Source organism: Molossus molossus, unplaced genomic scaffold, assembly GCF_014108415.1.
Source record: "Molossus molossus isolate mMolMol1 unplaced genomic scaffold, mMolMol1.p scaffold_m16_p_7, whole genome shotgun sequence".
Taxonomy (NCBI): domain Eukaryota; kingdom Metazoa; phylum Chordata; class Mammalia; order Chiroptera; family Molossidae; genus Molossus; species Molossus molossus.
Genome location: NW_023425401.1, coordinates 47679697 through 47751785, shown reverse-complemented (window position 1 = coordinate 47751785; position 72089 = coordinate 47679697).

Sequence of the window (72089 nt, the reverse complement as noted above, 5' to 3'; positions counted from 1 at the left end):
CAGCATGATGATTACATAGATGTTTACATATATAAAAATTCAACAAACTATGTGTTTAAGAAATATACACATTATTGTATGTTCATTATGCCTCAATAGAAACATTTTACAGAAAAGACTTTCCATGTGAAGTACATGATAACCTTCCACTGTTATTAACAGCCTTTTCAAAGGAACATCCATTTTTTTTTTTTTGCAACAAAAATTTACTACCTTATTATGAGATTCTTAGATTATACACTTAAACACAAAATTTAAGAAAAAATGTTACCCTAATTAAATATTTAATTAAAAAGAAAAATTAAAGTGTAAAAGTAAAGTAACATTCAAAATATTAGTGTTTGTGGATGATTAACCAGAAGACATGTTGAAGCAGTCACATGCTTGAACTCTTAGATTTAAAATGCAAATACTATCAATGTCAATGATTTAGCTGTGTAGACAGGCCAATACTAAGCATTGATTTGTCTTTTTAATAATATGATTTGTGAAATGGTAAACCCAGGTCAAGTTCCAAAAAGGAAAATCTTTCTTTTATTATACATGACACTTAACATTTCTAGAAATTTTAGTGTACATAAAAACTTCTCAAAATTTATTTTGTATTAATGGAAAACAAAATTTAAAAAAAGGGTCCAGGCTCATATAATTATAAATAAATTATTTATCTATGTAATTATTACAACAGCAAATTGAAAGTAATGAGAGACTCAGAGACGAAAAATGGCGGCGGAGTGAACGGAGCTACACAGACCGTCTCCCAGAACCAAACTGGAATTACAACTATAATACAGACAAATCGACGTGAGAAAGCAACAGAAAAGCAGCTTGGAGGACCATACAACGAGGGACACTGACTCCATCCCGGTAGGCTTGCGAAAGCGCGAGACGGGGGCTGGGAGCCCACAGTCGGCAACTCGGCAGCGGCCTCAGCTGGGAGCAGCGCCCTCGGGTTACACTCCTAGGCGGCTCCACAGCGCAGCCGGGACAGAGGCTGAAACAGCCACAGCCACTCACCTTGGGCTCCGGCAGAAGGAGGGGAGACTGGACTGGAGCTGTGTCGGGACACTCAGGATCTAGAGGGCGCTCAGAGCTTTGGCTGAGTGCAGCCACTCAGGACGGTGGCTACATTGCTCCTTCCCAGGGCTCTGAGAGAGGCAGCAGCCCCTCCCTCAGAGATCCAACCCCACCCTGTGGGCCATTGAAGTGCTAATTGAGGCTCACTAACAACCAGCATCTGCCCCACCCTCAGGAAATCCCCTTGTGCTGAGCACCTGAGGGAGCATTTCAATCAACTGACAACCTAAAACTCATCAAGTAACCTAGACTGCTAGCCTCCAGGCGAAAAGCTAGAGGATAACAGTACCTTTCCTGGGCTGGCAACTTTAACCAGGAAAGTAAGACTTGACAGTGGTGTTCAACGTGGGTCCTCCCTCGCTCATCTAAACACAGGAGAGGTAGCCACAAACAGCAGAACACCAACACCCACAGGGAAAACTTGACAGGCTTCAAAGCCCACAGTGACAGCCAAAATGGTGAAACACAGAAACAGAAGCCAAATGAAAGAGCAAGAGACCTCCACCGAAGATGAGATCAATGTGGAGCAATTATGGATGTTAACAGAGCTAGAATTCAGAGCCATGATCTTGAGGAAGCTGAACAGCATGAGTAAGGACATAGAGACAATGAAAATAAGCCAATTGGAAATTGAAAACCAACAAGAAGAGATAAAAAATGACATATCAGAAATGAAAAACACATGGGAAGGTTTAAAAAGCAGAGTAGAGAAAGCTGAGGACCGGATCAGTGAATTAGAAGACAGGGTAGAAAAAATCAACCAATCAGAAAAACAAAAGGAAAAAACTATTAAAAAACAGGAAGACAGCTTAAGAGAACTATGGGACAACTGGAAATGTAATAATATTCGCATCATAGGAGTCCCTGAAGAAGAAGAAAATGAGCAAGGGATAGAGAATATATTCAAAAAAATAGTGAGAGAAAACTTCCCTAATTTGGTGAAGGAAGAAGGCATTCAAGTTCAAGAAGCACAGAGAGTCCCAAGTAAGAAGAACCCAAACAGGTCCACACCAAGACACATAGTAATTAAAATGCCACAAATTAAAGACAAAGAGAGAATCCTAAAAGCAACAAGAGATAAGCAACAGGTTACCTACAAAGGGAACCCCATAAGGCTCTCAGCTGACTTCTCACAAGAAACACTACAGGCCAGAAGAGAATGGCATGAAGTAATCAAGGTCATGAAAAACCAGGATCTGAATCCAAGACTACTCTACCCAGCAAGGCTATCATTCAAAATAGAAGATCAAATAAAGAGCTTCCCAGACAAAAAAAGGCTAAGGGAATACATTAACACCAAACCAGCACTGCAGGAAATGTTAAAAGGACTGCTGTAATTAGCAGTAGAAATGGGAAGAAAAATAGAACCACACTAAACAAAAATGGCAATAAATAAGTACATATCAATAATCACCTTAAATGTAAATGGATTGAATGCTCCATAAAAGACACAGAGTAGCTGATTGGATAAGAAAGCATGACTCATCTATATGTTGTTTACAAGAGACCCACCTCTCAACAAAAGACTCACATAGGTTGAAAGTGAAGGGATGGAAAAAAATTTTCCAAGCAAATGGAAAGCAAAAAAAAGCTGGGGTAGCAATTCTCATATCTGATAAAATCGATTTCAAAATGAAGACCATAACTAGAGACAAAGACGGCCACTACATAATATTGAAAGGATCTATCCAACAGGAAGATATAACCTTGATAAACATATATGCACCCAATATAGGAGCACCAAAATATATTAAAAATCTTCTGGAGGACTTCCAAGGAGAAATCAACAACAATACAATCATAGCAGGGGACTTCAACACCCTGTTGACAGCACTGGATAGATCCTCTAGGCAAAAAATTAGCAAGGAAACAGAGACTCTAAATGAAGCGCTAGACCAAATGGATTTAATAGATATCTACAGAGAATTACACCCCAAAACTACAGAATACACATTCTTCTCAAGTGCACATGGGACATTCTCAAAGATAGACCACATGATAGGACACAAACTAAATCTCTACAAGTTCAAGAAGATTGAAATCATATCAAGCATCTTCTCAGATCACAATGGCATGAAACTGGAATTCAATTGCAACAAGAACATGCAAAGACATTTCAACACATGGAGGCTAAATAGCATGTTATTAAACAATGAATGGGTCACTGAGGAGATCAAGGAAGAAATTAAAAACTTCCCGGAAACCAATGAAAATGAACACACAACAACACAAAATCTATGGGATGCAGCGAAAGTAGTTCTGAGAGGGAAGTTCATAGCACTACAGGCCTACCTCAAAAAACCAGAAAAATTTCTAATTGACTGTCTAACCTCACAACTTAAAGAATTAGAAAGCAAACAAAAAGAAAACCCCAGAGCAAGTAGAAGGAAGGAAATAGTAAAGATCAGAGCAGAAATAAGTGACATAGAGACCAAAAAAACAATTCAAAGGATCAATGAAACAAAGAGCTGGTTTTTCGAAAAGATAAACAAGATTGATGGACCCTTAGCTAGACTCACCAAGAAACAAACAGAGAGAACCCAAATACACAAAATCAGAAATGAAAGAGGAGAAGTAACAACCAACACCACGGAAATACAAAAGATCGTTAACAACTACTATGAACAACTATATGACAACAAATTCGACAATCTAAGCGAAATGAACAAATTTCTAGAAACACAGTCTCCCAAAACTATTCCCGGAAGAGAGAGAAAACTTGAACAGACCAATAATAACTAAGGAAATTGAAGAGGTAATCAAGACTCTCCGACCAAACAAAAGCCCAGGCCCAGATGGCTTCACGGGGGAGTTTTACCGAACATTCAAAAAAGAACTAACACCCATTCTCCTCAAACTATTTCAAAAAATTCAAGAAGAAGGAAGACTTCCAAACATGTTCTATGAGGATAGCATAATTCTAATTCCAAAACCAGAAAAAGACATTACGAAAAAAGAAAACTACAGGCCAATATCCCTGATGAACATAGACGCCAAAATCCTGAACAAAATATTAGCAAATCGGATCCAGAAATACATCAAAAAAATTATTCACCATGACCAAGTGGGATTCATTCCAGGGATGCAAGGCTGGTACAATATTCGCAAATCAATAAACGTGATGCACCACATAAACAAAATGAAGAATAAAAACCACATGATCATATCAATAGATGCTGAAAAAGCATTTGACAAAATCCAGCATCCATTTCTGAAAAAACGCTCAGCAATGTAGGAATAGAGGGATCATATCTTGACATAATAAAGGCCATATATGAAAGACCTACAGCCAACATCATACTCAATGGACAGAAACTAAAAACATTTCCATTAAGAACAGGAACAAGACAGGGATGTCCACTTTAACCACTCCTATTTAACATTGTACTGGAAGTCTTAGCCACAGCAATCAGACATGAAGAAAAAATAAAAAGGATCCAAATTGGAAAGGAGGAAGTGAAACTGTCATTATTTGCAGATGACATGATATTATACATAGAAAACCCTAAAGACTCCATCAAAAATCTACTAGACTTAATAAATGAATTTGGCAAAGTAGCAGGATACAAAATTAACGTCAAGAAATCGACGGCATTCTTGTACACCAATGATGAACTCACAGAAAGAGAAACTGATAAAACAATCCCATTTACCATCGCGCCAAAAAAATTACGATACCTAGGAATAAACTTAACCAAAGAAGTAAAGGACCTATTTGCAGAAAACTACAGGTCATTTTAAAAAGAAATAGAGGAAGATATAAAAAAGTGGAAGCACATACCCTGTTCATGGATTGGAAGAATTAACATCATTAAAATGTCCATACTACCCAAAGCAATCTATAGATTCAATGCAATCCCCATCAAAATCCCAACGACATATTTCATAGAACTAGAACAAATACTTCAAAAGTTCATATGGAACCGAAAAAGACCCTGAATAGCCACAGCAATCTTGAAAAAAAAGAACAAAGTAGGTGGGATCACAATACCAGATATCAGGTTATACTACAAAGCGACTGTAACCAAAACACAAGAACAGGCATCTAGACCAGTGGAACAGAATGAAAACCCAGAAATGGACCCAAGGCAATACACTCAATTAATATTTGACAAAGGTGGCAAGAGCATACAGTGGAGTAAAGACAGCCTCTTTAATAAATGGTGTTGGGAAAATTGGACAGCTACATGCAAAAAAATGAAACTAGACCATCAACTTACACCATACACAAAAATAAACTCAAAGTGGATAAAAGACTTAAATGTGACCCGTGAATCCATAAAAATTCTAGAAGAAAATGTAGGCAACAAAATTTCGGACATCATACGGAGCAGAATTTTCACTGATACATCACCTAAGGCAACAGAAATAAAGGAGAAAATGAACACATGGGAATACATCAAACTCAAAAGCTTCTGCACAGCAAAAGAAACAATCATCAAAATGGAAAGGCAACCCACTGTATGGGAGAACATCATTGCCAATGATGTATCAGATAAGGGGTTAATTTCCAATATATATAGAGTGCTCCTACAACTCAACAAAAGGAAGACAAAGAACCCAATTAAAAATGGGCAGAGGAGCTGAATAGACACCTCTCCAAACAGGACATACAAATGGCCAAAAGACATATGAAGAAATGCTCAACATCACTAATCATCAGAGAGATGCAAATTAAAACAACAATGAGGTATCACCTCACACCTGTCAGAATGGCTGCCATCAACAAATCATCAAACAACAAGTGTTGGCGAGGGTGTGGAGAAAAGGGGGCTCTAATACACTGCTGGTGGGAATGCAGACTGGTGCAGCCGCTATGGAAAACAATATGGTGCTACCTCAAAAAATTAAAAATTGAACTTCCATTTGACCCAGTGATCCCACTGCTGGGAATATACCCTAAGAAGCCTGAAACACCAATCAGGAAGAATATATGTACCCCCATGTTCATAGCAGCACTATTTACAATAGCTAAGATCTGGAAACAGCCTAAGTGTCCACCAGTAGACAAATGGATAAAAAGCTGTGGTACATATGCACAATGGAGTACTATGCAGCGGTAAGAAAGAAAGATCTCTTATCCTTTGAGACGACATGGAGGGACCTGGAAAGTATTATCCTAAGTGAAAGAAGCCAAGCAGAAAAAGACAAATACCACATGATCTCACTTATATACGAAATATAATGAACATAACAGTCTGAGGAATACAGTAGACCCAGACACATGGAGGTAGGGCACAGACTGACATCCCTCAGAAGAGGGGGTGGGGTGGGGGGGGTGGGAAGAGATAAACCACAGAACTTATATACATGTATGCATGACCAATGGACATGGACAACTAAACCGGGGACGGGGCGGAGGTGGGGTGGGGTGGGGTGGGGGGTGCCAATGGGGTAAAAAGGTAAAATATCTATAACAAATAAATAAATAAAAAATTCATAAAAAAAAAAAAAAAAGAAAAGAAAGTAATGAGAGACTGTGCCAATCATTTTGGGAAGATTAACAAATCTAGTTCATTCTTTAAATGCCACAATGAGCCTGTTTATTGTAACCACCCAACTCTCCCTGTGTATTAAAAAGCCTTCTTAGAGGGTGATGCACCCTACTGAGAATGACTGCTTTATGAAGTATCACACAATAGACTTACTGTCATAATATCCTTAATAAAAATTAAAATATCTCTTATACTTATTCTTCCAAGGGAGAATTCACTAGTAAAATATATGACATGCAAGAAAGAAATGACTTGAGAATAGAATAACTTTCTACATCTTAAAATTTACAGTTTTAAGTAACCTGTAGGCTTATGATAAGTAAATAAAAAATAAAAATACACATTGGGAAGAAAAAAGTTAAAGTGTTGTAATAAGTGCCCTGGCCGGTTTGGCTCAGCGGTTGGAGCGTTGGCCTGCGGTACAGAGAGACCCGGGTTTGGTTCCCGCTAAGGGCACGTACCTTGGTTGCAGTTTGTCCCCGGCCCTGGTTGGTCGTGTGGGTGGCGGCCACTCGGTGTGTCCCTTCACATCGATGTTTCTCTCTCTCTGTTCCTCTCTCTCCCTCCCACTCTATCTGAACAAAAAATGGAAAAATGTCCTCGGGTGAGGATAAAAAAAAAAAAAAAGGTGTTGTAATAAGTGAAAATATATTTCAAGTTTTCTTCCTTGAAATTAATAAGTCTGTTTAGTTAAAAATTTTATCAGTAAGGACAATGTAATTAGATGATGCTGTTCTTTACATTTTATAATTAAATTTATAGTTTATGTTGTTGATATATTTGAATGCTTAACAATATTCTACATAGCTTTTATTTATATTTTCTGATAAAGATTTTGACACTTTTAAGACAATTTAACTCAGCAATAAATTATTCAAATTCACTTAGATACTTTTATATGTAGCTATATATTACAGTAAATATAACTGCAAAAGACTTGTGAAAGGCAATGAAAGAGTTACTGAATGTCAAACTATTGCATTATAAAGAAGAAATCAGTTGCATAGAATATTTGATATTGATTCAGACACAGGTATATTTTTGAATAGGATCTAAAGTACAACTTTTCACTTCACATGTGCACGCCACATGAGCAGGTGCATGAGTGAATGGGAAAGTGTGATGCCAGTTCTACGCCCCAAATCGAATCACTCTAACATATATTTCTGCAACTGTTATAAATCTAACATTTTCTTTTAACTAGGGAAAGAGAGAGAGAGAGAGAAAGAGAGAGAAACATCGATGTGAGAGAGACACATTAATTGGTTGCTTCCCACATGCGCCCTGACTGGGCTGGGGGTCTAACCAGCAACCCAGATAGAACCTGCAGCCCAGGTATGTGCCCTTGGTCAGGAATTGAACCTGTGACCCTTCAGTGTGCAGGCCTACACTCTAACCAATAAGCCACACCAGCCAGGGCTCTCCATATCTTTTGGATATAGCATACAAAGCTGCATGGACATACAGTTTTGTGTAATATTTCATCTATGAAGCCCTAATAATTTGCTTAATAATATATAAATCAAGACCATAATGGTATGAATAGTAAAAGCAATATATATAGAGCACTCAATTCTATATCACTGTTCCTAAAACTGTAACTATCTTTATTTGCAGGAACGCCATAACATTAACCATGTAGTACTTATATTTTCACACAATCTGACTCAAGCCATTCAGGTAATTAATTAAATAACTCAATTACATAGTTTGAATATTGATACTGATTAGGTTTATTTCTGCTTTACTGTCTGTTGGTGAAGAATTGTTTAGTTTACATAGTCAAACTAACCACATAAAAAGATGCCCTGGTTTTTCTGTAATAGGCAGTAATAAGCACTGCTCATTTCTATTTTCTTGAATGAAAATGCTTTAATTCTTTAGTAGATCTTTTAAAACATCTCTAGTTGTTATGAACTCAGATTATGGAACTATCAATGTTTTAACAATGTAAATTACCTTGAGTTTTATAAATTCTATTAGAAGTTAACTGTGATATAGAACATGCAAAGACTTTTAACTTTTTTTGAAGTTATTAAATTAGGGGTATCTCTCATTTGTTTTTTTAAGTAAGATGTGGAATAGGTCAGCTGTTTTCTGTATACTAATTTGAGATAATATAATGGAAACATACTTGATTATATCTATAAAATATTTCAATATTTTTTTCACATTTTTAAAAAATTACCTACTTCTTATAGATGACATTTGATATAACCCCATAAAAATGTTTTCTGTAGTATTGTCCACTTGAATAAGGCTATGTACGAGGCTTGGATTATATTAACTGATTTGTGAATTTATATAAAATCACTCACCATGTAATCCAACGTAAAATTGAATGAAATATAAATTTCACTGGCTCCTTAAACTTATTGATAATGCTAGGATAAAAAAACTATTATCAATGATAAGCTCTGTAAAAGTTGGACTTTAAAACTAAAATAAAACACATGTATAATATTCTCTATATGTTAGGCATAAAAAAATACTTTGGACAATATACAATCAATCAATATAATTATTTACTTTGAATTTATAGCTGTGATATCTGATAAGATATGGCTAATAGGAAAATCTTTAGAATAGTTAAATAAATCTCTCTCTCTCTCTCTCTCTCTCTCTCTTTCTCTCTTTCTCTCTCTCTCTCTCTCTCTCTGACATGCATACACCAACACACATATGCTCTAGTGTATATATTGATATAAGCATATATATTGATATAAAATATACAACTGAAAAATATGTGTATTTTACATCTTCTTGAATACAATAAATATAGCTCTTTTAGTTTGATCAAGCTATTTCCCTTATGATAGTAATAACTACTTATAATACTATTATTAAAGACTACAATAAATAATTTTCAATGCTATGACTGGGAACAAACCAATACCAAATTTATAGTATACAGGTGTTGAAAGAGGAGTTCTTTTGAGGATATGAATATTTTAAAAGGAAGTAACCAAAGTGACACTAAAATTAAAATCAAAATTAAAAAATTTCAAATAAACTATATATCTATCATCAATTTAACCTGAATTTGTCACCTAAAATGCTTTAATGTTTTTGTTAAAGTTTTAAAAATTACCCCATAGCTTTAAAGTGGCAGCTATATATTCTAAAAAATGTATGTGAATAGATCAGTCTGAATGGAAGGATCTTCTATTCTGACACCACATTTATCATATCTGGTGAGAGCTACAAAAGAACTGACTATAAATTAAATATAAATATATATATATATATATAGCCAATAAATTAGATGTATTGCTAATGAATTGAATAAAGAAATTTAAATTTGTACTTATCAAGCTCAATCACTATATATAATATACTAACACATTTGCTTTAATGAGTTACTTTACAAAAGAAAATCAGGAGGGAGCCAGAATTAACTAGTTTCTACTACTTTGTTGTGTCTCTTAGCTAACTCAAAAAAGAGTAATGACTTACTTTAAAGTGTTTATACCTGGAAAATACGGACTGGAAAATGAATTAGGCCAGCAAAGTATACTAATTTCTGCCCTTGCAAACAAATGAAATTCAAGCCAACATGGAGCCAGCAATACTTTTCTTTCAGAACCTATAGAAAATCAAAGGCAGAGCTCTGGTCCCTCTTGAGTAGGAAATAGATTTCACAAGGGACTGGTGAAAAAATCAGGACAATCTGATTTAATGACAGCATTTATGTACTATGTACTTGTTTTAAAATTTAAAACTGCATTAAAGAAGAAACTAGGCTATTTTCATGACCTCCTTTCCCATGAGAATATAGCCTAGTAAATATTTGTTGAATGAATGAATAAATAATACAGGAACAAAGGAGCCAAGGAAAACCACTTCTCTCTCATTGACCCTTTATTCCTTCAGTCTCTCCTGCAAGTGTCTCCAGATTTCTATCATCAGATCTTTTTTCTCTTCCAGCTTTCTCCATGAGACTTAATTTATTTCCATTACTTCAACTCCCTCTTAGATGAATATTTCTCTTAAATTTATGTATCAATCTTGACATTTCTCTTATGTATCAAAGTCATTCGAATGGTTTTGCTATAACACAACGTATGTGTGACTGGACACACTTCATATTCTGCAAAACCATGCACTAAAATGACAGCACTTAAGGGAAAACTATGGTTGGAGTGTCCAACTGAAAAACTGTGTTACTTAGCACCAGAGTACTAAGAAAACAATAATAATTCCAATAAAAATAGCTAGCAGTTTAAAAGAAATGTAAAATTCCCAGTAAATTGAGAAATATCCAGATAATGTAAGATGTAGCCTTTAAACACGGCAAAGGTAATTTTATCGTGGTTAAAGAAGGGTTGAGTCTGCTGAATTTTGGAGACTTGTCAAAATGAAAGGAGGAGAGAAACACTTTTAAGGAAGAGCATGTGGCCCAAAATCACAGAGTGAATGAACATCATGTACAGTAATGCATTTAGCTGCGTTAATGTGCAGTGTATTCAGGTGCATTTTCTTTTAATGTGTTGGAAAAATTTGCTTATAAACCAAAGCAAATTCTGCATTATAATCAAATACATCCTACTTAAGCAATAGAGTGAAAGCTAACTTGCATTACAGAAACAGTAACTGAAACAGAACACATAGGATTTCTGTTTATGAAAAAAGTATCCATCTAGATATTTTATAGGCTCCTCAAACTCAAATGAGCCCAGGGTGAAAGTTATCTCCTATAGACATATTATTCATCACTTACCACCTGCCTGGAATAATGGTGAGGAGATAGAGGCAGGTTGGTCAGTGAGGGTTGGGACCATGGGAAGGGAAAGCCGACACATGTAGGGAGGTTTGTGAGGACTTGGAGCTCAGCACACAGGCAGGCAACCCAATACACAGGATATCTGAGGGTTTATTCGCATTCCACGGATCTCAAAATAAAACTAAAATCAATATGGGAATTGTACCTCAAGGCCAGAAACTCCCAGCCCCCATTTATAGACATGCAAATTAGAAGCTCCTGGAAGGAACTCAGGTAAATTACCTAACTAAAAACCTGGAAAGGCTGGTTTCAGGCAAGGTGACAGGACTGCTGATGAGTTCTGCTGTGAAACTATACAGTGTGTGTCTATTGCAGAAAGCCAGGTTGCCTGGATTATAGGGAACCAAGGTTGGATTTGGAGGAGAAACCAAAAGCAAGCATAGGGTTGCTCCAAGGGCATTTCACCTCATCCTCACAAATAGTCTGGGAGAAGTTTAAATGATCAAAACAGGAGAACCACTAAAGCCTCTATAGATGATCTAGGGCTGAACCCAGGCAGGCAGGAAACGCTTTTAAATGTATGGATGTTGCTAAAGCAGAATTCCTTGAAAGGACCAATCAGAGGCTAGCAAAGTACACATCTACCCCTAAACAATGGAGCCTCACCCACAACCCACTTGGGTCCCCTACCCACTATGGGGAATCTATCTTTCTTTCTTTCTTTTTTTTTTTTTTATCCTCACCTGAAGAGATTGTTGCATTTATCTTCAGTTAGAGTGGGAAGGAAAGAGGGAGGAAGAGAGAGAGAGATAAACACGGATGTGAGAGAGACACATCAAGCGGTTGCCACCCACATGATTCCAACCAGGGCTGTGGACAAACTGCAACTGAGGTACGTGCTTTTAGTGGGAAGTGAACTCAGGACTCTCCGGCCTGCGGGCTGATGCTCTATCCACTGACCCAAACCAGCCAGGGCTCTCTATCTTTCAAAGAAACTTTCCTTTCGCTTATCCATTGGTGATTTTTCGAGACAAGGAACACGGACACAAACACCACCCTTGGTTTCAGTGGCTTGAAATAGAGCAGCAGCAAGAGTGGCGACCACTATTTGAGAACTGTTGGAGTTAGACCAGGTTGATTCACAACAATGTTACGGAAAAGGCTCAGACAGAACACTGGAGAGGAAGCGAAGAGGTTCCTTTATTCACACACGCAGACCCAGAGGAGGCAGTCTCCAAATTCTGGGTCCGGAGCTGCAGGGCGTGCCTAGCTTTATAGTGGCTGGGCGGGGCGTTCTTTCTGCAGAAATCGGTGGGCAGGGTGTTCTTTCTGCAGAAATCGGTGGGCAGGGCGTTCTTGGGCACCAAAGCTGTAAGCAACGTACAAAAGCAGGAAGAAAGGGGTCATGTCATTTCTAAGATGGGGCTCAATTAAAATGGTGGTTTACTTCCTTTATCAACAATACTGCTATTCAATTATGAGAAAATTATACAATGTTCATAATCAATATCCACATCTAAAATTAAATAAGTTTTATATAATTTTTATTGTTAGCATTAAGTAAAATGATGTTTGAAAGTATTTTGACACAATGCCTAACATTTAAATGTCAATAAAGAGTAACACTTAAGATTATCTTCAATTTCACTTTATTATTTATGTGACAAAGTACAATTTCTTTCACCCTACTTCCATATCACAGCTATAATATGATTCTCAATATCTATCTCCTAAACAATTATTAAAACAGATATCTAAATTATCTTGCCTTAATGATTTCTACCCTTTCAATACATAGTTTCAATATTTTTACGTTATCCTTTTTGTAAAAAAAAAAAAAATCTAATCATGACATTCCCTTGCTTACGTTATTTTACACAATAGTAATATCATATTGTTGACACCCAAAACTGAACTGAATTGCAAATAGTCTATCTATAATATGGTATTTATGTGCAACATTTTTTTATTTTATTTATTTATTTTAATATATTTTTATTGTTTTGTTTTTTTTTTTTAGAGAGAAAGGAAGAGAGAAATAGAAACATCAATGTGTGAAAGATACATTGATTGGTTGCCTGCCGCACACCCCCTACCAGGATTGAGCCTGCAACCCAGGCATGTGCCCTGACCGGAAATTGAACCAGGACCTCTCAGTCCACAAGACAATGCTCAGTCCACTGAGCCACACTGGCTAGGCATACATGTGTCATTTTTAAAAATGTATAAGCCATTGAAATTAAAAACAATTGGGGTTTTAAAAATATTCTTTCATGTTTTAAAATCAGAGCAAAACAATTTTTTTCTGAGAATAACTTATTAAAACAAAATTAAGATTTTCAGAAGTCTACCGAGGTTTAAAACAGATGGTTTTTAAATATGTACAACTATTCTTAGTTACAAGTTTCTCTTATGTGGTTTCATGAGTAGTATCAATTCAAGACCCAATGTTTGAAAACAAAGAATCAACAAAGTATTGAAAGTAACTCAGGGAAAAGTCTTCCACTTTCTCTTCTTCATCTTCCAATTTTGATTCCTTCCAACATATTCATATGGAAGCTTATATCCACACATTAGTTATACACACATTGTTTCCATCTGGAGAAAGAAAAAAACAACAACAACAAAAACTCAGATTACAAGACCCAGTAGTATTGGCTCTTCTAGCATTAGAATTAACCAGGTAAAATCTAATAAATTATGATGTGGAATATCATCCATGAACATAATTAAATACATATGTCTACCTTCTATTTATCCCCTAAGAGCCAACATGACTTTCAGAAATAATGTTAACATATGCTCACTAAGGTTATGTTTTAGTAAACATTTAAGTAAAATTGGAAAGAACCAAGTGAAAAGAATCATTTTTCAAGTTGAAAAATATATGAGTGAACTTTCATAATAAGATACATGGACAATATGTTTTAAGTTACATTTAGGTATATATTAACGCTATTTCTCACTTGTGATTCTTGCAAATGTTTGCTATGTTGGTAGGCAGATCTAATAGAATTTACCATTATGTGTTATATTAATTAGATAGTATGTACACTTCCATTAATAGAATTTGATTTTTTCAAGACTGATAAATATGTTCTAATTATTGTTATGACTGAAATGGAACCAGAAGAACTGCTATTCAGAACCGTTTGCTGAATAAAGGAGTAAATGATCTGATGGAAATACAAAATTATTTGCTATCCTAAATAATTGGTGTCAAAACATTTCAGTATATATTAAACTTTGGCTGAGTTTTTATTTCTAATCTCTGAATATAATTCATTTTCTAATGCAAGTGGGTCTATCCCTCCTTTTTGAATGACTCATAGCTAAAAGTAGAATAGAATGTGAAAAGGGAATAAGCAGTGTGCTAACCAAAGAAAGTGTGGGCTTAAAATTCAAATAGTTCTGGTACAAAATAAAGACACTCCACAGTCTCTCCATTATGTCTTGCCTCCAACTCTAAGGAGGTTATGTTAAAAACAGATACTAAATTATGTGTAACCAAGGGTGTCTGCTGTTATAATATTTTTTACACTCCTGTCAGGCAAACAGAACCAAAGAGGAAAATTTATAAGGAGCAGTACCTGATTTTAGTACAATTTTGTTAAAGACTGCACCACCAACACCTAGAATATTATCTGGCATATAGTATACACTTAATAAATGTTTTGAAAAAAACAAAACCAATAAAGTCGAAGACTTTTCTTGGAACTATCAGAAAATTGAGTTTAAAGGGCAAACCTACACCCTATAATCTGTACAGATAGGCAAATCCACATATTCACAGTGAAGATCAACTTATCTGAGGCAGAAGGTACTGGAGCTATACAGTGGGAGGAAGACTTACTGGTAATTTTCATGGGCTGCTACAGGCTGATTCTGGACTACCATTTGAATGAGAAACTCCTTGCGAACATGGTTGTAAGAGTGTTCCCACACAGTCATAAGTTTTTCCTTCAGGAACATGACTAGGGTCTCACAATGAATACCTTAAAAAGATCCCCTCGTAGGTTCAGCAGGTGAGAGGAGAAAAATAATCATTGCAATTATATCAGAGCATTATTCTCTCCAGGTGAAAATAACTTCCAGATTTTTATTCTTCCAGGGGAATGGCATGTCTCCCACTTCAGTCCCCCTTCTAGCCTTCCTGCTTCAACTTAGATGGAAAATACTTGGAAACATTAGTAAATATCATGACTCAAAGGCACATGTCCACTAGAACACTGAAATTTAATTATAATCATACTACACTTCTCTTCCTACACCTTACCACCACACCCAGAGAGGTACAGTACAATAACATATACTATTATTACAGAAAATAGATAACCAACACCAAATTTTCTTTTAGTAGGAGTATCTTTAGAAGCCCAAATCACCAAGGGAGACAAAAACAAGAAAACTGAAACATGTAGTTACAGCAAACATGAAACACAGCACAACTGCTAGCATGATTAAGATAAAAGCTCACACTAAGACCTGTTTTCCTCGGTTACTGTTACTAAATACAACATGTCCAACTTTGAACAAAATATTATAAGGCTGCTAAAAGACAAGAAAAAATCACGGTCTCAAGAAACAAAGCAAATATATGAACCAGATTTAGATATCATATCAAACATGTTTTGGAATAATCTGACAGAAAAATTTAAATAACCATAATGACACAAATTATTAATGTTAGAAATGAAACAGGGGAATATTAAGAAGATAATATAAAAATATTATCAATAACTATATATCCCCAAAGTTGATAACCAGTTTAAGATGGACCAATCACTTGAAAGATATGATCTGCCAAAACTCAAACAAGAAAAGATAGCCGTCTGAGTAGGCTTATATTTATTAGGGAAATTGAATTAATAATTAAAAATCTTTTAAAACAAAGAGCTACAGGCTCAGATGCTTTCACTGATGAATTCTACTAAACATTTAAGAAAGAATTTATGCCAATTCACTATAATATCTTCCAGAAGATAGAGAGAAACAGAGGGGATACTTTCTAGCTCACTCAATGAGATCAGCATTACTTTAAAAACCAAACTAGACAAAGACATTACAGAAAATATAAAATAAAAACTATAGATCATCATGAACATAGATGCAAAATTCCTCAATAAAATATTAGCATACTGAATCTAACCATGTATAAAAATAATTGTACACCATGACTCGGGTATGCAACGTTGGTTCCACAATAAAAAGCAATTAATGTAATACATCACATTAACAGGCCAAAAAAGAAAACTCACATGATCATATCAATAAATGCAGAAAAGCAACTAACATAATACCCAATACCTATTTGTGATAAAAACTCTCAGTAAACTTGAAATACATAACTTTCTTAACTTGTTAAAGAACATGCACAAAAACGTAGAATTAACATCATACTGAATGTTGAGAAACTAGTTTTCATGCTAAGATCAGAAACAAGATGATGTCCTCTCATACTACTCCTTTTCAACATTGTACTAAAATTTCTAGCTAGTAGAATAGGTTAACATATTGGGAAGAAATAAAAATGTCTTTGTTCATAGATGACACATTCACCAATGTAAGAGTCTAAAATAATTAACAACAACAACAACAACAACAAAAACCCTCATAAAACAAATAAGTAACCATAGCAGTTTGAAGGACTCTAGGCAAATATAAAAGGTAAATCCTTTTCTATGTACCAGCAATAAAAAATAAAATTTGAAAATTAAAAAAAAAGGGTGTGTGTGTGTGTGTGTATTACATTAGCATCCCACAAAATAAAATAATTAAATACCAATCTTACAAAATATATAGAAGATCTATATGAGGAAAACTAAAAAATCTCTGATGGACAAAATACAAATAATAACTAAATAAATGGAGAAATAACTCATGTTCATGGATAAGAAGACTCAAGATTGCCAAGATATCAGTTCTTCCCAACTTAATCTATAGATCCAACACAATCACAAGTGAATTCACAGCAAGGTATTTTTTAAATATCAATAAACTGATTCTAAAGTTTATATAGAGAGGTAAAAAATAAAACAAAACAAAACCAAAAAACAGAATGGTCAATACAATATCAAAGAAGGACAAAATTTGATCTCTGACACTACCAACTTTAAGACTTACTATAAAGCTACAGTAATCAAGTTAGTGTGGTATTAGCAAAAGAACAGAAATAGATCAATGAAAAAGAAGAGAGCAGAAAAATAAACCCACAAAATTATAGTTAACCGATCTTTGATGAAAGAGTAAAGGCAATGCAATGAAGCAAAGAGATAGTCTTTTCAACAAATGGTGCTAGTACAACTGGACATCCACAAGCAAAAAAATGAATTTATATAAAGACTTTACACTCTTCCCAAAAGTTAACTATAATGGATTATAAACCTAAATATAAAATGCAAAACTAGAAAACAGTTAGAAAATAACATAAGGAAAAAACCTTGAGGACCTCAAGTATGGTGATGACTTTTAAAATATAATACCAAAGGTATGACTCATGAAAAAAAGAATTTTAGGCTAAATTTTATTAAAATTAAAAACTTCTGCTGTGGAAATAAGCTGTCAAGCAAATAAGAGGATAAATCAGAGACTGGGAGAATATATTTGCAAAACACACATCAAATGAAGAATTGTTATCCAAAATATGCAAAGAATTATTAAAATGCAACACTATGGAAACAAACAAACCAACTAGAAAAGATGGAAAAAATACTTGAACAGAAAAAGATCAAAGAAGAGACAAAAATGCATATGTCAATCATCACATTGTGTACTTTAAATCCTGTCTGTTTGAGGTGCTATAACAAAATATCACAAAATAGGTAGTTTATAAATAGCGGAAATGTATTGCTTATAGTTTTGGAGGCTAGAAGTCCAAGATCATGTCACTGGCATTGTTGGGTGAGGACCCTCTCCTGAGTCTCAGATTTCTCATTGTATCCTCACAGGGCAAAAAGGGCTATGAAGCTCTCTGGACTCACTTTTTTTTTTTTTTTTTTTATCCTCACCCGAGGACACCTTTTCATTTTTTGTTCAGGTAGAGTGGGAGGGAGAGAGAGGAACAGAGAGAGAGAGAAACATCGATGTGAAAGGAACACATCGAGTGGCCGCCACCCGCACGACCCACCAGGGCCGGGGACAAACTGCAACCGAGGTACGCGCCCTTAGCGGGAACTGAACCCGGGTCTCTCTGGACCGCAGGCCGACGCTCTAACCGCTGAGCCAAACCGGCCAGGGCTGGACTCACTTTTATAAGGCACTATTCCTATGCATGAGCATGCCACCCCTATTGCTTAAGCCCTTACTAAAGGTCCCACCTCCCAATACAATTATATCAGGCATTAAGATTTCAACATATGAATTTTGGTGAAATACAAATATTCAGATCATAACAGATACATACATTTTTATTTTTTAATTATATCTCAATATCCTCAGGTGAGGATTAGAAAAACAACAACAATAACAAAATGATAGCACTACATACCTAGTAGAATGGCCACAGTGCAAAATACTAATGTCTCGTAATGCTGGCCAGAATGCTGAACAGCAAGAACTGTCATTCCTCACTGGTTGGAATGCAAAATGCTACAGCCATTTGGAGGACATTAACCCCTTTTTCTACAAAAAAACAGCACCCGAATGTTTATAGCAGCTTTGCTCATAATAGCTAAAATTGCTAAAACTTGGAAGAACCCAAGATGTCCATCAATAGATGAATTGAAAGATAAGCTGTGGCACATCATACAGTAGAATATTATTCAGCACTAAAAATAAATGAGTTATCAAGGCATAAAAAGATGTAGAAGAAATTTAAATACATATTACTGAGTGGACAAATCTAATCTAAGAAGGCTACAAACTGTATGATTTCAACTATATGATATTCTGTGAAAGATAAAACTATGGAGACAGTAAAAAGATCAATGGTTATCAGTGGTTAGGGGAATGGAGTTATAAATAATCAGAGGACAGATCATTTTTAAGGCAGTGAAACTACTCTGTAGGATAATATAATCATATACACACATCAGTATACATTTGTCCAAACCAACAGAATGTACAACACCAAGAGTAAACTGTAATGGAAACTATGATCTTTGAGTAATAATAATATATCAATGTTGTCCATCAATTATAATAAATATATTACTCTGATGTGGGATTTTGATAATGGGAGATGTTGTGCATATATGAGGGCAGAAAATTTATGGAAAATTTCAGGACTCTCCTCTCAGTTTCGATGTGAACTTAAAGCCACTCTAAAAAATGAAACTTTTTTTTGTTTTGTTTTGTTTTTTGAAAGCTAAAGAAAAGTTTATTTGAAAAATAGACAGACTCCCCAAAGCAGGGAGGGGACTCAAGCGGGTTGCCCTAAAAAATGAAGTTTTTAAAAACAACTAACTATGACTAATACATTAAGGGGTACAATGAAAAAAAGTAAACACTATCAAGTGTAGATGGGTAATGTCAGAAGAGAGATAGAGACTTTAAGAAATTATAAGAGGAAACAACAGAAACAAAAACATTGTAACAGAAATTTAAAAATGCCTTTGATATGTAATAATAATAAAAAAATAAAACTGGAAGTGCAGAAAGAGAAACAAATTAAGAAAAATAAAACTAAACGCAATAACTAAAAACAGTAAGAAATATGGTTGATGTTAATCTACAGTAACAATAATCACTTAAAATGTGAATGGCATATATCTAGCAATTAAAAGACAGAGGAGATACCAACAAGATCCAGTTATATGTTGTTTAAGGGAAACTCACATTAAACATAAAGATTCTGATATATTAATAATAAATGAATGAAGAAACATATACCATGTTAACATTAATCTAAAGAATCATGAGTCACATATTTCAGAACAAGGAAAACTATCAGGCTTATAGAAAGACATTACATAATGATAAAGGAGACAATTTTCTAAGAAACAACAGTATTTAACATGTATAAAGCTAACGACATATTTTGAGTGTCAACATACGTGAGATAAATCTCAGAACTAAAGGGGATAAAAGCAAGTTCACTATTACAGATGAAGTATTCAACAGTCTCAGTAACTGATAGATCAATCAGTAAGAACATCAACAAGGATGTAGTTAACCTGATCAGCACTACAATTGGATCTACCTGAAATTTAAACCTCCTTTGTAAATATAAAAAACTGATCGAAAGTTTACATGGAAAGACAAATGACCCAGCATAGCCAACACAATACTGAAGAAAAACAACATAATTGAAGGACTCACACCATACAGCTTCAAGACTCTAAAAGCTATTTTAGTCAAGACAGCATGGTATGAATGATGAAAGAATCAACAACACATAGATCAATGAAACAGAAGAAAGAGACTCACATAAATATAGCCAACTCATTGTTGACGGAGTAGCAAAGATAATCCTGTAAAAAATAATATTTTTCAACAAATAGCACAGGAATAATTGGGCATCCACATACTTAAAAAGAAGGAGGAGAGAAGTGGGGAGGAGAAAAAGAAAGAAAACAAGAAAAGAAAATAATTATAAAGAATCTAGATATACATTTTAAACATCTCACAAAATGATTAACTCAAATTTAATTATGTACCTAATTGTAAAATTCAAAGCTATAATATTCTAGAAGAAAACCAAGATGACCTCTAATTTGTAGATGTCTGATAAAGTACCATGTCCAAAATATATAAATAACTCTTCAAACTCAAAAATAAGGAAACATACAACCAATTTAAAAAATGGGCAAAAGAGTTAGCAAACAGGACAACAAAAAAGATACAAAGATAAACACAATGAAAAGCAGCTCAAAATAATTTTTCTATAGGAATTTAATAATTACAAATTAAAATAATAAGGAGATCCACTGTATACCTACTAAAATTAATAAAATGCAAAAAAAAAAAAAAAAATTCTAACAATTCCAGTTGCTGGCAAGGATGTAGGACAACAGGAACTCTGATTCACTGCTGATAGGAATGCAAAATGATTCAGCCACTCTGAAAGACTTATAAGCTTCGGGTCCAGATGGAGGCTAAGCAAATGCTATACTTATATCTTCCCACAACCACATCAAAATTCCAAATAACCAGAGAACAACTATCATTGAGAACCACCTGAAATCTAGGTGAACCATAGTCCTATAACTAAGGATGAATATATATATGTTTTTTTAAAGCCATATCCAGACTGGGAAGGGGCAGAGAAGCAGAATGGGGTGGTCCCACACCCATGTATGTTGGTTAAAAATTGGGAGGGAAATCTCAGCTGTGAAGAACCCACTGAGGAGCAAAAGATCCCAGCCCAACATGAAGCCACCTAGCCCAGGATTCTAGTGCAAGGAAGAGAAGTTCCCACAACTTTTGGCTGTGAAAATCAGCAGATTGTGGCTGGGTGAGACCAAGGGTTCTAGAGTCCCAGGTATCCCTATTACAGGGCCCATGCACAACTAACTCAGGCTTACTTCTTCTGAACTCTAGCACTGTGTCAGCAGCTCAAAATAGGGGAGAAAGAATTGTCTGGCATCAGGGTGAGGGCTAGAGGGGCAGCTTTCTCCCAGACAGAATTGCTGGCAGAGGCCATTGTTCTTTTGCTGACCTCTCCTCTCAGAAAGCCAGCAGATGGGTGCCATATCTGAGTCTTCATAACCTGGCTAATGCTGTTAGCCCAGCCCTGTTGATTCCCTGTGATTCTACTCCACCCAACTTGTGGGCATACACAAGCCATTGGTGGTTGCAGCCAATCTTTGCAGCCCACTGGCCTGGGAGAATCTTCCCTCCCATTGATATGTCAATAGCAATCAAAGCTCAACAGGAAGGTGTTAGGAGGGTGCACCAGGAGTACACAGCTTGGATGATGGGGAGGCAGTGCAACTGACCCCTACAGTACATCTACTATATAAAACCACCCTACCAAGACTGGCAGATGTGGCAGCTCTACCAAATACACAGAAACAAGCAAAGGAAGGCAGCCAAAATTGACCCGCAGGTCGAGCAACGAGGACTCTAGAGGGGGAGTGAGGATGAGGAGGGACAAGAGACAGGAGAAATGGAGACAAGACAGGGCTCTGATCAATTCTCCTTTATTCTGGGGAGATCCACAGTATATATAGGGCAAGAAGCAGAAAAACAAGAACATTTGTTGCCAAGCGATAAGTTTGTGGTAACCACCCTGAAGCAATTTCAGGTAAATATCACGTAAATATCCCGGGTGGAACAAAAAGATAAACAGAGCATAACTGGCTGAGTAAATGGTTACTTAAAGGAATGCAGAAACATTGTATGCAGAGATGCAGAGATATCCTGCCTTGGAGCAGGAGATGGCAGAGCAGATTTTAGCAAAATAGATGCCATGCAAACAGTCTCCCACACAAAATTAGCAAAGAAACATGTCCCAAATAAAAGAAGCGAACAAAATTTCAGGGCAAAAAAATCCAAAACTAAGCCAAATAGAAACAAGGAATCTACCAGATGCAGAGTTCAAAACACTGGTTATGAAAAATGCTCAAAGAACTTACAGGAAGAGTGGATGAACTTAGGGAGCATTTTCAAGAGATAAGAAACATAAAAATGAAGATGCAAAACATAAAAAAGACCCAGTCTATAATGAAGAATAAAATAACTGAAATGAAGAATACATTACAGGGAATCAACAGTAGAATATGTAAAGTAGAAGATCAAATCAGCCATTTGGAAGGTAAGAAAGCAGGAAACACCCAAGCAGAAAAGCAAGTATAGTAAAAGCAAGCAAATACTCACATCACAGGAGTGCCAGAAGGAGAAGAGAGACAACAAGAAATAAAAAACCTATTTGAAAAAATAATGCCAAAATCTTTCTTAACCCAGTGAAGGAAATAGACTTAAAAATCCAGGAAGTGCAGTGAGTCCCAAACAAGATGAACCCAAAGAGGCCCACACCAAGACACATCATCATCAAAATGCCAAAGGTTAAAAACAAAGAGAGAATCTTAAAAGTAGCAAGAGAAAAGAAGTTAATTATCAGAAAGGGAGCTTCCGTAAGACTGTGAGCTGATTTCGCACAAGAAACTTTGCAGGCCAGAAGGGAGTAGCATGAAATATAAAAAAAGTGATGAAAAGCAAGACATATAGCCAAGACTTCTCTACCCAGCAAAGCTATTATTTAGAACTGAAGGACAGATAAAGAACTTCCCAGACAAGAAAAAGCTAAAGGATTTCATCACCAGCAAGCCAATATAACAAGAAATATTAGAGGGTTTTTTTAAGAAGAAGAAGAAAAAGAAGATAAAAATATGAATAAAAATGTAAATAAATACGTATCTATCAACATTACTTTAAATACAAATAGATTAAATACTGTAATCAAAAGACATATGATGGATGACTGGATAACAAAACAAGACCCTTACATATGCTGTCTGCAAAAGACTCACTTCAGATCAAAGGACACACACATACTGAAAGTAAAGGGATGGGAAAAGTTATTTCATGAAAGTGGAAACAAACAAAAAACTGATACCAGAGTAAATAGATTTTAAAACAAAGTTATAGAAAGATGCAATGAAAGACCTAGCAATTCAACTTCTGGATATTTATTTGTAAAAATTCAAAACACTAATTCAAAAAGACATATGTATCCATATATTCAATCAGTGGTTAAAAATCTACCAACAAAAAATATACCAGGCCCATATAATTTCAATAGCTCCAAATGTTCTGAAAACAAATAATCTCAATCTTAAGGAAAATCATAGGCCAATCTCACTGATGAATACAAATGTAAAAAATCCTAAAAAAAACGTTATTAGCAAACCAAACCTAGCAATAATTTCAAAAATATACCACATCATGATTAAGTGAAATTCATTTCAGGAATATATATTAAATTTAAAAATCAGTTGTAGCCAGGGATGAGGGGTGGAGAATTGGAGGGGGTGGTGAATGGGGAATTTTAGAACAGTGAAACTATTGTTTGGTATTATAATTGTGGATAAATAACCTTACTTATTTGTCAAAACCCATAGAACTTTACAGTATAAAAAGGAAACCCTAATATAAACTATAAATTTTAGTTAATATTAATGTATCAATATTGGTTCATCAATTGTAATAAATGTAGCACACTAATGCAAGATGTTAATGATAAAGGAAACTGTGGGGAGATGAGGGTATATAGGAACTCTGTAACTATTAGCATGATTTTTAGTAAACCTAGAACTCCTCTAAAAAACAGAGTGAAAAAAATTTTTTTTCTTACAAGTCATCATATAACCAAGTAATTATTCTCCTTGACGTTTTCTTCACTAATTTGAAAATTTATGTCTATGCAAAACCTGCACATGAGTATTTTTAACAACTTTGTTCAGAGACACCAAAAATGAAGAGAAACCAATGTCTTCAGTTAGTGAATGGATAAACAAACTGTAGTACATCTATACAGTAGAATACTATTTGGCAATCAAAATAAATAAGCTATCAAGCCACTAAAGATGTGGATAAATCTTAAATAAATATTTCTCCATGAAAAAAAGCTGGCCTATTAAGGCTACAAGCTGATTCCAATTATATGATATTCTGGGAAAAGCAAAATTATAAGGAAAGGGAAAGATCACTGGGTTCCAGCAGTTCATTGGAAGTGGAGAGGGAAGAGATGAAACACGGGATTTTTTAAAATGAAGAAAGTATTCTGTATTCTACTTTAATACTTAAATGCATTTGTCAAGACCTATGAAACTTTACAGCAAAAGAGTGAAACTTGATATAAGCAAATTTTAAGAAATTTTTTAAGAAGTTTGGAAGATCCAGTGTGAAATACACAACATGACAAAACAATCTCACTTTATGTATGAAAAAACCTCACTGAAGGATATGCTTTCAAATCTATCAATATGAATGTGCATATCTTGATTCCACCTCACAGTCCTATTTAATTGATATGTTTCTGGCCATATTTTTGGGTACATACTAATGAAAAATATTTTATATTTTTAGAGAATTCAACCTTTAACATTATGAAGTGACTTTCCTTAGGTTTATAATGCTTTCATCTTAGAGGCTATTTTGTTTAATATTAATATAGAGGCATTTTTAAAAATTAGTGTTTAAATGGTTTAACTTTTTCCTGCTTTTATTTTCAGCTTTACTATATCCTTACATTTCAGTTGACACATATTTTAAATATAAATAGTCATACTTCCATCAATTCTGAAATACTTTATCCTTAATTGAAGCAGTTCTTCCATATTTAATATAAGTATTGTGTATTTAACTTAAATAAAACATCACTATATGTGCATTGTATTTCCACACCGTGTATGTTCTGTTTTTGTTTTGTTTTTTTTCAAATTATTTACGCATACTATTTTATGATCCCACTTTCTTTCCTCTTTTTTGTTTGAAAGTTATAAGTACTCTTCTTTTACCAATAATCTTAGTCACCATAACATATATATCACTGACTTACAAATTCTACCCTTATTCTCTAATGTATTTCCTTTTTCCATAAAATGTCAAGTCCTTCAAAACATTTAAATTCCTTTTATCTTCTTACTGATATGGTTGTAGAAATTTTATTTTATATAATTCAAACCCATATTGTCATTATTGCTTTATACATACTTGTTTATATGCACGCATATTTATCATTTTTTTGCTGCTTTTTTCCTCATACAACTCTGTTCTTCCATTCACAATAGTTCCTTTATGTCTTAGAACACTCTTCAAAATTTCTGTAGTGATGGTTTGCTAATGGTAAAATCGTTCAACTTTTATTTTCTTAAATTACTTAACTGTCTTCATTTTTAAAGAATATTTTTGTAATTTTAAATTATAGTTTGGCCATTTCTTTTTGTAACTTGAAGCTATTTTCTACTTTCTGTGTCTTTTATTATTGCTTTGAAAACTGTTTCTCGACCTGTTCTCTTCTGAACTGATCTTTTCAATCTGGCTGTTTTGGATACTTCCTTTGTATTATCTTTGGCAATTTCATTATGATGTCTACAGGCTTTGATTTCTTCTACATTATCCTGAGGAAATTTTTTGGCTTCTTAAATATTTGTGATGTTACTCACCAATTTTGGAATGTTCTAAGCCATTATGTCCACAAATGTTGACTCTGCCTCTATTTTCTTTCTTCTCTCTTTCTGCAATCTACTATAGAAATATCATCTTTGGCTCCCTTTACCCTTTTTCTATATATACACCTTTCCTTAAAGATGAAAGTAGATAAGGAGGGGCCTCGGCTGAGGGTTACACAATGATTTAGCTCTGTGGCAGCCAGTGTAATACTTGGGAGAGCAGAGAAAGCAGAAAGATGGAAAGAATGACCCCCAAACAAGAAACTGAATATAGTCTTCTTATTGGTTTCTATGGATTGAGGCCAGTCCTAAAGAAACTTGTAAGACTATACCTATCCTACTTGGCTGAAAAGAGCTAAATTGCCACCAGAGATTATGGGAACAGATTCAGGAAAGTGTAATTAAATTTCTGAGCCTAGGTCTGAATGTATTGAGGATTATACATCAGTGTTAGCATACATTAGAACACTTAACATTTATTAAACATACAGAAAATCAACTTATCATAAATAAGACAACACTACAAGTAACAGAGTCTCTATGTCCTGAATCTAAATCTGAGAATTGTAGTTTCTCCATCTCCTCTTGGTCCTCTAGGTATATCTAAGAATGGTACTAACTATTCAGGGAGGCTCGTGTCTCAGAATTACATCCGTTTAGACAAGGCAGCAGAAACCATGACCTTCAGATGTCTCCTGTCTACCCTCTTAATTCTTTATACTTTTGTTTTTTGAATTATGATTACCTTTTTGTTTTTCATTATTCAATGACAAAGTTTCTTTTTGTCTAATGGTTCTAATTTCTAATTCCAAAGATATGGCTTGTTTTCCTGATTTATGCTTAGATTAAGGTTGCGTCCTCTCCCTACAAAAGTTTACAACTTTATTATTATTTTTTTATTATTAATTAATTTATTTTTGTTACAGATGTTTCTCCTTTTTCTTTCTTTTTTTTTTTAATAAAAAAAGTTTACAATTTTAGAGAGCTACCAAATATATGATGACAGATGATTTGACTTTGAGTGGTGGGCACTTAAGGCAATATAGAGATCATGTATCATAGAATTGTATACTTGAAACCTATATAATCTTATTAACCAATGTCCTCCCAATAAATTTAATTAAAAAGTAAAATAAAACGAAGAAATGTCATCTTGGTGTATCATTGCTGTCTCTTCCTCATTTTGTGTCTCCACATCTTTAGATATATCTTTCAATTTACTAATTTTCTTTTCAGCTGGGATAATATGCTTTTAAACTATCTTTATATTGTATTTTTCAGCATAATTTTACTTGCCATTTATTCAAATATACAGTTTCTTTTGATAATTTCCACTCAAAAATTAAGATTTGACTTTTATCTCTATAAACATAAAATGCATAGTTTTTTCTTTTATAATCTGTGCCTAATAAAATAATTTCAATATCTAAACTTATTCAGAGTGTACATGTGTTATCTCTTGGTTCTGTTGAGTCTGATTTATGTCCATTTTTTTCACATATATCATTATATTTGGTTGTTTGCTATGCACAGTGTTTGAAAAAATACTTTGAGACATAATTTAAAGAGTAAGGTGCTTTTTTTCTGCTTTTTTTTTTCCTCAGAGAGGATTTTTGTTTTCCGTTGTAAGGCACCAGAGGGCACTACAGTCCAGGACCAAGGCTGGACTTTGGTTCTATACCCTGACTTACCAGGTCATACTTTCAGAGTACATGAAACATTCACCAGGAGCCTTCTCATTGGTAGAAGGTGACTTTAATTCATGTCCTTTCAGCCTGTTAATCTGCAAAAAGAGTAGCCCCATCTCTGCATTGGCAAAAGCTCTTGAGATAAAAGCAGCTATTGGGGCCCGGCTGTTGTGGCTCAGTGGCTGAGCATCTACCCATGCACCAAGAAGTCACCAGTTCGATTCCTGGTCAGAGCACATGCCCAGGTTGTGGGCCAATGCCCAGTGAGGGGCATGCAAGAGGCAGCCAGTTGATGTTCTCTCTCATTGATGTTTCTATCTATCTCTCTCTTCCTCTCTCTCTAGAGTTCAATAAAGAAAAAAAAATTTTAAATAATTTTTTTTTTTAAAGCAGCTATCGGGTGGAGGAAGGGACAGGAGCTCTTAAGAGTAACTGATGAGAAAAAAAGGGGTTGGGTCCTAATCTGTCCTGGCATTGAACTCCATATTATCTCAGTACAGTGTCTCCTTGCTCTCTATGAACTCTTCAAGAAACATTTTAAAGAAAGAAAAGTAGATGCAGTTACTTAGTCTGCAGCAGATTATCTAATCAGAATTGTTTTTCAAATGATTAATCTCTCATTTAAGATTGATACACTACTGAGTTCCATTTGGAATCAGTGCTTGGCTCTGCTTCACATAAAATTTCTTGTGGACAAATCCCCTCATGATCAGTCCCAGCATTGTAGGGTAATGAGTGATGAGTAGGGTTGCCAGATAAAATATAAGATGTCTAACTAAATGTGAGTTTCATATAAACAACAAATATGTTTTAAAATATAAGCCCCCAAAATTGCATGTGACATAAATATTTTTAAATTTTTTGTTGTTGATCTAAAATTCATATCTAGCTATTTCCTTTGTTTTTATTTGCTAAACCTGGCAAACTTAGCGATGGCTGGCAGGATAAAACTTGGCTCTAGCGAGAAGTGTGTTTCTAGAAATTCAGGAGTTAAATATTTCTTTAAATTTATTGCAGTAATTAGAGTGAGATCCAGTTATAACATATGTTTAGTGAGTCTATAATGAAATGTTTGTTTCAAATAAAATTAAAGACTCTCAGCACATAAGCTTTGGAAGTAAATTAATATAAACTATTAATATCTCAATTAAATAATTTTAAAAACTAGGTTTTGAGGAGTACTGGCTGGGTAGAGATTAAAATGCAAATATTATAAAAAGATCAATACCATTTTTTAATGTTAAAATAATTATAAAGCATTCCATGTTATTTCTGGAAAAATTATATTGAACCGCATTTTATTTTTTTTCTCTTATTTTTTAAAATTAATTAATTAATTTTTTTTACAGATGATTTTTCCCCCCCCCACTGATACCCCCCTCCCCACCCTCCCCGCCCTGTCCCCAGCTTTCTTGTCCATGTCCATTGTTCATGCATACATGCATATAAGTTCTGTGGTTTATTTCTCCCCCTACCTCCCTTTCTGGGGATTGTCAGTCAGTCCCCCACTTCCATGTTTCTAGGACTACCCGTTCTTCAGACTGTTATGTTCATTATATTCCACAAATAAGTGAAGATCATGTGATATTTGTCTTTCTCTGCTTGGACTGTTTCGCTTAGGATAATACTCTCCAGGTCCCTCCATGTCATCTCAAAGGATAAGAGATCTTTCTTTCTTAGAGCTGCATAGTACTTCATTGTGTATATGTACCACTGCTTTTTTATCCATTTGTCTACTGATGAATATCTGGGCTGTTTTCAGATCTTAGCTATTGTAAATAGTGCTGCAATGAACATGGGGGTACATACATTCTTTCTGATTGGTGTTTCAGGCTTCTTAGGATATATTCCTAGAAGTGGGATCACTGGGTCAAATGGAAGTTCAATTTTTAATTTTTTGAGGTAACACCATATTGTTTTCTACAGTGGCTGCACCAGTCTGCATTCCCACCAGCAGTGTATTAGAGTCCCCTTTTCTCCACACCGTCGCCAACACTTGTTGTTTGATGATTTGTTCATGGCGGTCATTCTGACAGGTGTGAGGTGATACCTCATTCTTGTTTTAATTTGCATCTCTCTGATGATTAGTGATATTGAGCATTTCTTCATATGTCTCTTAGCCATTTCTTCAGTATGTCCTGTTTGAAGAGGTGTCTATTTAGTTCCTCTGCCCATTTTTTAAGTGGGTTCATTGTATTCCTTCTATTGAGTTGAGCACTCTATATACATTGGAAATTAACCCCTTATCTGATGTATCCTTGACAATTATGGTCTCCCATAGAGTGGGTTGCCTTTTCATTTTGGTGGTTGTTTCTTTTGCTGTGCAGAAGCTTTTGAGTTTGATGTAGTCCCATGTGTTCATTTTCTCCTTTGTTTCTCTTGCCTTAGGTGATGTATCAGTGAAAATTCTGCTGCGTATGATGTCTGAAATTTCGTTGCCTACAGTTTCTTATAGGATTTTTATGGATTCATGAGTCACATTTAAGTCTTTTATTCATTTTGAGTTTATTCTTGTATATGGTGTAAGTTGATGGTCATTTTTATTGCATGTAGCTGTCCAATTTTCCCAACATCATTTATTAAAGAGCCTTTCTTTAACTCCACTCTCTGCTCTTGCCCCCTTTGTCAAATATTAATTGAGCATATTGTCTTGGGTCCATTGCTGGGTTCTCTATTCTGTTCCATTGATCTTTCTTCCTGTTCTTGTGCCAGTACCAGGCTGTTTTGATTACAGTGGCTTTGTAGTATAGCCTGAAATCTGGTAACATGATTCCTCCAACTTTTTTCTTCTTTTTCAAGATTGCTGTGGCTATTTGAGGTCTTTTTTGGTTCCATATGAACTTTTGAAGTATTTGTTCTAGTTCTGTGAAATATGTCATTGGTATTTTGATGAGGATGAGGATTGCAAACTACATTAAAAAGATTTGAGCAAAATCTCCATAACATTTGACCTGCATTCAGGAGTAACACTGAATAGGAATGCTTCCTAATGTGTATATGTATTTATATAACACTTATTTGGAATTTTCCAATTGAGTTCAATATTTTGTGTCAACTTATTAGCAAAACATTCCCTTTTCTATATGTAGTTGTGTATTAATTATATCCATTAGTAAAATTATCTTAGATACCAGTGTAACATCTACCAGTTAAATGATTATATTCTCACGGAGATATGCACATGAAGGAATAATTTGGGTCATTCTATAAGAGTAGTTTTACTTTGTGGTAAATTATCTACTATAATTTCATTATAGCTATGAGTTAAAGGGGATACTTCATATTTGTAAAATGCATTGTCATTTTTATTTTAAATCTGAGTTTGTTTCAAAACTTGTATGCTTTTTTAGGCTTTCTTTTACCACATGTATGATATAATTTCTCTACCACAAAGATTCTATCCTCTCGTTCACTTCGCCTTGCATTTACTACAGCCTTCAACTTTGTGTGTCATCAAATCAATTACATTTTCAGTTGGTCTCCATGTCTATATCACTTTGCAGATTAGAAACAGAAAAAGAGCTAAAACCTAGGAATCTTTGGAACTATTCTCAATATTTTCTAAAAGTCTGACATACTTCTTTTAAATGTATTCTTCTTTATGTTTTAGAAAGTTAGTTTTCTATTACCATGTTTGCCTTAAACAATTTAATGAGCAATCTTCCATTTCTTTGTTTAAAATTCTTCTTTATGACAAAGATTGCAACCATACTTGAAATATTGCCCAACATAAAGGAAAAGAGAGTTGAAAAGAAACATAGGTTTAATTTCAGTCCAATGACTGCTTAAAGTTTTTTTCCAGTTGACAAAAAATTCTAATTATTCTCTAAAAAATGTGAAAGAAAAGTCTAATTTTTTTATTTCCAAGTACCAGCTCACAATCATTATTAAGTAATTGCAATGTCTCTAGAATCCATTCAAAATGGCACTATATGAAGGGGTATTAGTTAGGATGCAGGTTTTAGTTACAATAACAAAAAAGAAAATATTACAATTGCTTAAGATACATTATTTTTCTCTCATATCAAAATCTGAGGTAAGTAAACTATGCCTAATGTTTACCTCTACAACATTAAGATTACCAGCTCCTTACTTTATCATCCTGAAAATGTAGCTTTCATTTTCTGTTCTAGGAGGGCCATGCCTGCTCCCCCCATCACACACATATCCTGGCCACTAGCAAGGTAAGGACTAGCCCTTTCATTGTAAGGGCTCTACTCAGAGGTTACAGCTGTACTGCACACATCTCATTGGCCAAAACTCAAGTCATGTGGACAAACCTAGTTATAAGGAAAGTCATGTGCACAGCAAAAATGAAGGTATTCTATACTGAAGGACAAAGTGAGAAATGTGTATTGGGAGACAGCAAGCAATCTCTAGTGAAACATAGATAAATGTTTTCTTCATTTACTTAAATATGTCAAAGTTTTATTATTTTCTCTCATATGCCTGGTATAGTGCCAGGTGGCTGGAAAACAAGAATCATAAAATAAGGTTTCTAGTCCCTAATATCTACTGTTTCCATCTAGTTAGTTAAACAAATGTTATTTAAATAAAATACAAATCAATTACATTATAGATTAAGTTGTATAGATTAAGATATAAAGATTGTAACAGGGCGATACCATTGACACTTGAAGAAAGATAAAGATTGGAGAAGAAAAGAGGGAAAATCATTAGATAAGCTAGATTTGAGAATAAAATAAATTTGACTTACTGATGAACTTAAAGCATGTTAATGTGAGCACTAGCAATAATGACAATGTAAAGGTTGTTTTTTTTTTTTTTAATTCTTGTCTAAAAAAATTAAAAATAAGGCACTGAAGGACTTTTAAGCATTTCCTCTCTGTCATCCATTAATCTGGTCCACCAGTGGACTTCTGAAACTCACCAAATTAGGCCTATAAAAATCCTTCAAAAATGCCAAACAGTTTTAAAAGTTCTACCTGATTTGGTTACTAAACACAATAAGTTTCAAGCTTGTACTCATCCTTGGATTTTGTTATTTTATCTTTTATAAATGTTCTTTCAATATATGTCTGGCTGTGCTGATATTTAGACGCCCCCTTCAATCTATTGGCATCATTCATGATTGTATAATCAGAATATTATTTTTAATTAGTTGTGTCTTCATCTCTTCATTAAAAGCCATCTCTCTTTGAATTTTTTCTAAATTTTGGGACTAAATCTGACTATATTTAGAATTCTTTAATATAATACAGCCACTTTCTCCAATGTAAACTTTATAAAATGCACATAACTTTCTAGAATATTGGGAAATTCTAAAATTGAGTAAATTATCTTTGAAAACAAAGTGCAAATATAGTGACTTCAATAATTAAGGTTACATTTATTGTCTAGGATATGCCTTTGATTTTCTAGTAATATTCAAGAATCTGCATTGCATTATAAATCATAATATTTCATATGTAAGTAATTGTAGAGATATCTAGTCCATTGTTCTTATTTCAAAATTGAAGTCTGTTGAGATGTGTCACTCCCAAAGTTACATGAGTGATAATACTGAAGCCACAATGCAACTCTCCTGACTCTCAGTTCAAACCTCCTTCTCTACATCTCTGAAACTGCCATTGCAATTGATTCTATCTCTACCTAGTCTGAAATGAATTGGTAGATTAAACAATGAAGTAAGATATAACATTTTTGTGTGTTTTCACTTGCCACATACACTAATCAAGTGAGTTAAGTGGGTTAAGGCATGGATTATAGCAAGGAATTTAAAGAACAGATCTAAGTTATTTGGTACTATTTTTATATACTCTGTCACCAAATAACTCCATGTTAACAACTTATTGAAATATATACATCAATATATATAATATGTCTATAACTATAGATGATATAGATGAAAGCTGGACTAGGTTTATGACTAAAATATATTTTAAAAGATGTGTGGTTCAAAATGAGCTCAATTTTTTATTTCAAAAATTAAATGATAATCTAATCATTGAAAATAAGGTAATTTTATTACAACATAGGCTTAATTAAAAATCACCTTTTCATGGATCAATAATACAATGATGCTTGTTAGATCTAATGGATTGTACTTCAAGCAGCAGTAAGCTTAAGTGAAAGCAAAGTTCCTTATTAATCCTCTGGGATATATTGGAACAAATGGTCTTCACTTATGCATCTTGAGACATTTACTGCTCTCACTAAAGTTACAAGAGAAAGGTATAAAATCCAGCTCTGTTTAAGCATAAGATTCAAGAGGTAAAAAACAGTGAAAAAACAAAAAAACAAAACATCTTCTAATAAGCTCTTAAATATTATAAAATGTGAGTTAAATGCCACCGAAAGAGAATCATTGTAATGGAAACACCACTATTTGCAGAGGAAAGCTCAAAAGACTTAGTACAAATTTTATAAAAACTCTCAAAATGAAGTATCAAAATTTGTGCAAACATTTAAAAATAATTTTCAAAAACTCAATTATTGGTGTAAAAATAATTAATGGCCACATTTCAAAGATATCTTTTATTCTAGTAATTATAGATTTATTGTTTTTATCAAAGATATGAAGAAATATATGACATTTCAGGAAGATATGTGTTTTTAGGATAATGAATGTATTAAATGTATAATCTTAGAAATCCATGTTTCCAAGTCTGGTTACATATAAAACATGAACAGAACACATTAATGTAAAAAAAGAGTGAAACCAAACAGTGGTGTTTGAGTCTGTTGTCCCACAATATCAAAGAAGGGGTTCATGGACAAAGGGATAAGTGAAAGGAAAGTTTATTTGAAAGATAACAGAATTGATTTATCAGGCTACTGGCAAGACCTAAGGGAGAGTGAGTGACTGTGTGAGAGAGTGTGAGTGGATGTGAAGGTGGACGACCAAACCCGAGCAGTGCAGAGACGCGGAGCAGAAGGTTCCTGTGCTGTGGAGTGGAGCAGCCAGCTACCACGGTAAGCGGCCCTTCAGGGTTCTTTTCCCTGTGCCTTGGGGAGATCCCACCATTTTGGAGGATCCCGGGTATTCCCTGGGAGGAGGCAGTGGGAGTTGCTGGGGCCCAGCAACTTGAGCCCACCAGCACACCTGGCACTATTGGACAAGTGGACACTGTGTCAACACAGACCTGTGCACAGTAGTGGAGCTCCCAAGATGCCTGTGCGGAGGCAGCAGACAGCCCAGAGCCCAGCACCATCCACACTGTAGCAGCCTAATCAGAGTCCACATATACCCCGAGCAACAGAGGCTGGGGAGCAGACATCCATCCCCAGGCAACATAAGTACAGACCAGCAGCTAAGACCCATCCCTCAAAACTCAAGCCCCACCAGGCAGCAGCACTCCCCAGCTGCGGGTGGGGGGAAATGGGGCTCCACAGAGACCTGTGCTGTACAGTAGCCTACAAGAGCTGTGTGAAGCCAGAACCACAGAGAGACTGGTGCAATCCAGCTGCCCGCACATGGGAACTGCAGGGTGCGGAGGCACCAGAGAGGCCTGTGTGATGCAGCAGGGACTGTGCAATCCAATTACTTGTGGAAATTGTGGGGTGCTAAAGCACTAGAGAGGACTGTGTGACCCAGCAGGGACTGTGAGATCTAGTTACCCACAGGGACTGTGGGGTGCTGAAGCACCAGAGAGGCCTGTGCGAACCAGCAGGGACTGTGCCATCCAGTTACCCACGGGAACTGCGGGGTACTGAAGCACCAGAGAGGCTGGTGCAACCCAGCAGCCCATAACTTAGGCATAGAGCTGGGTCCACAAAGGGACTGTGTGATCCAGTTACCTGCAGAACCTGCAGGGTGCAGGGTCACCAGGAAGGCCTATGCAACCCAGCTGCACACAAGATAACCTTAGAGGATGTGAAAATGGAGGCAGAGTGAATAGAAGCTACGCAGACGATCTCCCAGGACCAAACTGGAATTATTACTAAAATAAAGACAACTCCTCAGAAAAAAAGCAACAGAAAAGCAGCAGGACAGGGCCATATAAATAGGGACACAGATAGGATCTACAGAGGAACAAGAAGGTGGCAGGCTGGGAGCCCAGGAACATCCGCAGTCTTAGCTGTGAGCAGCGCCCTTGGAGAATAAAGACAAAGCCTACTCCACAGAGCAGAAAGCCAGGACAGTTGCTAAATTAGCCACAGCCACTCACCTGGGGCTACGGCAGAGGGAGGGCAGACTGGACTGAAACTCTGTGGGGACACTTGAGATTCGGAGGGCACTCAGAGTTTTTGCTGAGTGGCAGCCACAAAGGCCAGTGGCCAGTGTGCTCCTTCCTAGAGCTGTGGGGGAAAGCAGCAGCCCCCCTCTTCAGAAATTTAGCCTTTCCCAGGTGAGGCAAAGAAATGCAAATTGAGGCTCATTAATAACCAGCATCTACCCCACCCTCTGGAAATCCTCTTATGCAGAACACCAGGGCTACATTCCAAGGCACTGAGTAACTGAGACTACTAGCAACCAGAAAAAAGCTAGAGGATAACTGCACCTTTTCTGGGCTTGCAAATCTGCCCAGGAAAGTAAGACTTGACAGTGGGCACATCAAGACTCCTCCAAACCCAGTAGAAGGAGCCACAAACAGCAGAAAACACCAACATCCACAGGGAAAATTTGGCAGGCTCCAAAACCCACTGAGATAGCCAAAATTGTGAAACAAAGAAACAAATCCCAAATGAAAGAACAAGAGAACTCTATCAAAGATGAGATAAATGAAATGCAGCTAAGCAAATTATCAGTGGTAGAGTTCAGAGCCATGATCTTGAGGAAGTTCAATAGCATGAATAAGGACATCAGCACCATGAGTAAAGATATAGAAACATTGAAAACCAACCAAGTGGAAATGAAGAATGACATAGCAGAAATTAAGAACGTATTGAAAGGACTAACCAGCAGAGTAGAGGAAGCTGAGGACCGGATCAGTGAATTAGAAGACAGGGTAGAAAAAAATCAACCAATCAGACAACCAAAAGAAAAAAACAATTAGAAAACATGAAGACAGCTTAAGAGAACTTTGGGACAACTGGAAACGTAATAACATTTGCATCATAGGAGTCCCCAAAGAAGAAGAAAATGAGCAAGGGTTAGAGAATATATTTGAAGGAATAGTGACAGAAAACTTACCTAACTTGGTGAAGGAAGAAGGCATTCAAGTTCAAGAACCACAAAGAGTACCGAGTAAAAAGAACCCAAAAAGGCCCACACCAACACACATAGTAATTAAGATGTCAAAAATTAAAGATAAAGAGAGAATCCTAAAGGCAGTAAAAGATAAGAACAGGTTGCCTACAAAGGAAATCTCACAAGGCTGTCAGCTGACTTCTCAACAGAAACACTACAGTCCAGAAGGGAGTGGCATGAATTAATCAAGGTCGTGAAAAACAAGGATCTGAACCCAAGACTACTCTACCCAGCAAGACTATCATTCAAAATAAAAGGTCAAATAAAGAGCTTCCGAGACACACACACACACACACACACACACAGGCTAAGGGAATATATTAACACCAAACCAGCACTGCAAGATATGCTAAAAGGACTATTGTAATTAGTAGAAGTAATAGGAAGAAAAATAAAACCACACTAAACAAAAATGGCAATAAATAAGTACATATCAATTATCATCTTAAATGTGAATTGTTTGAAAGCTTCGATAAAAAGACACAGAGTGGCTGACTGGATAAGAAAGCATGATTCACGTATATATTGTTTACAAGAAACCCACCTCACAACAAACGACTCACATAGGTTGAAAGTGAAGGGATGGAAAAAAATCTTTCAAGCAAATGCAAAGCAAATAAAAGTTGGGGTAGCAATACTCATATCGGATAAAGTAGATTTCACAACAAAGACCATAACTAGAGACAAAGAAGACCACTACATAATATTGAAAGGATCTATCCAACAGAAAGATATAACCTTGGTAAATATATATGGACCCAATATAGGAGCACCACATATATTAAAAATCTCTTGGAGGACTTCAAAGGAGAAATCAACAGCAATAAAATCATAGCAGGGGACTTCAATATCCCACTGACATCACTGGATAAATCTTCTGTACAGAAAATTAACAAAGAAACAGAGACTCTAAATGAAGTACTAGATCAAATGGATTTCAGAAATACCTACAGAGAATTACACCCTAAAACTGCAAAATTTACATTCTTCTCAAGTGCACATGGGACATTCTCAAAGATAGACCACATGTTAGGACACAAACTAAGTCTCTACAAGTTCAAGAAGATTGAAATCATATCAAGGTTCTCCTCAGATCACAAAGGCATGAAACTAGAAATCAATTGCAAAAAGAACATGCAAAGACATTTGAAAACATGGAAGCTAAATAGCATATTATTGAACAATGAATGGGTTACCATGAAGATCAAGGAAGAAATTAATAACTTCCCAGAAACCAATGAAAATGAACACACAACAACGCAAAATATATGGGATGCAGCAAAAGCAGTTCTGAGAGGGAAGTTCAGGCCTACCTCAAGAAGCAAGAAAAATCTCTCATAGACTACCTAACCTCACCACTTAAAGAACTAGAAAGCAAACAAAAAGAAAACTCCGGAGCAAGTAGAAGGAAGGAAATAGTAAAGATAAGATCAGAAATAAATAACATAGAGAACAACAACAACAAAAAAAAACAATTCAAAGGATCAATGAAACAAAGAGCTGGTTTTTCGAAAAGATAAACAAAATTGATGGACCTTTAGGAAAACTCACCAAGACACAAAGACAGAGAACCCAAATACACAAAATCAGAAATAAAAGAGGAGAAATAATAACTGACACCACAGAAATACAAAGGATTGTTAACAGATATTATGAACAATTATACAGCAACAAATTCGACAATCTAAGAGAAATTGACAAATTTCTAGAAACACATAGTCTCCCAAAACTAAACCAGGAAGAGATAGAAAACTTGAACAGACCAATAACAAAAGAAGAAATTGAAGATTAATCAAGACTCTCCAGCAAACAAAAGCCCAGGCCTGGACGACTTCACAGAGGAGTTTTACCGAACATTCAAAGAAGAACTAACACCCATTCTCCTCAAACTATTTCAAAAAATTCAAGAAGAAGGAAGACTTCCAAACTCATTTTATGAGGCCAGCATAATTCTAATTCCAAAACCATAAAAAGACACTACAAAGAAAGAAAACTACAGACCAATATCCCTGATGAACATAGATGCCAAAATCATAAACAAAATACTAGCAAATCGAATCCAGCAATACATAAAAAAAATTATTCACCATGACCATGTGGGATTCATCCCAGGAATGCAAGGCTGGTACAATATTGCAAATCAATAAATGTGATACACCACATAAACAAAATGAAAGATAAAAATCATATAATCATATCCATAGACACTGATAAAGCATTTGACAAAATCCAGCACCCATTTCTGATAAAAACGCTCAGCATTCTGGGAATAGAGGGATCATATCTCAACATAATAAAGGCCATATATGAAAGACCTACAGCCAATGTCATACTTAATGGGCAAAAACTAAAAGCATTTTCCTTAAGAACAAGAACAAGACAAAGATGACCACTTTCGCCACTCTTATTTAACATAGTACTGGAAGTCTTAGCCACAGTAATCAGACATGAAGAAAAAATAAAAGGGATCCAAATTGAGAAGGAGGAAGTAAAACTGTCATTATTTTCAGATGGCATGATATTATACAAAGAAAACCCTATAGATTTCATCAAAAATTTACTAGACTTAATAAATGAATTTGGCAAAGTAGCAGGATACTAAATTAACATCAAGAAATAGATGGCATCCTTAAACACCAATGATGAACTCATGAAAGACAAACTAAAAACAATCCCATATACCACCGTGGCATAAAAATTAAAATACCTAGGAATAAATTTAACCAAAGAAATAAAGGACCTATTAGCAGAAAAGTACATGTCATTATAAAAAAAAAAAAAAATAGAGGAAGATATAAAAAAGTGGAAGCACATACCTTGCTCATGGATTGGAAGAATCAACATCATTAAAATGTCCACACTACCAAAGCAATCTATATATAGATTCAATGCAATCCCCATCAAAATACCAATGACATACTTCACAGAACTAGAACAAATACTTTAAAAGTTCATATGGAACCAAAAAAGACCTCAAATAGCCACAGCAATCTTGAAAAAGAGTAACAAAGTTGGAGGAATCAATCACATTACCAGATTTCAGGCTATACTACAAAGTCACTGTCATCAAAGCAGCCTGGTACTGGCACAAGAACAGGCATATAGAGCAGTGGAACAGAATAGAGAACCCAGCAATGGACCCAAGACAATATGCTCAATTAAAGGTGGCAAGAGCATACAGTGGAGTTAAAGACAGGCTCTTTAATAAATGGTGTTGGGAAAATTGGACAGCTACATGTAAAGAAACTGAAACTGGACCATCAACTTACACCCTACACAAGAATAAACTCAAAATGGATAAAAGACTTAAATGTGACTCATGAATCCATAAAAATTCTAGAAGAAACTGTAGAAAACAAAATTTCAGACATCATACGCAGCAGAATTTTCTTTCTTTTTTTTTTTTCATGGTGAAACTCCTTTTATTTTTATTTTTATTTTAAATCTTTATTGTTGAATGTATTACAGATGTTCCTCATTTTTCCCCCATTGACACCCTCCTCCCTACTCCCGCCCCCCTCCCGCCTTTTCCCACACTATTGTCTGTGTCCATTGGTTATGCATATAAATTCTTTGGTTTATTTCTTCCCACCCCCCAACCCCTTTCACCCCTTTCCCTTTGAGGTCTGTCAGTCTAGCAATGAATTTGTACTTCTTAATCCCCTCACCTTTTTCACTCATTCTCCCAACCCCCCTCCCATCTGGTAACCAACAAAATGTTCTCTGTATCTATGAGAATGTTTCTGCTCTGCTTGTTCATTTTGTTTCTAGATTCCATTGTCGATAGATATGTATTCATTGCCATTTTGTTTGTTCATATATTTTATCTTTTTCTTCAAAAAGACCCTTCATCATTTCATATAATAACAGTTTGGTGGTGATGAACTCCTTTAACTTTTTCTTGTCTGGGAAACTCTTTATATGGCCATCGATTCTAAATGACAGCTTTGCAGGATAGAGTAATCTTGGTTGTAGGTTCTTGCTTCTCATCACTGAATATTTCTTGCCACTCCCTTCTGGCCTGCAAAGTTTCTTTTGAGAAATCAGCTGACAGCCTAATGGGAAATCCCTTGTAGGTAACTAGCTGCCTTTCTCTTGCTGCTTTTAAGATTCTCTCTGTCTTGAACCTTTTGCATTTTGATGATGATGTGTCTTGGTGTGGGCCTCTTGGGGTTCATCTTGTTTGGGGCTCTCTGTGCTTCTTGGACTTGTATGTATGTTTCCTTCACCAAGTTAAGAAGTTTCCTGCCATTATTGTTTCAAACAGGTTTTCGATTTCTTGTTCTCTCTCTTCTCCTTCTGGAACCCCCAAGATGCAAATTATGGCACGCTTTGTACTAGAGTCCCCTTTTCTCCACACCCTCGCCAACACTTGTTTAATGATTTGTTGATGGCGGCCATTCTGACAGGTGTGAGGTGGTATCTCATTGTTGTTTTAATTTGCATCTCTCTGATGATTAGTGATGTTGAGAATTTCTTCATATGTCTCTTAGCCATTTGTATGTCCTGTTTGGAGAGGTGTCTATTTAGTTCCTCTGCCCATTTTCTAATTGGGTTCTTTAATGTGCATTTCTGAAAATGAGGGCTGGGAGTTTCTGGCCTTGGAGGCACGATTCCCATGTTGATTTTAGTTTTTTTTGTTTGTTTGTTTGTTTGTTTGTTTTTATCCTCACCCGAGGACATTTTTCCATTTTTTGTTCAGGTAGAGTGGGAGGGAGAGAGAGGAACAGAGAGAGAGAGAAACATCGATGTGAAAGGAACACATCGAGTGGCTGCCACCCACACAACCGACCAGGGCCGGGGACAAACTGCAACCGAGGTACATGCCCTTAGCGGGAACCGAACCCGGGTCTCTCTGGACCGCAGGCCGACGCTCTAACCGCTGAGCCAAACCGGCCAGGGCTGATTTTAGTTTTATATTGAGATCTGTAGAGTCTGAATAAACCTCTCTACATACTGTATACTGGGTTGCCTGCCTGTGTGCTGAGCTTAAAGTCATCTTAAACCTCCCCATATATCTCAGCCTTTCCTTCCCACGGCCCCATCCTTCACTCCCTAACCTGCCTCTGTCTCCTCAGTAGCACTGAGGTTCTTTCAGCCTTCAATATTAACTATAGGTTAGCCCTGTCTCCATTCCATGTAACTAATCCTTGTTTTTTTTCCCTGAGGACTCAACATTGAACATACAGTTTTAATAAATGGCATCTGTTCATACTTTTTTCCCCCTCTGTTTCACAAAGACTTTACCTTATGAGATATGAACATACCTAGGACCTGTATATCAAAAGCATAAGATAGGATACCTCTAATATTTATTAGTTTTAATAGATTAATCACAATATTGGACCAATGCACAACAAATTACTTTGATGTGTATAAAATAGTTATATTGACATATATATATATATATATAAAGTATATATACTAAAAGATGTAGAGAACAGTGCTATGTTAACTAATTGATGAGAGTTTTTTTATTTTAATTAAAATTTGTTTTCTATTACAACTGACATACAATATTATATTAGTTTCATATGTACAAACCTGTGATTAAACATTTATATAACTTACTAAGTGATCACCCTGATAAATCTGACACCATACATAGTTATTATAATATCATAGATAATATTCTCTTTATTGCATTTTATATCCCCATGACTATTGTGTAATTACCAATTAACACTTATTAATCCCTTCACCTTTTTCACTCATTCCTACCTAACCCTCCTTCTACCTGGCAACCATCAAAATGTTTTCTGTTATGTGAGTCTACTTTTGTTTTGCTTGTTCATTTATTTTGTTTTTTAGATTCCACATATAAGTGAAATTGAAATCATATGGCATTTGACTTTCTCTGTCTGACTTACTTTACTCAGCATAATACCTTCTAGGTCCATTCGTATTGTCACAGATGGCAAGATTTTATTCTTTTTAAGGTTGCATCATATTCCATTGTATATATATACCACTTCTTTATATATTAGTTTATTGAAGAACACTTAAGTTGCTTTCATATTTTGACTATTGTAAATAATTCTGCAATTAACATATGAATGAATATTTCCTTTTGATTTTATGTTTTGAGTTTCTTTGGATAAATACCCAGAAATTGAATCACTGAGGCCTTCATTGTCTCTAGTTTCAAAAGCTTTGTTGCCTTTGTTTGAAATATATTTTGTCTAATATAAGTATTGCTACCCCAGATTTTTTTTTTCTTACAAAATATCTTTTTCCATCCATTATTTTTAGTCCTGTGTGCCTTTTGATCTGAAGTGAGTCTCTTGTAGATAGCATATGTAAAAGTCTTGTTTTGTTATTTATTCAGCCACACTAAGCTTTTGATTGGAGCATTTAATCTATTTACATTTAAAGTAATTGCTGATAGATATGTATCTATTGCCATTTTCCTGGTATTTTTTATCTTCTTTCCTTCTCCTTCCTAAAGAAGACCCTTTATCACTTCTTATACTACTAGTTGGGTGATAAAGAACTCCTTTAGCTTTTTCTTATGTGGGGCACTCTTTGTCTTTCAATTCTAAATGCTGGATAGAGTAATCTTGGCTATAGGTGCTTGATGACTCCACCCCTTGAGTGTGTTGCTCATGGAGGTTGTTGGGTAGTACACCAGCAAGGTCAAAAGCTGTCCACTGGGTGTGCTGGCTCTGACACCTCCAGGGAGATGCAGGCCAAGATCAGCGGCTGCCTATACCCTGCCTGGGGCTACTGAGAATGAGCTACAAAGCTATCTGCAGATGGCTGTTCTTGTGCTAGGCTTGGAGGTGCCCAGGAGAGGCCAAGCTGTGAACTGAGGCCAACTGCTGCTACTGCCAGGCCTGGGGCAACTTAGCAAGGGCATGCTGAGGCCAGATGCTGCTTGTTTGAGGTTTGTGAACCTTGGAGAGATTTTAGGAAAGTCTGCTGCATGAGCCAACGTGAGCTGTTTGTATGGAATAGCCACTGAAAATGGCTTTGGTGAGCCTGCAAATTGGGTGAGTTGGAGTCTCAGTGAACCAGCAGGCCCAGGAAAACAGTGTTAGCCAGGTTGCTGTAGACTCAGATATGGTGCCCATCTGCCCGCTCTGTTAGTGGGGGTAGGGGACTCAGCAAAGAAATAACGGCTTCTGACAGCTCATCTGTGTGGAAGAAAGCTGTCCGTCCAGCTCCCTCCCCAGAGCCAGACATTTCAGTTTCTCCCCATGTGTCCCTGGCACCTTTCGAGCTGCTATTGCAGTGCTCAGAGGAAATGAGTCCAAGTAAGTCCAGAACAGACCGTTTAAGAGGAATTGCCTGGGACTCCAGCAGCACTCTGTCTCAATGAGTGTTTTTAGTGATTACTTAACATATCCTAAATACCATGTTTTATCTAACCTAAGATGCAGATTTTTTTCACATTTTAACATTTCTGAAATCAGGGTATATCTTTAAAAAATCACACCAGACAGAAAGCAGTTGTGACATAGCTGTCATTGCCATCCCATGGGAATCAAAACAAGCAGCAAGGTTAGTAGGGCTTGAAAGCCGCAGAGGTAAAAGAGAGTCACACTTCTAAGAAATGATGCATCATCAGCACTCCATGTCACACAATTTGGGTAGAAAACAAAAACATTGACAACTCTGGGTCAAAATACCATTCAGAATCATCCAACTTTAAATGTAAAGTTTTACAAATATATTTCTTAATTTATTTTACATACATACATATGTATAGGGGGGGAAGAAATTTTTAAAATCTGTGTGTAAAAAAATCTAAAAGTCCCTTTTAAATAAATATAAAATATGATGTCTGATTTTTTAAAAAAGCATTATACCCTGTTACAATTGACAGCATGTTTTTCTTCCTTAATGGGAAATAAAATAGTGGTATAGCTTTGGTACATTAGGCACTTTGGATACCCATCCCCACAACCCCTTGACCTACCTCTGATTTCAGCTGTAGCTGCAGTGGTGGTATCCCTGCTCCTTGACAGTGTTCAGCCTGAAGGGTCCAGGCTCCATTTTGGGATTAACCCAAGCTAAGAGAGACAGTATCCTTGATTTGATTAATTATGATAAATGAAATGAGCTAGTCTTTTCAAGACAAAGATAGATACAACAGTTCGTAGAGTAAAATAATCATCTCTGAAAATTATCCATTCAAATGACTCTTAGCTTATAAAATTCCTGTTAACATAAAAATATTAAAGCCAGCTGCAATAACTTATTATTCCCACTCCTGTAAATGCCAAAAGTGTACTTAATCTCTGAGATATATTACAACCAATATCTCCAATTAATGGAATATAGGAGTGATACATAATTTAAAACACTTGAATATTATACACTAATAGAATACAGATTTTTAAAAGCACACTTATATGTGCTATAACCACAAACATTTCATCATGATAAGAAAATGCCTAAAATTGTGAGTCATTTGTAAGAAGTATAAATTCCTAAGCATTGCACATTTTCTTGTCTACCTCTACCCTTTCATTCTGGTTAAACATGGAAATCAAAGACTTCTTCAGACATGCTTATAGTACACACATGACAAAAAGCATGTGCTATGACATTTTCATAATTTTTGCTTAAAATAATATTAACATCAGCAAATTCCTTTTGCACATGTATCATGTTCAATGTAATATGTGCTAAAGAAGCTTCTAAAAAATGAGTAAGTAGCAGTCACTGTATGCATTCCTGTTGTCCCCTGTAGATAAATGGTATAAAATGAATAGAATACAACTTTCAAAATATAAATAAAATATCATTAATAATCTAAAATGAATGTCCAATGGAGGAAGAAATCATACCTGTTTTGCAAATTAAGGAAGCCTTCTTGGAGGCTTGACATTTCAGCAAAGGCATAAAAAATGAGTAGACACTAGCCCGGCAGGGTAGTTCACTTGGTTGGAGGACATCTGTACACCAAAAAGGTTGTGGGTTGGATCCCCAGTCAGGGCTCATACCTAAGTTACGGGTTCAATACCCAATGGGGGCATGTAGGAGAGGCAATGAATCGACGTTTCTTTCTCACATCAATCTTACTCTCTCTCTCCCACTTCCTCTTTTTCCAAAATCAATAAACATATCCTTAGATGAGGATTTAAAAAATAGAGTAGACATTAGCCATAGGAGGAAGGGAGAAAATTTATGCTAGAAAGATGTGAATTGTGAGCAAGGATGCAAAGAGATGCCAGCATGTTGGTTCAGCAAACCCACAGCTACTCAGTGTTGCTCAGATATGAAGTGAAAAGGAACATGAAATGCTGATCAGGCCCTGTCACATTGGCCCTGCAGGTGAGGCTAAGGGACAGGTATGACAGGGATGGCAATGCTGTGATAAATGATGTCCAAGGAGAGGATTGTTTGAAGAAGTGGAAGATGATAATGTGAAATGCTACAGAAAAAATTGAGGCTAAAAATGCCTGACCAAAGGTTACTGGTTTTCACTGTCACTGTCCTGTGAGAGTAAAATAAATCATGAAAATTTTAATTCAAGGGGCAAAAGAGTTATAAACCACCAATAAAGAATATAAATCATTCTTTTTTTATTCTCACCTGAGGACATTTTCTTTTTTTTTGCATTTACCTTCAGATAGAGGGGGAAGGGGAAAGGGAGGAAGACAGAGAGAGAAACATCTATGTGAGAGAGACACATCGATTGGTTGCCACTTACACAACCCCAACCGGGGCCTGGGACAAATTGCAACCGAGGTACGTGCCCTTAGCGAGAACCGAACCCGGGACTCTGATCAGTGGGCTGACACTCTAACCACTGAGCAAAACCGGCCAGAGCTATAAATCATTCTTGCAAGAAGTTTTGAGAAGAAAAAGGAAAAAGGCAGAACTTTGCAATTTCTCGTTTCTTAATATTTTGTTGATGAACTTTGTCATTAAGGAGGACTTGTATACTTTTAAAAATAATATGAATTACCTCTCAGCCCTAACAGTTTCATTGATGACAAAAAACAACGTGTGCTTTGATAGTTACATCATTCTCCAGCACCAAGTACTCTATAAAACGTATGATGGTACTTTCCTACAGGATAAAAGGAAAAAGTTGGCAACAGATGATAGGAGTTAAATGTGACCAATTTTCAAATTTACAAATGCTAAATGTTTGGAACTTTCTTTTTAAACAACAAATTTAATAAAAATTAATAACAAATAACAAAATAAATTATTAAGGATCCATTATAATAAAGGAATAATATATAGATTACAAGAATAAGAATAAAAATTCATAATCCAGAGAACACTTTTAACATTTGAGGTATAGCCTGTCAATTATGGAGAATAAGTATATGCAAGTTTTTAAATATTACATGTCTCTTAAACTAGTAATGTCATCTTGTGCAAATTACATAATTTCCTGAAGCTTCAGTTTGTTTATTTGTAAAATGCATAGAGTGTTGTGATAATTAAATTAATCATGCACATAAATTTCTTATACCAAAACTTGGCACATCCTACTTAATGGAAGTTAGTTATTTTGTTTATGGACATACATGTTTTGGTGTACATGCATAGGTCACAGCAAAATAAAAAATGATCCTATGATAGAGATAGTCCATTAAAATACAAATGTATTTTTATTTTTACATTCATGAAGACAAAGGGTTGGTGACCTTTTCTATAAAGCCATAAAATAAATATTTGTTTTTTTAAGTTGTGTTTTGTCTCTATAGCAACTACTCCACTCTGCCATGTAAGCATGAAGGCAGCCATTAGCAACACTTATACATTCACAATCCTGTTTCCAATAACATGTTATTTAAAAAGCCAGTAGTGGCGCAGATTTGGTCCACAGGCTTTAGTTTGCTGATCTCTGACCTGGAACATCATTTTATGGCTATGTAATATAATATTTGAAACTTATTTAGTCAACATCTAATTCTTGGATACCTAGATTTATTTTTTCTCAAACTTTGCTTTCACAAGCAACAATGCCCATTATAGAGTATTTCTTTAGGTTAAGTAGACTAATTTTAGGTTAATTATTGCATACATACGAAAGCTTTTATTATGTATGTCTTGCCATCCAGAAAATCTGTATCAAATAACACTCACATCACAGCATTTGAGAGGATGACATTCTTAACACCATTGCCTAAACTGGACATTTTGGAAGGAGAGGGGATTTTCAGGTATTCTAATTTTGTTTAATTACCATTATTTAGTTGTTTTAAAATCAAAAGGATAAGTATTGATAATTTATTTATTTATTTATTTATTTAGAAAGAAGAGAGATAGAAAGATTGATTGGCTGCCTCCTGCACACCTCCCACTGGGGATCGGGGTGAAACCCCAGCATGTGCCCTGCCCGGAATGGAACCTGGGCTTCTCAGTCCATGGGACGATGCTCACTTCACTGAGCCACACTGACTGGGCAATTATTTTAATTGTAAATAAAAATATGTAACTGCTATTTAAAAAGGCGAAGGGCCCTGGCCAGTTTGGCTCAGCGGTTAGAGCATCGGCCTGCAGTACAGAGAGACCGAGGTTCGGTTCCCGCTAGGGGCATGTACCTCGGTTGCAGTTTGTCCCCGGCCCTGGTTGGTCGTGCGGGTGGCAGCCACTCGATGTGTCCCTTCACATTGATGTCTCTCTCTCTCTCTCTCAATTCCTCTCTCTCCCTTCCGCTCTATCTGAACAAAAAATGGAAAAGTGTCCTCCGGTGAGGATAAAAAAAAAAGGCGAAGGGATTAAGCAAAACAAAAACAAAAACAAACAAAACAAACAAGAACACATAGAAACGGACAACAGTATGGTGATATCCAGAGAGAACAGGGGGTTTGGGGCAGTGGATGTGGACAATGGGGGGATAAATGGACATAGAAAGAGACTTGACTTTGGGTGGTGAACACCCAACGCAGCGTGCAGATGACGCATTATTTTGTTGTATACTTGAAAACTGTTTTTATTAACCAATGTCACCCTAATAAATTTAATTTAAAAATAACAAATTTATGTTTATTTCTAGAAAAAATAATTACTAATTATTATTTAAATCTTTTTTATAAATTTAAAATATAAGAAAATTTTAAAATGACTTGAAATCCTGCTTTTCTGTAATAACTCTGGAATGTTTTCTCTACGAAAGTATGTCTTTTTGTTGGTCATATTTATAAATTTGACACCTAGAACAGTGCCTAAAACAAAATACCTAATGATATCTGCCAAAAGAATAAATAGCATTAATTTTAGTGAACATTCTTTTGTAGATCTCTCAGTACATACATATATACACATAATATAACATACTTTTAACAATATTTGTTTGTATGACTTTTTGTTTCCCAAAACATTGTTAATATTTTTCATTGCACCTAGCACCTACAGAACCCTACCATCCATGGCCTGGTTAAGTGTATTCATTCTCACATACTGAAAAGTATAAGTGTTAAAACACACACACACACACACACACACACACACACACACACACACTTTCTATTATATAGGATTCTCAGATTTGTTAACTTCATTTTGGTTCTTCTCTACTTATTCCTGCTACATGCTAATGTTGTTTTACATCTCTGGTGATTTAGGTTCACACATATTCACAGCTTTCTGGATCTTTCTTCCTTCTTTCTTCCTGCACCTCTGCAACCTTCCTCATGGATGGATGGCAGTGATATGTTTACTTCTCCCTCTTTAAATACTCCCATGCTGCACAATCCTAGCAGACAACCTTGATATAAACCACTACATCAACAGAACCCCCAAAGCCATAACTACCCTAGCCACAAAGTCACTCCTGCCCTTTGAGGTATCAGCTTATTCTTCGGAGGATCTTTTATTTGTCTCCCCCTAAGTCTTTACTCTACCCATCTTCTCAAGTCTGCCAAAACTAAAGTATATGTGTAAATGAAACCAAAACTACTTTTTGTGCACTGGGACTTATTTTCTCTCTGTGTGTTTCTGTTTATCTTGGTGAAGATTACAGTCTTGCCAGCTATATGACTAAAATAAAGTTTAAATAAGAGGATACTTGCACATTGCTCCAAACCTATTCTGACTCCTGACTTCTCTCTTCTTCTTCTCTCCACTTTATGCCTTTCCACCCCTTGCTTGGAATTTCATAGCCTTAATTTCTTATCATTTATTAGTTTTTTTCCTTACAATTAGTTTTCCCTTGAAATTTGTTTTTCACTTATATTTCAAGAACTTTTATTGTGACTACAAACTTACATTCATTTTATTAGTATTCACTATATATTTTTGAAAAAATATGATATTAGCAAAATATTATAACACTCTTCATGAAACCAGTACCAAAATTTATTGTCTTACAGAATTATATGTCAATTCTTTCTTTTTTTAAAAGTAAATAACAGAGGCAGATTGAGAATCCCTAGATGACCCTCATAGTTCCAGTCCCCATCCTCTATTTTCAGAACAGTTATTATCATTAATTATCTAGACCTTTCTTTTTACTTTATATAAGTGTATTCATAAATAATATTTGGCATTGTGTTTTGTAACTATAATATACTATAAAACAATTTATAACCTATTTTTTTCTTTTGCATTCAACATTATTTGAGCTCAAGTCATGTTGTTAAATATAAATTTTATTTATTCACGTAATTGCTTTAAAGTGTTCCACCACACAAATATACTGTAAGTTATGTATTCATTTTCTTATTGATGGCTTTTGAAATGTTTCCCACTTTTTACTATTATGTGTAACACGTTTGCAGTAAGAATTCTTCATATACAAATATGCCAGAATTTCTCTTGGATATAAACCAAACGGTGAGACTGCCGGGTCATGGAGTTTGCACATTTTCAGCATCTGTAAGCAATGATACACTGATGCGTGCAGTGCCAACATGTGCAGGACAGAAACATCCTGTTATCCAGTCCTTGTCTTATCTGACTTAATTTTTGAAACTCTAATGAGTGTGAAATGTTTTGTTGAGAATTTTTCATGCTAATTATCGTTCAGATTTTTATCTTCTCTGAACTATCTATTCATCACGTATAATGAATTTGGAATTTCTAAATTATTTCCTAGTAATATATATTAAATCCACTGAACTATAGTAATCTTGAAACCATACATGCTGTCTTAAAATGCTATACCAAAATAGCACAGACTGGGTATCTTGTCAGCACCAGAAATAAATTTGTCACAGTTCTGGAAGCTGGGAAGTTCAAGATCAAGTTGCTGGTGTGATCACATTCTGGTGAGGGTCCTCTTCCAGGTTAATAGATGGCAACTTGTCACTGTTTTCTTCCACATAGGGAAGAGGCTAATAAGATCTGTGGAGTCTCTTTTACAAAAATATTAATCTTATTCATGAGGGCTCTACCCTTATGACTTAAGCATCTTTCAAAGGCCCCATCTCCTAATACCATGAAATTGGGCATTAGGACTTCAACATATGATCTTGAGGAGCACACAGATAGTCAGACCCTAGTACATACTTTTGTAGTATTATATATTGAACAATTGGAAAACATTGATACACTCAGTTACAAAACATCTCATTATATAATATAAAACAATATTCACACTATTAAGTTGCAACAATCACATCAGAAAATATTTTAATTGTTGAAAAGTTCTAGAGCATAAAGTGAAAAAAACATATTTTCTAGAATTCTGATTTTCACTTGCAAGTTTAAATGTTACACTTGGCAAAAATGTCAGTTGTTTTCCTTGAAAGGACAGGTGTACTTGATTCATTTTTTAATGTTACAGAAATGTCTGTCAAATACCTAATGAAGTCTATCAGTCATTTTTTCAAGTAAAAATATGTGTCCAATGAAAAAATGGCTAGTTTAGATGGCAACTCAATCACAACAGTGCTTTTCCTCAATACAGACATTGCATTTTACTATATAGCGAAAAGGGCTCTATGTGTACTTCTTATTCTGTCACACAGAATGTTTAAAAGACTTGTGTTCTCCAGTACGGAGATTTAATAATTTGATATTTTTACTACTTTGTCAAGAATTTTCTTAAGTGAAAATATTCCTTTACTATGACTACACGGCACTCATGAATTCAGTAGTAAATTAATTTGATGCTACTGTAGTTTTTACCTACCATGGCTTGCATATCATGAATGTAGATAGCAAAACAGAGAAAAAGGGCAAATAACATGTTAGCATTATTATGAAATAGCTTTAACCTAATAGATCTCTTGGTTGTATATATGGAACTCCATGGGTCTGTGAGAATTACTGTAGTTGTCTGAGCAACTCTTTTATTAATACCCCTATTAATATACCAAAGCATTGATTTTCCAGGGTACACATTTTGAGAAAATTGTGAGATCCTAAAGAAAAATTTTCAGTTGTAAATTAAACTCCCTGATCCTTTCATGACTTTTCTTCTTTAAAAAAAAAGAATAAAAAAGTGTTAATAACTTGAATCCCTTGTTCTTAAGGTCTATTTATTTAAATTTTCTTTTTACTTCTCCCTAAGTACTAAGGGAGATTTAGCAACATAAACAAATCCTTACTCAAGGATCTTTAATTTAGGATTCTACCAACTTATTTGTTTGAATGTATATCTACCTTATATATTTAGGGAAACGTGTTTCTTTATTTTCCAAAATTTACAAAAGAAAAATATTTAAAATCTAAACAAGCAAAGTCTTTTTACAGGCTATATTTTAGCAAAAGTCATTTCTTAAAACTAATCTTAACAGTTTCAATGTTTACATTCACAGTGTACAGAAACATTAAAATAGCCCTTCTAGCATTACTTGGAAGCTCTACCTTCCTTAACTAATATACTAAGAAACTCAACTCTATGAAGGTATAGAAAATATAAATTTAACTAAAATTTATAGGAAAAAAGGTATGCAATGGTTTTCTGATGTTGTATTGTCTTCTTAATCCAATTATATGGGCTAAGTATGGTTTTCTCTTCCACAAGCATCTGTGTCATTATCTTTTAAATTCTATTCAAGGTTCCTCAATAAAATGTTAACTGAAGTCTGTCTGTGGCTTCAATATCTAGTCAAGGATAAATTAATGTCACAGAATTTATATAAATCCTTTTCTACACTGGGGAATTTACCAAGAGAAGTTTTAGTAGAGCAACACAAGCAAAAGCTAATTGGGGAGATATATAAAGAAATGGGAGGAGAGGAGGTAGAGTCAATAATTACACTCAATTTTTGAAGAATTTTTCATTCAGGAGGAACAAAGGGAATGTGAAGTCAAGGAAGTTTCTTTGCTGTTGATGTTATTGTTTGTTTTTGCTTTTTAAGATGAAAATGTGGTAACAAATTAATGGATATAATTATGTAGAGGGGGTACAGGAAAAGGACTGAGTGGCTATGTGAAACAATGTCCTTAAGTAGATGAGGCAGAGTGGGTTCCAGTGGGCAAGGGGTGGGTTTAATATTCATATAGAAGTTTATCTTTGATGAAACAAAATTTTGTAGAAGAGGAGAGGGAGTTTGAAATTAATGGATGAGAAATCAGGACAAATTTTAAAAATTAATAAAAAAATTTGATGTTACTTTTGAAAGATTAACTCATGATGTAGATTTTTGGTAATCACATGTCCCAGAAGGTAACAACCATGCAAGTGGTTGAGAGAGCAGAAGAAAATGCCCATAAAATGGGAAAATAAAGAAAATGAAAGACCTGATGCTGAATGGGCTAGCCACATGGATGTGGATTCTGCCAGGAATGATGCTGCCTACAGGGAGAGAACAAGTTTATAAGACAAAACTCATTAATGAGTGAAGTAACAATGAGCATTGGTGGGTGACACAAATTGAAAAGATCGAGAGGTTAAGAGAGTGAGTTAACATATAAACCTCAGCCTGGTGGGTATGCTTCAAGATGGAGGGAATGAAATATTATGGAGAAATCCTTCTGGCTCTGAGGTCGAGGGTTGATTATTGAAAAACACAATCCAGAGCACTGCAGTGTAAAACAGCTCTGGTGGGCAGATTGTGGCACCTCTGTACTGCTGTCAGAGATCTGAAATAGCAGGAGCATGTGCTCACAGATGGAGCAGAGTCCACAGTACCTTCCAATGCATGCTTTTAATAATTAACATGCATGGTAATGAAAATCAAGTTTTGTGATAGACTAGACAGACACATGTGGATGGACAAAATTGTAGAATTTTTTGGGTGAGTGGAAATCTCAAAAGAGAGACAATTCCTTCCTCTTACTAGCACCAACAAGATCTTTGGTTATTAATCTAAATAAATGAGTGCATGTCTACTTTGATTTGTACAACTTGTTAAAACTCTTATGTATAGAAATGTACATATATATAACCTAAAATAACCTCGAGGATCAATAATTCTTGGTGACTACATGTCTTTGTCAGACAGAAGCATATTAATGTTGGGCCAAGCAAAACGGTCAAATATTCACCTCATTACCCGTCATTTCATTTATCAACATGGCATCCATTATTTTCACTTTTATCAGTTTATCTTAAAGAAATATCCCAATTGATGCTTTTGATTTTATTTCCTTAAGGCTTAGGGATTACTTATTTAGACTTAAGTTATTTGTTACTAAGAATATTTGTCACTTGTACTTTATTATTCATGTTCTCTTGGTACATCTTGAGGAAATACATAATGCATCTTCTATGAACTGCTGTTCTAATTTCCAGAGGATAACTTTTTATGCTATATTTTGACACACATATCCCACATGCTTTATTTTAGAATGTTTCACTATTTCATAATCAGTAATACAGTAGTTCCAAATTGAATATAACCTCAATATTTACCAAGAATGATATAATTAAATTTAAAATATGACTCCTTCCCCTGGTTAGAGAAACAATGTTATTAATCTTGCTGGCTTCTAATGTGAGATTTTAAAATTGATTTCACTATCAAATATGGATAACTGTGAAGTAGATGTAACTTTGTAGCTTTCAAGGAGAACTTTATTTGAGAATAAAAACTTTGCTCAGCATCATCTCATTAGTGACAAGATAACAAATAATCTACCAAAAGGAGTGTTGACAATCCTTAGAGTACTTTATTTCTTTAGAGAGCAGATTTTGCCTCTGATAACATACAGAGGTTAGTTTTTATATTTTCTTTTATTTGAATAATTATTAAATATATTATTATTTAAACTCATCTGTGTGATTTTTCTACATGTCAGGAACAATTCATATTTTTTAGTAAGTCTCCTGTCACTCGCTTGTAGAAGATGCAATAAATTCCTTCCCCCTCCCTCTGTTTTTACAATAAATCCCCTTCTTTTGAGTATCTAAAGATTAAGTACTCTAGAGAGAGTAGATCCGAATACAGAAACTCAGGAAAGCTAGTGCTTGGCTATTCATTTTTCGGAGCTTATTTTCTGACATGTTGCCTTAAACATTTTAGAAGGACAGAGCCAAGTCTCTGGCCCATGACTCAGAACCCAGATGGGGCTTCTGCTCCTCTCTTGTCAGACGTAATTTGTCTCCTGTTTTCCTGCTGTTCTATTTCTTAGAATCATGTGTGACATTATACAGTCTTCCTCCCTGGCTCACCCATTTGGATATAATCTGTTGCCCTGACAGTTGAGATCCTCAAATTCTCCCAGTTCCCCTATACTTTGCCTTCCTTGGCAATAACTCAATTGGAACAATACCGACTTTACTCTTGGCCTCCGTGCTTGGCAAACTTGAGTTTCCTGCTTTCTATAGATGGCTTGAGTTGAAATATAATCTTGGCTTGAGTTGCAGACGTTGTGTTTATAATTATCTGAAGAGTTTGTTCTCAGAAAGGTATGCTACTGGCAAACCATGCAGCGGTCAGTCTCATGCCCCTCTCCAGTTGACACAGTCCTTTCTTCTGGGCCAACCTAATCAGGATGTGATCTGATGCCTGTCAGCTAGAGAGTGTAAAGAACAACTTTACAACATTTTTTTTTTTTTTTTGTGAACTTCATTCAGAACCAATGAACAAAACAGAAATCCTTTTTAAAGCTTTAATATATGTGTGTCAAACCAGTTTATAACAATGTCTATATCTCTTCTTCTTTCCTCCACATTCACCCATTCAAGTCTGCAGTCCATGCCATTTCAATAAAATTGTTCTCCACGAGGCTACCAATAATGGCTTCTCAAAATATACAGACGATAGTTTGTGTTTGACTTATTAGAGGTTTTACCAACACTGGCCATTTTCTCTGCTGAGGTATGAACGTTTGTGTTCCCCCAAAATTTATGTTAAAATTTCAGTGCCCGACATGCCCTCTTGTTTAAAAACATTTTTTTCCTTTTTAAGAAAATATCGGTTTCCTAATTTTCTTCAGATTTCTCTGATATCTCCTTAAAGATACCTTTTTTCTTTCTATTCAGTTATAGGATTCTTAAGAGTTCAACTTGAGCTTCTCGTGTTCAAATTTTATACACACTCTGAACAATGTCATCCGTTCCTGTGTCTTTCAGACACTCTCCTTAGGGAATCCATATATCCCGCAGCCTTCTATACGCATCCCCACTTGAATGTGTACAACTATCTGTGAGTGTACTTCTTTTCCCTCAGCATTTCTAGACGCATTATTGGTCAAATCAGACACCAGGTAGTTATCTTTCTTTTTACTGTCCTGTCAACAAATAAATCACAAGTCTGACAAATTTTATTTTCTTATGGCCTGAAATCTGTTTCTGTCCTTTTCCTTGACTTCTGTTCACTGCCAAACCCAGGCTTCCATTACATTTTGCCTGAGTTACTCCAAAATTGGTAACTTCTTCTACTTTTAATCAGTTCTGTAACCAAGTTGATCTTTCAAAATGAAAGTTGTAAAAACTCTTTTAGTTTTCTGATAATGTCAGGATACATTTCTTAATCAGGGACATGAAGTCTCTTCCTGCCCATGTTTTGAGTTTCAACTTAACTCTCTCTGCCCTCCTCCAAATTCTCGCTTTCTTGAATATGTGCATGGTCCCATGTAAACTTTCCAACATGATGTACTCTGTGACTGACACTCCTCTCCTTACCACCAGATATCTTAGACACACACACACACAATCACACACACACACACACACACACACACACACACACACGGGGGCTCTTTTCCTCCCTCGCACTGTGCTAGCTAACTTCTACTGATCTTCATGTCTCAACTTGGACGTGACTGCCCTTGAGAAAACATTCCTGGATTCATTAGAGACCCCTTCTATGTACTAACAAAACAGTCTGCAGTGCCTTTATTCATACAACTTAGTTAAATAGTTGTGCTTGTTTTAAATGGTTGTTTTCCAACCAGATTGTCAGCTCGGTGAGAAAAGGTTCTATGTCTCTTTTTTTTTCACTCTCATGTTTCTGGTTTCTAGCTCAGTCACAGACACTTTGAACACTTAACAAAGCTATTTTCTAAAAAAATCAATGGAAGAATTATATACCTACCCAATGACTAAAATCTATATAAAAGCCTACAAAAATCTTCACTTCCTACTGAGAAAATAAAACAAAACAAAACCAAAGTCTTTAAATTACAATATCCTGCCACATCCTTTGCTCATTCCCAGAGCAGCCTCCTTGCCTTTCTTAAATACTCCGGGCATTGTTTTTATGGCAATCCATTGGTGTTCCTTCTGACAGAAATGATGTTCCCATTGGTGTCTACATACCTTTCTCCCTAACAACTTAAGATCTCTGTATCTCAGCTTTTCAGTGAGGTATTTCCACCATGCCCCAATATTTAAAATTGCAATTTGTGCCCTGGTGGCCCACACACTGGAGGGTCACATGTTGACTTCCCAGTCAAGGGCACATAACTGGGTTGCAGGTTTGATCCCCGGTCAGGGAGTATGTGGAATACAACTAATCAATGTGTCACTCTCACATAGATATTTCTCTCTCTCTCTCTCTCTCTCTCTCTCTCTCTCTCTCTCTCCTCCTTTCTACTCTCTCTAAAAAATCCATGAAAAAAATATCCTTGGATGAGGATTAACAACAACAAAAATGCTATTTGTCCTAACCAAAACCCCACACAAATATATACAATATACTTGATTAATTTTTCTTGCTAACAATTATACACTTATAATTCTTATATTTGTCTTGTGTACCATGTTTATTTTATACATTCCCCCACCTCTTTTAAAATACGAGCTCCATGTGTGGAGTGGATTTTGTCTCTTTTTGTTTCCTGCTATATCCTCAGTGCACTGCTGTATGCCTACAAACAAGACAAAACAGAAGATATAGAGAACAAACTGATTGTTGCCAGAGCAAATGGGGAAGGGGGATGGGAAGATGGGTGAAAAAGATGAAGGGGAATAAAAGGTAGTGACTTCCAGTTATCAAACGAATAAATCATGGGCATGTAATGTACAGCACGAGGAATATAGTCAATAACTTGTACAGTGATAGATGGTTACCAGATTTATCAGGGGATCACTTCCAAAATGTGAAACTGTTGAATAAGTAACTATGCTGTACACCTGAAACTCATATAATATTGTAGGCCCACTACACTTTAATAAAAAAAAAGTATATCCTTGGTGTCTGAAGTATGCTTGCCCTTGTTGAATAAATAAGTTAATAATAAACAAATATGTTGTTAAAATAAGTAACAAGTGGATAAAACTTTTGAATAAATAATTACAGGATAGTTTTAGTCTGTATGTAAATATATTCTTTAATAATTTTAATACCATTTTAAATATAGTTTGTGCTATTTGACTATTTCAAGAGACATCATCACAGGGTATGTGTTAGTTTCTAGAACTTACTGTTTTACTTCCATTGGACAATTTTTATGTCTATTTTCTATTACCCATAGATCACACTAAGATGCAAGAAATAATTTTATTCATTGTTTACTTAACATTGTGTTAAATGTATTCTTAGTGAGTATCACTATCTGAAATTGATTCATATTATTGCTGCTCTTATTTTTTTAAATCTGGCTGCTTAATATGTATTTCCCTCTAATTAAAAGACATTTTATCGCCAGCTGGTATGGCTCAGGGGTTGAGCATCAACCTATGCACCAGAAGGCCCTCAGTTTGATTCCTGGTCAGGGCACATACCTGGGTTGTGGGCTTGATCCCCAGTAGGGAGCATGTGGGAGGCAATCAATCGAAGTTTCCCTCATCACTGATATTTCTATATCTCCCTCTCCCTTCTTCTCTCTGAAATCAATAAAAACAAATAAAAAAAGACATTTTATTAAAATATCTTTCATAGAAACAAAATAAATAATTTATGAAGATATCGTATTATAATTTTGCCACTTATCTGAATCTCATGAAATTATTTCTAGTAAAATTGACTATTTATAAATTTGGCTCCTTTTAATATGATTTGACATGCTCAGAATATGTCTGTTAATTTTGTTAAAAGAATAGAGGCTGTTCTTTTTTCTTTTCTTCCTTATAATGAACATATGGACTTCATCTTTTGCCTGAGACCTGTTGTATATCCACAGACCATCTTGGTGGGGCCAAAGGAACCCAGTATATTTCACTAGTACAAATCTTGCTCTTTACTCTGTTCCACAAAAGTCAAATAAACACAGTAATATGGTTTGTAGATCTTAATGAAACATGATTTGAGTAATAGCTCGTTTGAATTCATTTTTACAGCAAATGACACACAGAATTGACAGCAAAGGATATCCATATTCCAACTAGCATATATTGTCCTTGGGAAAAATAAATAATAATGTAGTATTATAAAGACTATGAATGCTCCAGAGCATCTGATCTGGTGTAATCTGTTTTTAACATGCACTTGCAGATTGCGACTCTGGGTTCCTTTGCCCGCTGCAGTGCCACTCTCCTGCCACATCTGCTTAGCTGATGTGGCCATCAGCATTCCACTGAAGTCAGTGCAACCTCAGGATGGAATTTTCCGGGTGCAGCACAGCAGGTGAGGTGCACTTGACAGCTACCGTACATTCATCAGGAGATGAATGGTTAATGATTGGACTCCCAAATGGCTTTAGATATGTGTTTTAAATAAATCTTATTCTTACATTTAGTTCTGACACCTCATAGGTTTAAAGCTGTTCAATTAACATGCATCAGAAGAGTCCTGAATCTCCATAGGACCATAGGAAGGATGCTACTTAAGTCTGATATAGCCTACTTCTTGCTTAGTTTTGAAACATATAGCATATGCAAATGTTAATTCATTAAAATAAGAAGACTCTTTATGAGTATATTGTGTTGTATGAATTTAGTTTTCTTTTCTCTGACTTCTCTCAACCTAGGGCAGAAATAAATAAATGAATTCCTATTCCACCTACTCTTGCTTTACTTTGATGAGTTCTTGAAAATGTTTGAGTATATTCCTGTAGAAATGTATGAATTTCTAAGATTTATTGTTTTTCTATAATATCATAATATGTATACTTTGGCCAAAAAATTAAGGGAAATTATATACTTTAATTAAACTTTAGTTACTGCATTGAAAATTGCTGCTATTAATTTTGAAAATTAAAATAATCTTTCCTTATTTGCATGTATTTTTCTTACTGCAATATTCTAATATATTGAAAGAAAGCTGTAACATGAAATATTATCGGAAACTTCAAAATAATAAGAATGAAAAGAAAACTATTGGTATCAAGGATGCTTTCAAATCTAACACATTGATATAATTTTGACATGTCAGTAGTCTAATAAAATTAAGGTGGTCTAAAAGAAACTTATTATTGCCAACTTTGTGACACTTTTAAAATGAGAAGAGTACCCAGTTACAAATTACTGTAAATGTAATTTACATTTGATTCGTCATGGCACACTATATTTTGATATCTAAATAGTCTAAGATCCTTCATAGTGGTAATTTCAGAATTAAATTTTAGAATTTATTTGCCAAATTTGACAAATGGACCATAGTTTATTTGGTATTGCTTTATGTGACTTTTATCTTTCTTCTTTTCCTTCTTCTTCTTCCTCTTCTTCATAGTATCATTATTATTATTATTGTTGGTCATTTAATTAAGAATTGTGTGGTACAGTTTCATGTTTTTTCTTAGTGCTTGTTGAATTTCTTGGGACTATGGAGTAATATTCATCAAATTTGGAAAAATTGGGGACAAAATTTCTTTTCTTACCCTACCCCATTTTTTGGATCCCAATTTAACACTGTGAAATGCTTAATCTTGCTCCATAGTCTCTTTTTCTCTGTGCTTTTTATTTTCAGTCATTTATTTCTCTTATTTTGAATTGTATTTGATTTGAATAAACCAAATTGTTTTCCTATAGGGTCTAATCTGATACTAATCTTATCCAGTGAATTTTTTATTTCAGATACTTATATTTCATGTCAAAAATTCCACTTGGTTGTTTCATTTGTACTCTCTTTATGTTCATATTTTTCTTTAAATCTCGGAGTATGTTTAGAACTGGTTTTAAAGTACTTGTTGATAAATTCCCCCATTCCTATAATTTTTTAGAATGTTTACAATAATGGTTATTACTCCTGGTTATAAGCCTCATTTTCCCTATTTTTCACGAGCATAATTTTTCCATTAGATACTTGTGTATGTTAAGTTCTGACATTTGTTTTTTCTTCAAAGGGTGATAGACAATGATTTGGTAGGCAGTTAAGTTACTTGTTGCTTGGGGTAAACTTTTCCAAACTTTTTAACCCTTTTTTAACATGTATTTGTTTATTTACATTTTTCAGACAAGTCTAGAGCGACATTTCCTCTGGTGCTAACTTACCCCTATCTGTCCCACTAGGTAATTTGAGTCCACACTCTGATGATTGGGTCTTGAGAATTCCTAGTTTTGTGTGATCTTTGAGGGCTCTTTAGTTTATAATTCCAGGTACCTCTCATTAAGTGGCCCCAGGCCTGGCTCTAGAAGCAACCAGCCTTGGTTCACAACTTGGCTTTGCCTGGACACCTCCAAGCCCAGCATAAGTAGCAGCCATCTGCAGATCACTTTGTAGCTTATGCTTGGTGGCCCTGGGTAGAACATTGGCAGTGGCTGACCTTGTCCCAGAGTCAGCACCCCCAGTGGACAGCTTCATATCACAGCAAAGCACCACCACCCAACCACCTCCATATGCAACACACTCAAAGAGTGAGCTCAGTGGGTACCAGAGCCCTGCTAAAGTAAGTATTCCTCTGTGTGGTGGGCCCCTACACAGCTGATACACCAAGGTAGTCAGAGTCCAGTGGTCAGTAGGCACAGCCAGTCCTCATGGCTGATCAGCCTGAATAAATCCCTCCCACTGATGTGCCAAAAGCAATCAAGACTCAATTATAATAGAAGGTTGTACAGTCCACATGAGGGGTGCACCTAGAGGACACAGCTTGAGTGATCAGGAGGCTGTGCCACTGGACCCTACAAGACACCTACTATAATAGGCCACCCTAGGAAGCCTAGGAGACTCTACCTAATACATAGAAACAAACACAGAAAAGAGGCCAAAATGAGGAGACAAAGAAACATGTCCCAAATAAAAGAACAGAAAAAAACTTCAGGAAAAGAACTAAATGAAACAGAAATAAGCAATCTAACAGATGCAGAGTTCAAAACACTGGTTATAAGGATGCTCAATGAATTTAGTGAGGACATCAAGAGCATTAAAAAGGGCCAGTCAGAAATGAAGGACGCACAATCAGAAAGGAAGAATGCACTAACTGAAATAAAGAATAATTGACAGAGATTCAATAGTAGAGTATGTGAAGCCAAGAAACAAACCATTGATTTAGAATATAAGGAAGCAAATAACACCCAATCAGAACAAGAAAAAGAAAAAAGAATCCAAATAAATGAGAATAGTGTCAGGAGCCTCTGGGACAACTTCAAGAATACCAACATTCGCATCATGGGAATGCCAGGAGGAGAAGAGAGAGAGCAAGAAATTGAAAACCTATTTGAAAAAGTAATAACAGAAAACTTCCCTAACTTGGTGAAGGAAACAAACATACAAGTCCAAGAAGCACAGAAAGTTCCAAACAAGATGAACCCCAAGAGGCACACACCAACATCATCATCAAAATGCAAAAGGTTCAAGACAAAGAGTAAATCTTCAAAGCAGCCAGACAAAAGCAGTTAGTTACCTACAAGGGAGCTTCCATACAACTGTCAGCTGATTTCTCAAAATAAACTTTGCAGGCCAGAAGGGAGTGACGTGAAATATTCAAAGTAATAAAAAGCAAGGACCTACAACAAAGATTATTCTATCCTGCAAAGCTATCTTTTAGAATTGATGGACATATAAAGAGTTTCCCAGACAAGAAAAAGCTAAAGGAGTTCATCACCACCAAACCAGCATTATATGAAATGTTAAAGGGTCTTCTTGAAGGAAAAGAAGATAAAAAATGTAAACAATAAAATGACAATAAATACATATCTATCAACAATTGAATCTACAAACAAAATGAACAAGCAGAACAAAAACATATCTATGTTTGCTGTATATCTATATACAGCAAACTTTTTCATAGTTGCCAGATGGAAGGGGGGTTGGGGGGATGAGTGAAAAAGGTGAAGGGATTAAAAAGTACAAATTGGTTGTTATACTGAGAAACCTCAAAGGAAAGGGAGGCAGGAAGATATAAACCAAAAAAATTTATATACATATATGTATAACCAATGGGCATAGTGTGGGAAAGGCAGGAGGGGGGTAGGAGCAGGGAGGAGGAGGATCAATAGGGGAGAAAGTGGGCACTGTTGTAATACTTTTAACAATAAAGTTAAGTTTAAAAATGAATAAATTAATTAATTTAAAAAAAAAGAAAGTTGTCAGTTACTCTGCTCTGTTTTTTTCTTCCTCCTGTGGCAAATACATTGAATATAAAACAAGAAATATGTATGAATTGCTGAGTTTTTATAGCATCTCATAAACTGAGAGATAATCTTGATATTGATGTGCATCAAGACTGAGCCTGAAAGAATGTAGCTGAAAATAATTAATACTATCATGTAATGCAATTGCTTCTGGCACTCAGTGACTCAGCATTTATCTATAGAATGTGTAAATGAATGAATGGCTATATTCATTTGCAGGTGTTGAACTACTGCTTCTTAGTTACAAACCATAATTTTCTCTGATTTAAAAGTCACCTAGTGTTCTTTGTTTTGTTTTTAATATCACATTCTGTTTCTCAGGTCTAGCTATACAATGAACTGGAGCTACAAATTCTTGGTTTATAACCTAGAAGTTACAAGTTTAGATAAAATATGTTAAATATAAATTGTGTTGCCCAACTCATCCCTCTTTAAAATTTTTATTTTTCTGAGTTCTGATGAACATTTTTTTCCACTTTGAAACCTCAGAAAGCCGTTCACAAAATTACAGTAAGACACATAAATAAATAGAGGCACTCACATTTTCCACCCATAAAGACTAAAGGCACCCCCACTGGTGTTGCTCAGTGGTTGAGCATGGACCCATGCACCAAGATGTCATTGGTTCGATTCCCGGTCAAGGCACATGCCCAGGTTGTGGGCCAAATCTCCAGTGGGGGGCATGCAGGAGGCAGCCAATCGGTGTTCTCTCTCATTGATGTTTCTCCCTTTCTCTCCTTCTCCCTTCCTCTCTCTCTAAAATCAATAAAGAAAAAAAAAAAAAGAGTAAAGGCAAGTTGGTGTTCATTATACTCCTTTATTTATCCTGAACATCCCAAGAATTTCCCAGTTACAAGTTTTAGATTTTAAAATGATAAGCATGCTCAGAAACATATAATTAACTTCTGATATTTCTGGTTTTAGTCTTCCTTGATTATTTTACACATACCAATTTTTTGTCCAAAAATATTATTTTGCCTTGGTTTAATCAGGAATAAAAAAATAATGACATTTACAGAGTAAGTTTAATATGAGCTTATTCTCTGTTGACTTGCCAATGGGTAAATAACCTTATTTATTACCTGCTCATCAATAAAGACAATTATAAAGCAGATTATTTTCAAAATAGTATTAAGAGAATTATGGCCTCAGTCTATGGTACTATACTACTTTATGACTTAGCAGCATCTTTAATTATTTTCCTATACCATCGACTCTCAAGCATGAGACAATAAAACAAATGTCTTACTATCACAGTGAAAAGGAATTTTCAGTTAAAAAAACCTCAATTTCTGGTGGTATGAATTTCATATACCACATACTTAGATGTAAAATAAATGAATATAAATGTGTGTGTGTGTGTGTGTGTGTGTATATACATATATATGGATGAATATATATATACTCATATATATGCTTATAGAATTATATTTATACAGGCATATGCATATATCTTAATTTATAATTATATCTGGTTGCAGAAACCTGAACCTTATCAAAAGTTTCCGAGGAAATTTAGAATTTTCTCCTGTCCCCAACCCAAACCTCCACTGGGTATATGTTCTGATTTACAGGGACTGTAAGTAGTCTAATGGAATGTTGTGAAAGTGGGGTGGAAGAATGTTGTCCTTACAGTGTATCCATTCATAGCTAGCATCTGCTGAGACTGACACTAAAAAATAAAAATAGCTAACACTTATGTAACATTTATATAGCCTTATACTGGGATGGAGATATATCCTTCATAAAAGCCCTATCCATGTTTTTATAAATAGGAAAACTGATACACAAACCCCAGCTGTCTCTTAATTGCTACATAAACTCGGCCTATCTTTCTGAAAACTTCAAAATATGTTTCCAGTTTGACTTCAAAGCTCTAATTTGAAAGTATTTGAGAATTATCTCTATAATTATCTTCAAACATCCTATAAAAAAGCCACTTTCTAAGAAACCTAAAGAATGTCCTCTGCCTTTTAAACGGTAGGAATGTAACTGCATAGACACTTCATTTCTGTAATATGACCTGTTCTCCTTTCTTTGCTTTTGATTCAAACTGGCCTCATCCAGCACCCTGGCTCACCTGACTCCTTCTCCCTTTCACTCCCTTAATCATTACGCCCTCAGGACAATGAGGTTCTGATCAGTATGAAATAATCTCAGGAACAAAGCCTCACATCTATTGATCATGATCAAAGTAAAGATAACACCTAGACCTCAGTTGTGTTTCATCTCCAGACCCAGAAAAGCAGCAAAAACAGATGAAGTGACTCCGTGGCTAACATCAAGGCCAGATGCACTGATCAGCCACTCCCTATCCTAGCACTGACCGATCAGTAGAAACCACGAACCTGACCACCACCCTAACTCTCTTGGTCACCATGAGCAAGGATTCTCCCCTCTATAACCCACCCCTATGTAAGCCATCAGGAGTCAGCTCTTTGCATTAGCTCACCTGTTCCGGTGTGGGCCACTTCCTAAAAATAAACCCTTACTTTCTTTGCTGCAAGCGCTTGTTCATGTCTTCCTAGGTTCTGATGCACGCAGGCAAATGGACACCTTTAGTCTGGTAACAGGAGGAAAAGTAAAACTATTTGAAAGGAACCAGAAGCCTGCCAATGACTAGCTGTGCTGCCAAGGATGAATCACTCAAATCTCTGTCTGTGAATTACCCAGCTAGCATTTCTGGAGCATCATCTATGGGTTGGAAACAATATATACTATTTGTTCATCATCACAATTTTAGCACAGTCATAAAATTTAAGTAAGTCATTTAAGATCTTAGAGGAATTAACAGGCAAAATTATAATGGAAGGAATCTATGAATTATTCAATTATGATATTTCCTGACATCTGAAATCCAACCTAAGTCAAAATACTCTATAATTCTAGGTGGGAAATGATAGAAAAGACTCAGTAAAAGAAAAAAAAAATATTGGGAGACTTTAAGGTCATATATATAATTTTTTCTTCTTTTTTTCCCCCTGTGATCTATTGGAAAACAATATCTTTGGACAACAAACCTGGATACTTGCTAGCTAATTCAATTTATCAGAGGTCTTCTCTCTTCTTTGCACCTCTCAAATTATATACAGTACCTGTACTTTATCATGTCTTTTAAAAATGATTACACACACAAGGCTTTCTACCCTCTCCAAAATTTGTTAATCATATCCATTTTCCTAGCAGCAGTTGTCATGGACCCAAAAGAGTGGAATTTATCTTTAACTATGTCCTCAAGGGCTAACATTCACGTTAGGGAATGTGTAATGCTTTCTCACCAGGCATGTTGTCAGGCTGACATCAATAATGAAAAATGTGGATTAATACTTACACAAGCTAACATGATTTTTGCATTATAAAAATGTCATTTTAAAAAGGACAGTCTACAATGATAAACAATGTGTGGGCCTATTTTGGCAAGAAAATAATATAAAGGCTTTTCTAGTTCCCTTGGTGTATATATTGATTAAGTGAACTATATTACATTTCCTTTTGCGCTGAAATACTGGGTTGATTTGCAGATGTTAGCAAATTCTTTTCCAGAACTCATGAATGATCACTCCTTGACTAATTGTTAGTTGAAAAGGTATTGCACATAATTTAATTTTCTTAAACTCAGAGCTTAGAGATTTGGTAGTTTGCATCTGGAAACTGGGATTCTTCCTTATTTAAGTGGTAGAGGTGAAAAGTTTAGTTATGAATTCTGTCAAAAATAACTCATTTAATAAGACCCATTGAACCTCTACCTTGTGATTTAATTTTTCAGGTCCATTTTCATTTCATTTAACCAATTTTTTTTCACATTTCTCTATCCTCACTAGTACAGTCTAGATAGAGAATAATATGAGAAAGTATCATAGGTCTAGAGCAATATTGGAGAACCTTAGCAAATGCCCATTCCCCCCACTACACATAAACTTTAGAGAAATAATATGCAAAATAACAGCTTAAAGTTTGCAAGGAAATTGTGTGTCCACATTGAAAATAAATTATGACAGCTTAATAGCCCCTATTTTCGCAAAAGATGATTTCCAGTCTCCCTGTAGTTTCTTCTTCTGGTGCAGTGGTTCTCAAACTTGGCTGCACATTGAAATCACCTAGGGAATTTAAAAAACATGAATCTCATCACCAGAGATTCTGATATAATAAGGCATTGCCTGGGCACCTGGATCATTAAAAACTCCCTCAAGTGATTCTAATGTGGAGCCAAGGCTAAGAATCCCAGACTACTAGCTCTCGCTAAATTCTCAAGTGTTGCTCACTCATGTTTTTGAGCTGCTGACCCTGCCACCCCTCCCAGATGGCTGCCTCACTATCCTTTTACTTTAGGCAATAAAACAGATGTTATTCTCAAGGCGATGGTGCTCTGTTCTGAGTCTGTTGCACCTGATTTTCTGTTTAAGATACGGTTTATGCATCACTGGTCACAGTGTTGCTTTGCCTTGGACATTCCAATAAAAGGTTCATAATGTGTCTGTTGCTGTATATACTTGACTCATGCCCCTGGTTTCAGGGAAACCTCTATCTAGGCCAGAATAAGACTGGTACTAGATCTCTTGACAAGTCAGTAGAAAAGATTTACTAATTATTTCTTCTTTGTCATATCAAGTATGAGCCTGAATACCTCATCTCCTAGAGTTAATTCATAGAGTCAAGAGCATATATAGGTTCATTTAAAGCTTATATAGAGTCAGAAAGAAGAATTTAATGTGGTAAACGGTATCCCTTTTCTAGCCCTGGGGGCTGATTGAAATAGAAAACGGAGACAGTGAGAGGAAAATGAATCTGCTCCCTTTGTCTGGGTCTTTGAAGCTCTTTACCGGGGAAATCTGTTTGGTGAGTGAGGATGTTATCTATTGCAAAGCAAAAGGACTTCAATCCATTTCTGGATTCTGCACAAACTATTACCTCTTTACCAACCTGGTACCTAGCAACTTAGCAAGCTTGTCCAGATCGAAAAAAGAAAAACAACCAAAAATGATGTGAAGCAGGTGAGCTTGCCTATGCCCCTTTCAGTTCCTGGGTACAGTGAACTCAGGAGGCTGAAGAACTGCTCTGGGGCCTCCAAGGACAGAGCGATGACCTCACAGCAGAGGCTAAGTCCACGCCTGGCCATCACTGAGTGGAAACCACGTCAATGCAGAGAAATGCCCTGTAATTGTAGCACCATTGCCTGAGCGAATTAATAAACTATGAGTTCATCTACCACGGACTTCTGCATCAGAGGCAAACAGTGTTTGCAGGAATAAACCAACGAACAATAAAGAGCCAGGATCTGAGGACCAGCATGACACTCACTTTCCCAGACCCTACAAGGAGAGGAAGTTCCTGTGGTCTCTCAAGAGCACATTCAGATGTCATTTAAGATCAGAAGCATGAAAGGGCTGAGTAATTTTATATAAAATAAACTGAAACATTGCTTAAATTTTGTAATTCTGACTAAGCTTTCACAGGATTAGGTATTTATTTTATGTTTCTCTTAATTAATTATTTTATTACAGATGTCCCTCCGTTTTCCCTATTGACACCCTCCTCCCTGATACCCCCCCTTCACCACACTGTTGTCTGTGTCCATTGGTTATGCACATATACATATAAGTCTTTGGTTTATCTCTTCCCATCCCCACTCTGAGGTTTGTCAGTATGTTCTCTACTTTCATGTCTCTGGATCTACTTAGTTCATCAGCTTATTTTGCTCATTAAATTGCACAAATAAGTGAGATCATGTGATTCTTGTCTTTCTCTGGATAACAGCTGTGTATGAACTCAGGAGGATCAGACTTAATAGCAGTTTAGTTTCTTTAAAAAAAAAGGCATTATGTTATCTTTATATACAATCATATTGTATCCAGATGGAGCCATATTGAAAAGACAGAGCCATCAAATAGGATCAACCTTAGGAACCTCCCCTCCCAAATACTCCTGGGCTTTACCCATCTTTACCGACTCCTTTTCACAGTTGAAGACACCGCCTGCATCTTATCCCCTAAGCCCTAGCACTGTACTGCCTTACCTCCTGGATCTTACTCCTCATCTTCTCCCTCCTATGGCTTTATCGCATCCTTTTCTATTGGCTCTCTCACAATGGCTTTTAAACATGTACATACATTTCCCACCATAAAATATTAAGCAAAATACAAAAAATAAAATAAAATAAAATAAACACATAGCACTCCTCAACTCTACATATTCTAAGCTACTACTCTATTTCCACTTACAGCTAACCTAACTGCATTAGTTCATACTCATTGTTTATACTAGATTTCTCTACAATCACTCTGACAATATTTTGGTCAAAACCTCTAATGATCGACTTATTCCTATATGTGAAGCTTTCTGCAGTCTTTCATATTTACCCTTCACACTGTGCTCTTTATTTTTTTGCATTCTGTGACGTCTTTTTGTTGGTTCAGTAACCTCGGTACTTGAGTGCTGGCTAGGAAAGAATTCGGAGTCAGGACTCAAACTACAGAATAGAGTTTATTTAGCAAGCCAGAGCTATGTAGAACAAGTGAGCCACAGAAGAAATGGGCTCAGGAAAGTTACAGAAGCAAAAGAAGGGCCCTTGGAGCTTAGGAGAAAGAGAGGCAAGGAAAATTTACTGTGGGGTGGGGTGGGGTAGGGAAAGATGTCAGCATGCTCCATTGAGAAAGCCTCCTGCGCAGGAGGTGGGGGAAGGTGGGGACATGAGAGACAGGCAGGGGGGGAAGAGAGAGAGAGAGAGAAAGAGAGAGAGAGAGAGAGAGAGAGAGAGAGAGAGAGAGAGAGAGAGAGAGAATGCCATGCTGGGTCCTCTGTTTTAAGGGGAGGATTTCAAGAGAATATTCATCAGCTTTCCAGGTGTGCCCCTTCAGGGCCATATCCTCCACTGATTGGCCAGCACCCAGGGAGTGGGTCATTAGTCAGTGCAGCTGGTCCTAGTGTCAGCCATAGCTTTGCTTGTCTGGTTGTTCTGTTTCTCTTGGCCTGGAGCTGAAATACAACTGAGGCCATATTTGTTTGATGTGGAATCAGAATCTCATTGTCCTGGGGGCTTCATATTTAAGGGCTATTATCCAGTCCCCTTGTTCATTTCCTCTCTAAGGGAGTTTAACCCAAATGACTAGCAACATGTCAGGAATGGAAAGGTCAGGGAAGGGTCTGAATCACATGACCAGTGATATATTAGGGTAAGAAAGGTCAGCCTTGGTGGAGTTCCTGGCCCAGTTTGGCTCATTGTGCTAGGTGCCCCCGGGTTTTCCACCCTGGTGACTTTTCATACATGGCCTATCATCCTTGCTCTAATTGCCTACCACACCTTCACACCTGGTTCCTTCGATCTCTTTAGCCACTCTGTTTTATTCTCCTCCATTAGCTCTTCTTCTGTAACCACTCCTCATACATTCAGTGCTTCCAAGATATCTAACTGAGTGACCCATCTATCCACATGTCTTGCACTATCTCTTGTCTATTTTAATGACTCAAATTAATATCCTTGGCCTTTTTCTTATTCCTGAGTAGCAGAAATATGTATTCAAATAAGTAATGACTGTCTTCATCACTCAAGTTCAATGTACTCTGAACGAAATCTCATGAGATTGCACGTCTACTGCTGGAAGTCCCAGTGCCTCCTCCATCTCCTTGGTTAGCCCTTCATTGGAGTTGGATTTTACTTCTTTTTCTCAATTGCTTCCCCACCCACTCAGTTCATTTGTTCAGAAACTATACAGGGTGGGGCAAAAGTAGGTTTACAGTTGTGAGTATGCAAACACAGACTTTATTCTTGTACTATTATTTGTTATTATATTATTTTCCATACAAACGATTGTAAATGACTTTCCCACCCTTTGTTATTCAGACCACCCACTTTGTTACCTTAAGTACCATGAGTAACTTTTAAATTGATATTGTTATATCTGCTGTTAATTCCCTGTAGAAAGCTTATATTTTTATCAGAGTGAGTCTTTTTAAATGCAAATATGCTAGTGCACTAAATAGTATTCAGATTAATAAAATTCTCCTCTATATTATACCAGTTGTGTCATGATCTGTTCTCAGCTATGCTGAAATATTTTTACTCTGTGGTTCTACTACACATGTTTTTTCCTCTGCCTGAGAGCTCACTCTTCTTGCCTTCTTGGCTAATTCCACCTTGGCCCACAGAACCCATTTCAGGGGGCTCATCCTCCATAAATCCTTTCAAGTGATATATGTCAATTCTA